This window comes from Vulpes lagopus, chromosome X (assembly GCF_018345385.1).
Source record: "Vulpes lagopus strain Blue_001 chromosome X, ASM1834538v1, whole genome shotgun sequence".
NCBI classification, from domain to species: domain Eukaryota; kingdom Metazoa; phylum Chordata; class Mammalia; order Carnivora; family Canidae; genus Vulpes; species Vulpes lagopus.
The window spans coordinates 41,625,835-41,697,449 of record NC_054848.1 but is presented as its reverse complement, the minus strand read 5'-3'; the positions used below and the strand labels follow the sequence as shown (position 1 = coordinate 41,697,449).

The 71,615-nt window shown below is 42.3% G+C and overlaps 2 protein-coding genes across 7 annotated transcripts; one reads left to right on the top strand and one right to left on the bottom strand.

Moving 5' to 3' along the window:
* Nucleotides 1–26,831: 26,831 nt before the first annotated feature.
* On the bottom strand, nt 26,832–29,448 carry LOC121483566 (sperm acrosome-associated protein 5-like). Its single transcript, XM_041742238.1, has 4 exons — nt 29,304–29,448; nt 28,742–28,900; nt 27,058–27,136; nt 26,832–26,950 (listed from the first exon to the last, which is right to left on the bottom strand). The coding sequence occupies exons 1-4, from the start codon at nt 29,446–29,448 to the stop codon at nt 26,851–26,853; spliced, it is 483 nt and encodes a 160-aa protein (XP_041598172.1). The 3' UTR covers nt 26,832–26,850.
* Nucleotides 29,449–35,441: 5,993 nt separating this feature from the next.
* Nucleotides 35,442–63,560, top strand: ZNF182 (zinc finger protein 182). 6 transcript variants are annotated; one of them, XM_041742236.1, is made up of 6 exons: nt 35,442–35,596; nt 35,834–36,017; nt 36,901–36,959; nt 53,779–53,905; nt 54,207–54,299; nt 60,511–63,560. In XM_041742236.1, exons 3-6 carry the CDS (start codon nt 36,945–36,947, stop codon nt 62,136–62,138), a joined length of 1,863 nt encoding a protein of 620 aa, XP_041598170.1. In that variant the 5' UTR covers nt 35,442–35,596; nt 35,834–36,017; nt 36,901–36,944; the 3' UTR covers nt 62,139–63,560. The 6 variants fall into 6 exon arrangements, with proteins under 6 accessions (XP_041598170.1, XP_041598169.1, XP_041598165.1 ...); XM_041742235.1 differs by having other exon boundaries at nt 60,508–63,560; XM_041742231.1 differs by having other exon boundaries at nt 54,204–54,299; nt 60,508–63,560.
* Nucleotides 63,561–71,615: the final 8,055 nt, after the last annotated feature.

Genomic DNA, 71,615 nt, shown 5'->3' with positions numbered 1-71,615 from the left:
CAGTGGTCCATGGCTGGTCCCTGTCAGGTTGGAAGTTTCAGTGGTTAGGCTCTGGGTTTTCTATAAGAGAGAAAAGAAAGGTGAAAGATACCATGTGGACATTGCTTTGCTGTGGTGGCAATATAAGGGGTCCCACATCTGTGAAAACTGATCATTGAGGGGTGCCTGGATGGCTCAGTTGGTTAAGCATATGACTTCTGATATCAGCTCAGGTCTTGATCTCAGGGTTGTGAGTTCGAGCCCTGCAGTGGGCTTCATGGAACGTACTTTAAAAAAAATAGGTAATTAAGTTGTGCCCAGTATGGGTGTGTACACTAGCAGGAGTCATAGTATCTCTATTAGTGGTCTCTTTCATTTGTTGTGAATTTTAATATAGTGCAGTTATGCCATAGGGGTGTGAATTTGATGTAATCAGGACCATGGGCAGTACTTTTGAACCCGAGGAACCATTGTCCTCCTTGTTTTCTTAGAACAGTTTTAAAATACCATTATATCTTCCTGTGATACCTGCTGTTGTAGGACAATAGGGTAGATGAAAAACCCAAACAATGTTATTTTTATCATGCTTGTTGCATTTTCTCTGCAGTGAAGCAGGAGCCTTGATCTGATTATATAACTTGTGGCACTCTCAAAAGCTATCACTGCCATGAGAGGCCTAATGAAATTGATTTGCTATTTCAGATGTAGCCCCCCTTCTTTGTGAATCTTTCTCCTGTGAGTTAAGCCCAGTGTCTAGATTTCTGGCATCTAGTGCAGTTCCTAATGGCTTTGTTTAAATAACTCCCTGTTGCATAGACTCCTGTATTAATAACCCATTAAAAAAAGAAATCCAGGATGCCTCGGTGGTTCAGTGACTGAGTATCTGCCTTCAGCTCAGGGCATGATCCCAGGGTCCTGGGATCAAGTCCCACATTGGGCTCCCCACAGGAATCCTGCTTCTCCCTTTGCCTATGTCTCTGCCTCTCTCTCTGTGTCTCTCATGAATAAATAAATAAAATCTTAAAAAGAAAAGAAATCCATGTTTATAACCACATGATGCTCAAATGCTCTGACCTCTCATGTGTCCACTGATAAAAGGGGTAGGGTGTTTCCTCTCAAAGGTCTGGAGACTCCCCTTCTTTCTAGAGCCCTACCTCCTTTGGTGGTTTGGTTAATTCATAAGGTCTGGCATTGTAGCATGCCTCCTCTGTCACTTGTTTGGCATGAATAGAGATACGTTGTACCCAGATGGGATAGCGGGAGCCATTGTGGTGATTTCCTCACATCTCTGTATCCCAAATGGATCAGCTTGTATTTTTTAGCCTGATTTTGCCAGAGTCCTGACCAAGTATTACACATAGTTCCACCCACTGGGCACTTTGGTATGTCCCCCATATGGACTTTGGAGTGTTTGAATAGGAGTGACAGGCTGTAGCTATCCATTGCTGCGCACTCCATTGGTAAAGGAAGACCACTGCCTTTCTTGTTCTGAGAGTGTGGACCATCCTCTCTGTTGTCCCCATTGAGCAGAGGCAGAGGCATTTCTGCGATTTGGGCAAGTTAGCCTCAGTGGCAGGGTATGTAGCTATTTCTTCATGGAGTTTATAACATTCCAGTAGGGCTGGGTTTACCTCCACCATTAGATACCATTTCCATTAAAATAAGGGTGCCTCTATTGCTGATCTGATTTTTATGAGGAGCTTTTTCCTTTATGCAACGCATACTAGAAATCTCTGTCTGTGGGTAACTGGCTTTGCCCCAGAAAGGGCCTCAGTTTCCATAAATGCCTTGTATGCTAACAGGAGTTGCCTCTCCAGTAGCAAATACATTTGGGTTGAGACTGGGAGCCGCTTACAGCAAAAGCCCATAAGTAGGAGTTTGCCTGCCCATTTGGTCTAGAGGCACCAGGAAGCAAATTTTGTGGTGGCAGAAACTTCTTATTTTTTTCTAAAGTAGGCTCCACACCCAGCGCAGAGCCCAGTACAGGGCGTGAACTCATGACCCTGAGATCAAGACCTGAGCTGAAACCAAGGTTTGGATGCCCAACCAACTGAGCCACCCAGGCACCCCAGTGGCAGAAACTTCTAACTGTATGTCCTGCCCTTGGGGCACTATTGGGAGAGCTAACGTGAAAGCCCCCTTTAGTTTATCTGGTGCCTGTTGTTACTCAGGTCCTCACTGAATATGGAAGAGTTATGGACTAATCAGTAGATAGGGCTTAGCAGATAGTTAAGGTGAGGAATGTGTTAACACCAAAATCCAAAATTTTCTAGCAAATGTTGAGCCTCCTTACTGATGTGGGAGTTTGGAACGCTAGAGCTTTTCTTTTACCAGACTGGGAATAGTTGCTCTTCTCAGTTCCAAATGTAACCTCCGAATTTAACAGACTAGGAGGACCCTTGTATCTTATGGGAGGGGAATTGCCCATCCCCTCTCAGTGAGGTGTTCATTCAGCGTTGTGACAGCTCATGAGACAGAGTGTTGGCTAGATCTAGCGAAGAGGATGTCATCAATGTGATGCCAAAGCCGAGTTTTTGGTAGGATAGGGGGCAGGCATTGAGGTCTTGTCTGCAAAACCCATGTGCAATGGCGAGACTATGGATGTTCCCCACAGGCAATGAGGAAAAGGTCTGTTGTTGATCTTCAAAGGTGAAGGCAGATTGTAGTCAATTCTCCTGTGATATTTTCGCTGAATGGAACATGTTATCCAAGCCTGTAACTCCAAACCATTTACCCATGTTATTTTGAATATTGTTCATTAAGGTGGTGCTATGTGGTAGAGGAGCTCTAGTGAAGGGAAAAGGCTTGTTTAATCCTCTATCATTTATAATTAGCCTCCACTCACTAGTAGAGTCTGTAAGCACAGGCCATAATGGGGAACTGAAAGGTGAGAAGGTAGATACTCCTTCGTTCACTATGTCAGCCATGACAGGATGTGATCCTTAAGTGCCTTGCTTGTAGCTGTTACTGTGGTTTATTTACTGCCCACACAGATAGGGAAACATTAACTCATTTCTGCTGGGTGGTGCCCATCAACAGTGTAAAAGCCTTAGGTCTGTTCCATGAGGTTATCTGCTGACTGAGATGGTCCATTCTAATAACAGAACAGGCATAGTCTCCAAGGGAACAACCAGGAGAAAAACATCTTTTAGCAAATCTGGGCCAAGTTTATTTTTTATTTCTTTCTCCCGCCCCCCACCCCCAGGGCCAATTTTAATAGTTAAGTTGGTAATTTTCCCTTTAATTAATTCTCTCCCAGAGCACCTGGGTGGCTCAGTGGTTGAGCATCTGATCCCAGGGTCATAATCTTGAAGTCCTAAGATCGAGTCCCGTATCAGGCTCCCTGTGGGAGCCTCTCTGTCTCTCTGAATAAATAAATAAAATAAAATCTTTTTTAAAAAGCAGACATGCATGCTCTAAAAAAATTAATTCTCCTCCTTATCTGGTCACCTCCTTTGAATAGTGCCTTTGAAGCATGAGTGCTCCCTCAGATTAGGGAGGATTCAGCACTCATGTCCAACAGAGCCAGCCAGTATACTTCTTTTTTGAAGCCCCAAATCACAGTTATTATGATACAAGGGTGATTTTCTTCTAGAAGGCTCCTCACTTCTGTGGCTGCTGGATCCCTATGTGGGGGCTGTCCTGGGTACCGATGGAGATAAAAGGTAGGTCCTGAAAGTAAGGCTGCTTCTGAAGGGGAAGCCTGCTGTAGCTAATAACCTAATCCTAGTATTGTGATTACTTGGCTTATTTGTTAGACAACATCCAATTTGGGACCCTCTTGTCTCTCAGGGTTCGATATAATCTGTGATGGTTAAGTTTATGTGTGAAGTGGACTGGGCCATGGAGCGCCAAGGTATATGGCCAACCATTATTCTGGGTGTTGTCTGTGAGGGTGTTTCTGGATGAGATTATATTTGAATCAGTAGATTGAGTAAAGCAGATTGCCCTCCCCAATGTGAGTGACCTTCATGCAATCAGTTAAAGGCTTGAATAAAAAGGCTGACCCTCCCATGAGTGGGAAGGAATTTCTTCCTGCCTGACTGCCTTGAGCAGGGACTTTGTTGTGGTGGGTTTATTTTTTCTGCTTTTGGACTCAAACTGAATCATTGGCTTTTCCTAGGCCTTGAGCCAGCAAGTCTTTGGACTGGAACTATGCTGTTGGCTCTCCTGGGGCTCTAGCTTGAGGACTGTAGATTTTGGGGCTTGCCAGTGTCTCTAACCACATGAGCCAATTTCTTATAATAAATCTCTTTCTATATGTGTACATCCTATTAGTTCTGTTTCTCTGGAGAATCCTGACTAATGTATAACCTGTCTTGTTTTCTTAGGGTTTACGCTTAAGCAGAGGCCTGGCTGTAGGTGATTTGTTTGGCTCAGGAGAGGGGCAGCTTCACTGTTGATAGTAATTTTGATTTAGGTCAGGTGGCCTTAAACACTTGGCTCTATGTTTTTTATGAATTTCTATTAAATTCAGGGCAGCTATGGCTTCTTATATTGTTTTAGTATTAGCTATCATTGTCAGTAAAGATGACTTATGTTTGTCAGGAGCCCCCCCTGCCCCCCTCCCCCGAGAAACAACTGTGTGGACTCAGGATTCAATTCCGCCTCCTCTGACTTGCCAAGTCATGCAGCACACCATCTGTTACCTGATAAGCCCACTCCAGCATTCCCACCTGATGGAGGAGATCTTTGGCCTCAGCTAGCATTTTCTATTGACAGTCTGCTCAGGTGGCAATAAAGCCTCATGTAGGATGGGTAGTCCTCTAAGCCATAAAAATCTGCATCAACAAGGTGTATGTGGACTGGGGTCCAAAGTCTTCTCTGGGGGCTTCCTACCTTCCTTATCAATTGTGCAGGATCCTTTAGCAGGGACTCCACTTTTCCATCCTGTACTATGGCAGCCAATTGTTTTTCTTTCAGCCCCTATTAGGTTGATATCTGAGTGAAAGAGCAGGGTGGGGTGGGCATAGGGAGAGAGAAGAGGGAGGAGGAGGAGGAGGAAGAGGAGTCTCCTCCTTCAAATGAAAACCAGCCTCTCCTTCTTGACCCTTCCCATTTGTCTCTTTTGTCTATATTACCTTGCAGGTGGTAATGGGGGAGAAGGTAGAGTCTTCTTTGCTACCGCTGTGGTATAGTGCTGCCTCTTCCTCTAGAGGACACTAGTTCTCTTCTCCTGGGTTCTCCCCTCTATCTTGTCGCCCTGTCCTGATGAGAAGCTGCCAAGGGGAAGGCCTAGTGTGCCTCTCCTGGTTTGGAGCCCCTGTTCAGCGGGACAGCCCCCAGTTTAGGAGTCTCGGAAGGAGCATGCATATAAACTTCCTTGTCTTTAGTCACTTTAATGATTTGGCCACCTCAACCCAAGGGGGGTCTGGACACCTCTCCAGGGAGAGACTAGAATGGGATCTGCAATAGCAGATCGGAGTCAGGCCAGCAGCTGTGTGCAAAGGGGCTTCCTCAAGCCACACTTAGGAGACCAGCCTTGGCCTGATGTCTCTGCCTTATAAGCTTGTTTAACTGCCATAGTGGTCCCCAGAGATGAGGATGAGCTCTCAAAGTACCCCTGAGTGACTGGCCAGTAACAGGGAGTTCCTCCCACCATAGCCTGTGATGGGGTGGGGGTAGCACACTCTTGGTCCAGGGTCATGCACTTCTCCCTCTTTTCTTTTCAGGCCTGCAGGTCTTACTTCTTCATCGCCCTGTTTAATGGGGCACCTAGGCAGGCGAGCTGACTTCCTTCCTCAGGCAGCTCAGTGCCTCTGACCTCAAAAGTCACTTACAATGGCTTGGGTTCATTCAAATACTGGTATAACTGCCTGGCTAAGGTGATGAGGCATGGGGAGATTATGCAAAATACGTAATGCAGCACAGAGTAATGTCATGCCAAAGTGCAGCAGTGGCATTTCAAATTTTGAGTTCCAGCCATTAGAGGCTGTCCAGGATTTTTGCCAATTGGTTGTCCTACTGACTGGGTGGCCCCCATCTCTATTTCCTAATTATCTCCAGAGATCCTCTCTTCCTCCTCATTGCCACTTGCAGGAGTTTGAGGTATGTGGGGGCTGATCAAGGAAAACTATATGACCACAAGGTGGCAGTAGCACACACAAGCTTTATTGGGTGACACTTGGACAGGGTTGGCAGGCAGGGTAAGTGCTTCACGGTGAGTCTGTACAGAGGCTAACGTTAAGGGCCACTAAGAAGGGCAAGAAGGTGAGGGAACTGCTGGGGGATAGAGGATCAGAGAGGGAGCTTATGTATCTAGGTGATGCCATTCAGCAGCAAAGTGGGGAGTCTCTGGGTCAGAGAGCTCTGAAGGGGAGTGGCAACTTGGGTCTCTTATAGCCCAGGGCTTACCTTACCTATTGCCAGCAGATGTAGGGTGAAGTTTCATGGGATGTGCAAAGCAGGTAGGTTCTAATTGGTGAAAAATCTGCTTGTTTGGGTTATAAGATAATTGGATTTGCAAACATTTAAGTTTGGCACCAGCAGGCTTTTGGGCTATTTGGTCTCAGCTTGCAGTGAAGAAATAAACAACCTAGGGACCAATACACAGAGGTCATCTTTGGCCTATTTATATAATAGGCAAAGGCATAATCCATCCTATTAGATCCTTAGGAATGCTGGAATAAAGTTTAGAAGTATAGTTACAGTCTCTCATTTAAGGATCATGCCTGCTTCTGGCATCTGCAGGTGTAGCTGGGGTCTCAGGATGACTGCTTCAGGGAGGGAAGAAGAAAATTGATGTCAGATTGGGAAAGAATTGTATTGTATTACCAGCATCTTCCCCACCCTCAGCTTCAGACCTCTCAGAAAACTGTAGGAATCTAGTGGAGACCCTCCTCTGGCCCATCATGTTAAATGCAAGCATATGTTCATGAAGGGGTGTAAGGCAACTCTCCATGCCATTATCTCCTTCATTTTACACAATTGCCTGTTCTAATTCTCTATCAAACCAGTACTCTGAGGATGATATGCAAAATGATATATCCATTTGATGTGATATCTCGTTGTCCATTGTTAGACACTATGAGCTGTAAAATGTGTTCTTCAGTCTGAAAAAATGTAACACAGGGGTTCCAATTGCTATAGCATCTTATATTCCAGTTTAAAAAATAGTATTCTGGGGATGCAGGGTAGCTCAGCAGTTGAGCATCTGCCTTTGGCTCAGGGCGTGATCCTGGAGTTCTGGGATTGAGTCCCACATCGGGCTTCCTTCATGGAGCCTGCTTCTCCTTCTGCCTATGTCTCTGCGCCTCTCTCTCTGTGTGTCTCTCATGAATAAATAAATAAATATATTTTAAAAATAAATAAAAATAAAAAATAGTATTCTGAATATTTGCAGCTACCACCAAGTATGCAAAGCCTGGCACAGTGTCTATTCCTGTCAAGACCCATTTATAAAAGAAATAATTATGTGATATGATAGAGGCATTAGCTAATGCTATAGCGGTAATCATATCACAATATGTAAATGTACCAAATCAACACCACTGTATACTTTAAACTTACATGATGTTATATGTCAGTTATATCTCAATTAAAAAACAGAGACCTGTTGACAGCCTCCCGGAACTATCAGCAGTAGTCTGCCATAATCTACTTGCCAGTTTATGTGTGGGACCTTCCCCAAAGGACTATCTGCTCCATAGTTATCTGAGGTCTCCATGTTGTCTTCGACAGGACAGTTCTTATTGACATTTTGTGTCTCATTGGGTGCTGGAGGAATATGTCAATGATTAGCTCATGTCTATATTGTTGCATCTATCCCACATCCACTCATTTCATAGACGGGGAGGACTGCCTCGAGCCAACACACCAGGATATCCACTGGCCAGTTCCTTTGGTTTCTGGAAAGGGGTTCTTCTGAGGGGCATTGACATATTCTACTTTACTGCACCGTTTAAATTCCACTAGTGATTTTCACAGGACTGTGACCCATATGGGGACCCCTTTAATAATCCAATTTTCTATTGCCCATCTGCCTGACCATATGGCCAAGCCAGTGGCTACTACCCATTATTCAGTAGAAACTCAAACATAGTGGTTCTTATCCTTGTGCTATTTCTTCCATCACTGCAAGGAAAACAGCATGCAATTCAGCCCACTGAATTGATTTGTTCTCACCATCTTCCACCAGCGTTTTTACATCAGTCAGTTGCAGTGTGGTGGCCTTCCACACAGGGTGTCATCTGTCTACCTTGGAACTGCCATCTGTAGACTAAGCAGCTTTTTGTTGTTCAATTTCGAGCTGTTTATAGGACACCATCCACATAGCTATAGGATTTTGGAGTACCTCAGGTGATTCCAAAATCAGCCCTCAGGAGAGGAGTCTATCTGCTTATGAATATGATTTCTTGCATTCCTCTGGGAGTGTGTTCCTATGTAAACCATTTCCATTTTATTATGGAACTCTTCTGGGCACTGCCTTCTTTCTTGGAGCATTTCTCTGACATTACCCAAGACATTATGGGTATTTCATATTTCAAGATCATTGTATGACCTTCAGTCATGGGGACAGTTTCAATTGATGCCTAATAGCAAGCTAGTAATTGTTTCTCAACCAGTGTCTATTATTTGGTGTCTGGAAATTTTCTGGTCCAGATTCTTAGTGATCGCCACTGGGTGGCACTCATGGACTTTTGTCATAAGTTCCAGTCTATTACCTTTTGTCCACCAGGTATTCTATACTGTTTCAAATTAAGAACCTGTGTGGGCTCTGGCAATTCTGTAGGTTCCTGTTTAACATGTTCAGTTAATGGAGGGTAAATTTACATGCCTTCTGTCCTACAATACTAGGTAGGAGAAGTGTTCTGCAGTCAGACTTATCCCAATAACACATTCAGGTAAAGGAGATGGCAGCCACTTCACATCAAGTCCATTTACACATTTTAATTTTCTCTTATTTTAAAGATTTTATTTATTCGAGAGAGCACACATCCACAGAGAGAGTGAGAGAGAGAGAGGAGAGAGAGAGTGAGAGAGCGAGCACAGGTTGGGGGGGAAAGGGCAGAGGGAGAGGGAGAAGCAGACTGAGCAGGGAGCCCAACATGGGGCTAGATCCAGGACCCTGGGATCATGATCCAAGCTGAAGGCAGACACCTAACTGACTGAGCCACCAAGGTGCCCCAAGACATTTCAATTTGCATCCAAACTTTCATCTTAATTTCATCAACTACTGCAGCTCAATATTCTCCCAATATAGGTGTGAGGACTTCACCAATAAGTTTTGGAAAACTGTGCAATGGGATTCCATGTCAAGGAATCCCAGAAAGCTTTTCCCTACCCTGGCCACTTTACTCACTCATGTTCATATAGCCTTACTCATGTTCATATAGCCTTGAGTCCCCAGTGCAGGGATCTGTCAGGGACCCTGTGGCTCCTTCATCAATCCATATCCTGATAAATTTGTCAAACCATTACCCATAGTCAAGGTCAGTTTTCCCATCATTACCTTTGCATTCTGGCTTTTAAAATTTCTCCAAACTAGGGAGAATAGAGTGGATTTGTTTAGGGCACGTCAATGTTGGTGGACCAGCAGAGGGTCCCATCAGTCCACCCAACCTCCAATAGAGCTGCATTAAGGCCTTGGTTTTGGCTCCATTAATATCTGCTTTATTAATCCCATTTCTCAATAACTGTTTAAAGATTTCCACCCTGTTAAAGTTCCTTGACCCTCCCTTTTTTTTTATTTCTCCATTCTTTTGTGAATCACTCTAATTTTCTTAGCATCTATGATATAGTAATTGATAAGAAATATGTATTTGGTCATTCAGATGACCAAAATATATTTCTCAGATACACTTGGTTTTCATCAACAGTTCCTAAGAGGGCTTCAGAAACATAAAGGTGACATGGGTGTCTTGTTACTAATGAAGGTGACTCCTGGATCCCACTCTTGGTAAGCTTGTTGCCCGGAGGACCTACCATGTGATTAGAAGTTTGGAAATTTCAGCCCCACCTCTTGACCTATGGGGAGAGGAGAGGGACTGGAGGTTGAATCAGCCAATAGCCAATGACTTAGGCAATCATGACTATGCAATGAAGCCTCCATAAAAATTCAAAAGGACTGGACTCAGAGAGATAATGGGTTGCTGGACACATGGAGACATTAGGACAGTGGTGCTCTTTCCCCCATACTTTGCCCTATGTATCTCTTCATCTGGCTATTTATTTGTATTTAATAAACTGGTAAATGTGTATAATATAATATAGAATAGAACCAATAATAAGAGATGCCTCCATGGCCCAGTAGTTGAGAGTCTGCCTTCGGCCCAGGGCGTGATCCTGGAGTCCCAGCATCAAGTCCCACATTGGTCTCCCCACATGGAGCCTGCTTCTCTCTCTGCCTATGTCTCTGCCTCTGTGTGTGTGTGTGTGTGTCTCATGAATAAATAAATCTTAAAAAGAACCAATAATAAATCAAAATCTAAAAAATATATAATTGGTTCTGTTTCTCTGGAGGACCCTAATACATTCAGTGACCCAACTGCTCAGGAGTTAGGTCTGTCATTTCTGAATTCCATTGGTAACTTTTACCTCTAGTAACTGATCACAGTATAGCTGCCATTTTATACCATGGGTGACTTAGTAGCTATCCAGGCATCAAAGGTTCATGAACTCCCACTGCCTCATCCTTTTCTCAAACAATGCCTTTGCCATGTTTCAGTGAACCAGGGTCATTCTAGTGAACATCACTCCTGATGCCAAATATGTGGTCTCCAGGATCACTCTTAGGTTTAATGACTCACTGGAAAGACTCATAGAACTCAGAAAAGTGATTGTATGCATGATTGTGGTTTATTACAGCAAAAGAACACAGATTAAAATCAAATGAAAAAGGTACACAGGGCAGCCCAGGTGGCTCAGCGGTTTAGTGCTGCCTTCAGCCCAGGGCATGATCCTGGAGACCCAGGATCGAGTCCCATGTTAGGCTCCCTGCACGGAGCCTGCTTCTCCCTCTGCCTATGTCTCTGCCTCTCTCTCTCTCTCTCTCTCTCTCTCTGTCTCTCATGAATAAATAAATAAAATCTTAAAAAAATAAAAAGGTATACAGGGCAGAGACCAGGAGAAACCAGGTGCTACCTTCCAGCTTCTTCTCCCAATGAAGTTACATGGACAGCACTTAATTTTCCCAGCAATGATGTATGACAACATGTATAAAGTACTGCCAACCAGGGAAGCTCCCTGGAGCCTTGAGTCCAGGGTTTTTATTAGGGGTCAGTCTTAAGCAATGGGCACTTACGTGACTCAGCTATTTAGTCTCTAGCCCCCTAGGGACCAAACTAATACAGTGTGGTCTGAACACCCAGACATATAAAAATGTACATTCTCCATAAATCAGATTGTTAGCATAGATTACCTGGTGTGGCCTGAGGTCTTAGGTATACAAAGACATACCATATCTGATCAGGCAAGATGTTCCAAGGATTCAGAGGTTATCTCTCAGGAGCTGCTTATTAAGTGCCAGTCCTGAAGACATTTGGAAGGTGTCAGGTTTGGAAAGCCCAGGCCTTGTGAATTAAGTCTCAACTGCACATCTCAGTAGGGACTGTATCATTTTCTATTCCTGTTTAGAAAGGACATAGAAGGAAGAACAGAGTGTTCAGAGGCCAGTGTGGCAGGTACTTTTATATTGGAAAGTATATATGGACAAATTATTGCCCTGATGAAAGGAAATAAATCTGCCAACCAAAAATTCTATACCCAATCTATCCCATTAGTTTAAAAAATCAGGTGAGGGATCCCTGGGTGGCGCAGCAGTTTAGCGCCTGCCTTTGGCCCAGGGCGCGATCCTGGAGACCCGGGATCGAATCCCATGTCGGGCTCCTGGTGCATGGAGCCTGCTTCTCCCTCTGCCTGTGTCTCTGCCTCTCTCTCCCTCTCTGTGTGTGACTATGATAAATAAATAAATAAATTAAAAAAAAAATAAAAAAAATATAAATAAATAAATAAATTAATTAAAAATAAATTTAAAAAAAATAAAAAATCAGGTGAAATAAAGCCTTTTACATACAAAGAAACCTAAGAGAGTTGATCACCAGTAGGTTTGTAGTACTAGAAATACTAAAGGGAGTTATTTAATCTGATCCCAAATGGAAGCAAGAATTATAGAAAAGAATGAAGAGGTATAAAAAAGTCGAACATAAAAGGGTGGAGAAAGATATGCCATGAAACCAATAATAGAAAGCTGTTATAGCTATACTAATAGTCAAGTAGGCTGTAAAGCAGAAGTACTGCTAGATATAAAGAGGGAAATTTCATAATAATAAAAGGGTCAAGTCAAGGGAAAATGTAACAATTCTAAATTTTTAATCTACCTCTATCATTCATTTTTTGTAGCTATTTTAACAAATTACCACAAACTTGGCAGCTTAAAATAACACCCATTTATTACTTCACAGTCTCCATAGGGCAGAATTCCAAGCAACATGCAGCTTAACTGGGCTCTCTTCTTAGGGTCTCATAAGGTTGAAATTATGGTGCTGGCAAGGTTGCGTTCCTTTCTGGAGGCTTTGGGGAAGAATCCACTTTCAAAGTCATCCAGTTTGTTGGCAGAATTCAGTTCTTTTGCACATGGCCCCCTCCATCCTTAAGCCTACAATAGCACATCAACTTCTTTATGTGCTCCAAATCTCTAACTTTCCCTTCTGCCTTCCTTTCCCACCTCCCAGCATCTGCTCTTTTATCAAGTTTTCATTTAAATTCCAGTCAGTTAACATACAGTGTTACATTAGTTTCAAGTGTACAATACAGTGATTCAACACTTCCATACAACACCTGGTGCTCATCAGGATAAGTGCACTCCTTAATCCTCTTCACTTATTTTATGTACCCCCCCCCACCTTCCCTCTGATAACCATCAGTTTGTTCACTATAATTAAGAGATTGCTTCTTGGTTTGCCTTTCTCTCCTTTTCCCTTTGCTCATTTGTTTTGTTTCTTGAATTCCGTATATGAGTAAAATCATGTTATATTTGTCTTTCTCGGACTTATTTCACTTAGCATTAGTATTTTATTGAGAATTTTTACATCCATGTTTATCAGGCATAGTGGCCTGTTCTCTTTTTTAATGGTATCTTTATCTGGTTTTAGTATCAGGGTAATGCTGGCTTCATAGAATGAATTTGGAAGTTTTCCTTCCTTTTCTATTTTTTGGAATGGTTTGAGAAGAATAGGTATCAATCCTTTTTAAAATAGTAGAATTTGCCTGCGAAGCCATCTGGTCCTGGACTTTTGTTTGTTGGGAGTTTTTATTTTTATTTTTTTTTATAAATTTATTTTTTATTGGTGTTCAATTTGCCAACATATAGAATAACACCCAGTGCTCATCCCATCAAGTGTCCCCCTCAGTGTCCATCACCCAGTCACCCCCACCCCCCCGCCCACCTCCCCTTCCACCACCCCTAGTTCATTTCCCAGAGTTAGGGGTCTCTCATGTTCTGTCTCCCTCCCTGATATTTCTGTTGGGAGTTTTTAAATTACTGATTCAATTTCTTTGCTGGTTATTGCTCTGTTCACATGTTCTATTTTTTCCTGTTTCAATTTTGGTAACTGCTTGCAAGAACTCATGAAATTCAACCCCTCTTGTTTTCCAATCCAATGGCTTTGGGGAAATTTCCTTGTGTGTTCCCCTGTGTGTTCTTCTCTTGGCCTTCTCAGTGATCATGGCTCCCTCCCCTCTGCAAAGCCTGTGATCCATCCGTTTGGTCCCCTAAACTAAATCCACACACTTCCTACCTTTTTCAAGGTGGCCTCTTCTCTCCCTTTAGTTGTGGAGTTTGTTTTGTCAGCCTTCAGGTTGGTTTCTGGGGTATTTAGGATGATCTGATGGTTATTCTAGTTTTGTTTGTGGGATGAGGCAAGCCTAGGGTCCTCCTACTCTGCTGCCATCTTCCTGCCTCCACCCCCCAACATTGGCTGTTAAGGGCTCATGTAATTACACTAGGCCCATATGGGTAATCTAGGATAATGTCTCCACATTAAGATAAACTGATTAATAATCTTAATTACATCTGTAAAATCCCTTTTGTCAATATGACAAAACATATTCATGTATATGGCAACTCATATTCGTTTCTGAGAATTAGGGCAGGATATCTTTGGGTGTCCATTATTTTGCCTATTATATCACTTAATCATATAGGTTCAAAATAAATAAAGTGAAACTCAATAGAATTAAAAGGAGAGATAGGCAAATCCACAACATAGTTAGGCACTTTAAAGTACTTCTCAAAAAAAAAAAATAATAAAGTACTTCTCTGAGTGATATAATAAGCAGAAAAAAATTGATATAAAATATTTGAACAACACAATTAATGAATTTCATATAATTGGTACATAGACAACACCACACCCAGCAACTGAAAAATTCACATTCTTTTCAGGTGCACAAAGAGAATTTACCCAAATAGATCCTATGCTCATCTATAAAAAAGTCCCAACAAACTTCAAAGGATGAGGTCCTATAGTGTATGTTCTCTGACCACTGGAATTAAATTATATATCTATAACATAACTAGGAAATCCTCAAATGTTTGAAAATAAGTCACACACTTGCAAATAACTCAGGAAAAAATCACATTAGGAAATGTCTTGGACCACATGTTAATGAAAATATGTCATCTCATTGATGCAGAAAAAAATTTGACAAAAATCCAACATCCTTTCATGATAAAAACACTCAACAAATTAGGAATAGAAGCGAACTTCCTCAACCTGATAAAAGGTATTTATGAGAAACTCATAGCTAACATTATACTCAATAGTGAAAGAACAAAAGTATTTCCCTAAGATCAGGAACAAGGAGGCCCACTTCTGCCAATTTTATTAAACATTATACTCAGGGTTCTCACCAGAGCAATTTTCAAACAAGAAAAAGAAATTAAAGGCACTCAAATTGGAATGGAAGTAAAACTATTTCTATTCCTAGATAATATTTCATATATATATAATATATAATCTATATATAATATAAATATAATATATAATTATATATAATATATTATATAATATATCATATATAATATATAATCTATATATAATATAAATATAATATATAATTATATATAATATATATTATATATATCCATATATATATATATAATCCTAGTGAATCCACAAATAACTATTTGAGTTCATAACTGAATTCAACAAAGTGGCAGAATACAAGATAAACAGACAAAAATACTTGTATTTCTGTACACTTGTAATGAACAATCTGAAAAATAAATTAAATTAATTCTATTTATAATAGGATCAAAAAGAATAAAATACTTAGGAGCAAATTTAAGCAGGTTCAAGACTTGTGCACTGAAAAGTACAAAACATCAGTAAAAGAAATGAAAGGAGACTTAAATAATGGAAAGACATCCAGTATTCATGGATTGGAAAACTTAACATTGTGGAGATGGCAAATACTCCTCAAAGCAATGTACACATTTAATGTAATCGCTATCAAAATTCCAATGGATACAGTGTGGTACAAGTATGGACATATATATTTCAGTGGAATAAAATTGAAAGTCCAGAAACAAACCCATCCATGTATGGTCAATTGATTTCAACAAGTGTGTCAAGACAATTAAATGGAGGAAAGGACAGTCTCTTCAACAATGTGCTAGGACAACTGAATATCCACATACAAAAGAAGGCAGTTGGATCCTGACCTCACATCACATATAAAAATTAACTCAAAATGTATCAAAGACCTAAATATAAGAACAAAAGTATAAAATTCTTTGACAAAAACATAGGAGTAAGTCTTAATGACCTTGGGTTTGGCAATGGTTTCTGAGATATGATACCAACCATCAGCAACAAAGAAACAATACGTAAACTGGACTTCATCAAAATCGAAAACTTCTGTGCATCAAAGGACATTATCAGGAGAGTAAAAAGACAACTTAGAGAATGGGAGAAGGTATTACTAATCATATATCTGATAAGGGTTTGGTATCCAAAATATATAAAGAACTCTTACAACTTAACAACAAAAAGACAAAAATCCATTTTAAAAATGGGCAACAGTGCCTGGCTGGTTCAGTTGGTGGAACAGATGACTCTCAATCTCAGGGTCGTGAATTTAAGCCTCATGTTGGTCATGGAGCCTAGTTAATTTTTTTTTAATGGGCAAAGGATTTGAAAGGACATTTCTCCAAAGAAGATATACACCTGGTCCATAAACACATGAAAGGATTCTCACCATCATTAGTCATCAGGGAAATGCAAATCAAAACCACAGTGAGATACCACTTCATACCTACTGGGATGGCTATAAAAAAAAAAAAAAACAACAGAAAATGACAGCTGTTGGGCAGGATGTAGAGAAATTGGAACCCTCCTACATTGCTGGTGGGAATGTAAAATAGTGTAGCCATAGTGAAAAACAGTTTGGTAGTTCCTTAAGTAGTTAAACATAGAAATACCATATGGTCCAGCAATCCCACTCCTGGGTATATACACAATAAAATTAAAAACAGGTGTTCTGGGATGCCCGGGTGGCTCAGCGGTTTGGCGCCTGCCTTTGGCCCAGGGCGTGTTCCTGGAAACCCAGGATCGGGTCCTGCTTTGGGCTCCCTGCATGGAGCCTGCTTCTCCCTCTGCCTGTGTCTCTGCCTCTCTGTGTGTGTGTCTCTTATGAATAAGTAAATAAAATAATTTTTAAAAAACAGGTGTTCAAACAAAAATTTATACACAAATGTTCATAGCAGCAGTGTTCACAATAGCTAGAAGATAGAAACAACCCAAATGTCTACCAATCAGTGAGTGGATAAACCAAATGTGGTATATCTCTACAATAGAGTATTTAAAAAGGGAATGAATACTGATACATGACATCACATGGATGTATCCTGAAGACACTATGCTCAGTGAAGGAAGGCAGACACAAAAGCCATGTAGTGTATGATTCTATTTATATGAAATATCCTGAATAGGCAAATACATAGACAGAAAACAGATTACTGTGAAGCAGGGGCTGAGGGTGACAGTGGTGGAAGAATAGGGAATGACTGCTTTATGGGTACAGAGTTTCATCTTGGGGTGATGAAAATAGTCTGCAACTAGATAGTGGTGATGGTTGCACACCATCAGGAATGTACTAAATGACACTGAATCGTATACTTTAAAATGGTTAAAATAATAAATTTCATGTTATATGTATTTTACCACAATAAAAAAGGTGTTAATTCTCTCTCCCTTTCTTTGCTATTGTGGTGTGCATGATTAATTTTGTTCCTCATCATGTCTTTTCATGAGACTTTCAAGATCAAATGATTCTTGACCAAGAAATGTAAGCAGAATCATCTTATTCCTCAATGGGTTTGGATGAAAACTGGTGATAAAACCAGGTGCAACTCCAAGAGGAGACATCAGGGAAGAACCAAGGTAGGTGGGTAAGGAATTGTACATGAGATTGCACACATATTTATGCTGTTTCTTTTTTTTTAAGATTTCATTTATTTATTCATGAGAGACAGAGAGAGAGAGAGAGAGAGAGAGAGAGAGAGAGAGAAAGAAGCAGAGACACAGGGAGAGGGAGAAGCAGGCCCCATGCAGGGAGCTCGATGCGGGACTCGATCCCGGGACTCCAAGATCATATGCCCTGGGCTGAAGGCAGGTGCTAAACCGCTGAGCCACCCAGGGATCCCCTGTTTGTGCTGTTTCAAGGTCACTAGCATCTCACCCTATCAAGCTGAAAACATCACTCCTGGATAGCTGGACATGTTTAATTGGGAAAATGATTTTTCTGTACTTCTGCATTTGCAGGTTGTTTCAATAATAGTTATGTGAGACCTTTTTTAAAAAAGGTATTAATATGGGGTACAGTATGTGTGAATGGTGGCCATGAAGCAGAGTGGATGGAAGTGAATAAACAGTGGGACTGAATGAGGAAATCTGGGGCACAGTGGGATGACATAGATTTAAATGATTGGTAGAGTAGGAAGGAATGGGAGCCATGAGGGGCAAAGGTGAGCTGGACTGGAGGGGCCTGGCAGAGTCAGACTTTATATATGAATGAATCCTGTTCTTCTAGAAAGCACCGATCGAGAAGAAATACCGCCACATGTTTGTGTTCCAGGAAATAGAGAACTGCAAGTTTCCCAGCATTAGTAAGCTCAGGTTGCCATAACAAAATACCATAGACTGGGGGGCTTAAACAACAGAAAATAATTTCTCACAGTTCCGGAAGCTGGGAAGTCCAAGATCTAGGCACCAGCTGATTTGGTTCCTGGGGAGAACTCTCTTCCAGGCTTGCAGAGAGCCACCTCCTCAATGTGTCCTCACATGACCTCTTCTTCGTGTGGCAGAGGTGTCTCTTCTAAGGATGCTAACCCATCCAATCTGGGTCCCCTGTATGATCTCATCTAACCTAATTAACCTCCCAAAGGTCCCATCTCCAAATGTCATCATTTTGGGGACAAGGGCTTCAACATATGAATTTTGAGGGGTATACAATTCAGTCCATAGCAATTCCCAATGCTTTTGCATATTCCAAGATAAGACCCATCTCTGTTGTTCATGACTCAAGGATGACTTTTTTTTTTAACCTGCCTCTTGTTAAAACAAAAACAAAAACAAAACAACCCACAGGCTCAAAATGGTGTCACTTAGACCAAGTTCTCAAATATATTCCCAAAAACATAATCTTTTAAATTATTATTTAAATTTTGTTAGTTAGCATACACTTCAATATTGGTTTCTGGAGTAGAATTCAGTGAATTATCACTTGCATACAACACCTGGTGCTCATCACAACAAATGCCCTCCATAATTCCCATTACCCATCTAGCTCATCCTCTACCCACCTCCCTCCATCAACCCTATTTGTTCTCTATTGAGTCACTTATGTCTTGTTTCCCTCTCTTCTTTTCTCCTATGTTCATCTGTTTTCTTTCTTAAATTCCACATATGAGGGAGATCATATAATATTTGTCTTTCTCTGACATATTTCACTTAGCATAATACCCTCTAGCTCCATCCACATCATTGCAAGTGGCAAGATTTCATTCTTTATGATGGGCAAGTAATAGTACATTGTTTGTATATATACCACATCTTTATCCATTCATCAGTTGATAGACATTTGGGCTATTTCCATAGTTTAACTATTGTTGATAATGTTGCTATAAACATTGGGGTGAATATACCCCTTGAAATCTGTATTTTTTTATTCCCCCGAGACATAATCTAATTGCAGCTTCAATCTCCTGCAGAAGTATAGTCTTAACCAGACAGCAAGGGATTTTTCAATCCATACCAATGAATCTGCCACTTGGGCCCTTTCCATCCTCCTTTCCAAGAAAGATGAGATAATCTGCATGATAAGACACCTTGCTTTTCCCTCTAGAGTGAGGCTTGGTTTGGTACAATCCTTTCCTTTGGCTAGTAACTTTCTTGCCTCCACCCATCTTCTGTGCAAACCTGCCATTTTTTACAACTCCTTAGAGCACCTCTCCACTTGCTAGGTGAGGTGCTGCTGGATTTATGAACCATTTAACAAAACCAATTAGATCTTCAAATTTACTTGGTTAAATTTTGTTATTAAACACTCTCTGAAACCCCAGGTCCTTTTTCTTGCCTTTGAGATGTTCCTCATTAACGAGTTTCCCCCACTGCAATAGCCTGAAAAAAAAATCATCTCCTTAATTAGCCCGTGCGTTTTGCCTTTCACACGACTAAGTGGTAGAGTGTGATTAATAGGGTGGAGTGTTTAAGACACCCAAGCACTGTGTCCCCTTTGCTCCTCCACAGGTAACTGAGACCTGCAGGCCTGGAACCGTGTGTGTGTGTGTGTGTGTGTGTGTGTGTGTGTGTGTGCTATCGGACTCTGACTTGGCATCTCGACCCTCCCACAACACAACTTTCTGGGGGCAGATTCCTAGAAGGAGGGATGGAATGTGTGCCTGGCAGATCACCGTCAGGTTTGGATTCTTATCTAGGTCCAAGTCACCCCAATCCCCCCAGGCTTCTGTCTCTGACTATCCTTGCACTTAGGTTTACCCTGGTCACTTCACACATCTCGTCCTCCCAGGACGCAATTTCTTTCATCTGCACTTCCGGAATCTCCCACAGAGGAGAGCTAGCCCAATAGTATCTATTAGGACTGTTGCTCCCCAGTTTTCCCTCTCCCCTCTCCCCAGTGTTACTTTTGTTTTCAAGATTTTATTTATTTGACAGAGAGAACACAAGCAGGATGGTGGCAGGGAGAGAGAGACAGAGAGGGAGACGCAGGATCCCCGCGGAGCAGGGTTCTCCATCCCAGGAGGCTGGATCCCAGGATGCTGGGATCACACCTTAGCCGAAGGGAGACACTTAACTCGCTGAGCCCCTCAGGCGCCCCCCAGTGTTACTTTCTTGCAAGGTCTACGACCGCTCCACTTTCTCCCCCTCTCCCAGTGGTACCGATCTGTAGAGGAAGGGATCACTCCCGGTTTGCCTCCTTTCTTCCCACTAATGGTTCCCGGGGATATCTGTGCTCTTCCCGGTCCCCCCAGCCCCAACTCTGCCACGGTATCTTCCCGCGGAGGGGGTGGTCTTGTCCTGAGCCCTAGTTTGTCCACACCAGCTCCCATTAAACCCGCCTTTACGCGCGTAACTCGCCCACCACTAGCTTTTGCGCCGAGGACCTCACTCCCGGCAAGTTTTCAAAGTCCTCCCGAAATCCCCTCTCTTCTGAACTTTCCGAAGCACAGACCTCCGCTGTACGGAACTGGAACTTTTGAAAGATGCCTGCTCCGTGACAAATCAGTTTAGGGGCGCGGCCATCCTCCTCCCCCGCCTCCCCGCCGTGCGGTCAACGCAGTTGCAGAACCGCAAACGCACGGCGACGCCACTGGCTGCTGGCACTGACCGCTCGGGCGAGGCCAAATGCGCACGCGGAGGCCAGAGCCCCAGCCCCTCGACGGTGGGGTAAAAGACCGAGACAGGGCTCGTCCCAGGACTTGGGACTGATTTGAGAAGCTCCAGGCAGGCCTCGCCGGAATCCAGGTGGAAAACAGGAAGAGTAGGGGATGGAGGGCGGAGGGTTCACTGGGAGCGGCGGGGAGACGGAGCTGGTCTGCGGCTGCCGTGGCACCAGCGAGTGTGGGCATTGCAAAGACGCGAACTTGCCAGGTGAGTACTTGGAGGGGGCTCTGAGATGGGTCAGGGGAGTCTGGGGGGGTACGTGATGGGGAGCCTCTAAGGTGAGCGACGGGGGCTGTGGAGGTGGGGTCTCTGGGGTGTGGGGGGTGTGATGGGAGGTCTTTGGAGTCAGTGACGGGAGATCTGTGAAGTGAGTCATGGGGGCTGTGGGGTGAATAATGGGGGTATTTGGGGCGATAGGGAGTGTCTAGAGCCAATGATGGGTGAGGGGGAGTGTTGGGAGGTCTGGAGGTGCATAACAGAGCGGAGTTGTTGAATGATGGGGCTCTGTGAGGCAGCGAATGTTCTTTCCCGTTTTTCTTGGCTACAGCATGGCCATTTTACCAGCTGGCATTTATGGATTGCCAGCCTGATGATTTGGTGAACTTTCCATTTTCCCATGCTGTTACAAACTCTTTCCTTTCCCCCTCTCTCAATAGCTTTGCTTTTCTAGGCCACTGCCCTCTCTTCACAAGGCAGACATGACTAATTTCCAGGTGAGTTCTTATTTGCTCCCCTCTCCCTGACCTGTGTGAAAACACTTAGAAGCCAAGGTAGGGTAATGTGTGGTGGTTAAGAGCATGGACTCTGGGCCAAAATGTTCATAATAGCTGCCTAAGTCTATTAGGCAGTCTCTAATTTCTCTGTGCCTTGGTTTCCCTATTTGTTTTTTAAAAAGATTTTATTTATTCATTTGAGAGAGAGTGAGTACGAGGTAGGGAGCAGAAAGGAGAGGAAGAAGCAGACTCTCTACTGAGCTGGGAGACTGATGCGGGGCTTGATCCCAGGATCCCGGGATCATGACCTGAGCTGAAGGCAGATGCTTAACCCACTGAGCCACCCAGGCACCCCTCCCTTATGACCTTTTTTAAAAATGTCTATATTATTTTGTCATTTTTCCCCCCTCGCGGCAATAGAAGTGGCACCGAAATCTCAAACTCTTTTAAGAATGTACAATATAAAAAGAGAAAGTATCTCAGGATTTCAAATCATTGCTCATTCCAGATAACTAATTCTATGGTGAATTTAATTGCCATCTCTGGACACCTCTCTGTCCCTCCTTCTTTATATTTACATACACATAAAAGTATAGAGTTGATATAAACCTTCCTTTGCTAACATTTGCTCATAATACACAAACTGTTTTGCAACTCGCTGTTTTCCCTTCACATAGTAACATTGATGAAGGTGGTAGGAGTAATGATAATGATAATGATAATACAGATGATGATGAGAATATTAGTGGCAGGAACAGCAGCTAACACCTAAAGAGCCTGCACTGGGCCTGGCACTATACTAAGTACTTTATGCACATGACCACCCTAGTCCTCACAACCATCCTGAGAAGTGGGTACCTTTAATATCTGCATCTTACAGATGAGAAAACTTGAGTCCCACAATAGATAAGCAAGTGGCGTGGGGTTATAGAGCTGGTTACTGGCATAGCTGGGATAGTCCCTACTCCATGAATACTTGTTGATAGAAGATATTTCACTGCCAAGACAGAGATTTTTAACAGCTGCACATTTTTTTTGTCTTGTATGCCTGTGTCATGTTGCATGGCAAGGCAATAATCTTTCATGTCCTGTCTTGTTGTACTGTGCTGAGTGTTTCTAGAATTTCTGGTTCAAAAGATGGGCATGTTTTGAACTTTTTAAAAAAGATTTTATTTATTTATTTATTCATGAGAGACATATATAGAGAGAGGCAGAGACATAGGCTGAGGGAGAAGCAGGCTCCGTGGGGGGAGCCTGATGTGGGACGTGATCCCAGGATCCCGGGATTAGGACCTGAGCCAAAGGCAGATGTTCAACCACTGAGCAACCCAGGTGTCCCCCATTTTGAACTTTCATAGACCTTGCCAAATTGCCTTTGAAAAAGTTCATGCAAGTTTATACTCCCCGCTACTGAGTGAAAATACCCTAATCTGTCATGTTTTTATTTTATTTTATTTATTTATTTATTTTTGGTGGAAAGAGATGTTTCGTTATTTATTTGGTATTTTCCTCACTACTCTGTTGTCAATACTTTGATTTATTTGTAAACTTTTTTGTTTTCTGGGACACCTGGGTGGCTCAGCAGTTGGGCCTCTGCCTTCATCTCAGGGCATGATCTGGGAGTACTGGGATTGAGTACCACATCGGGCTTCCTACGTGGAGCCTGCTTCTCCCTCTGCCTGTGTCTCTGCCTCTCTTTCTGTGTCTCTCATGAGTAAAAAGATAAAATCTTTAAAAGAAAACTTTTTATTTTTATTTTTATTTATGATAGTCACAGAGAGAGAGAGAGAGGCAGAGACACAGGCGGAGGGAGAAGCAGGCTCCATGCACCGGGAGCCCGATGTGGGATTCGATCCCGGTTCTCCAGGATCGCGCCCTGGGCCAAAGGCAGGCGCCAAACCGCTGCGCCACCCAGGGATCCCCTATTTTTTCTTTTTTTCTTAAAGATTTTATTTATTTATTTGAGAAAGAATGAGCAAGTGTGAGCGAGTGGGGGGAGGGGCAGAGGGAGAGGCAGAAGCAGACTCCCCACTGAGCAGAGAGCCTGACATGGGGCTCCATCCCAGGACCCTGAGATCAGGACCTGAGGTGAAGGCAGACACTTAACTGACTGAACCACTCAGGCACCCCTTTTTAAATTTTTAAAAAGATTTTTTTTATTTGAGAGAGAGAGAGAGAGTTGGGAGGGGGCAGAGGGAGAGGGAGAAGCAGATTCCCTGCTCAGTGCACAGGGAGTCTGATGGGCCAGGGGCAGGGAGCTAGATCCCAGGACCCTAAGATCATGACCTGAACTGAAGGCAGATGCTTAACCAGCTGAGCCATCCAGGTGCCCCAAGGCGACTCTTAATGTATATCAAAGAATCCATTCAGGAAAAAAAACTGATGGATATGGAAAGGTCTTCTCCTGGAAGTCCTATTTCATGTTACATCAGAGAGCTCATATAGAAGAAAAACTTGAGAAATCCTGTGAATTTGCATTCATTGCTGAATGTGTGAATGCAATGAATGTGATAAAGCTTTGTTACAGAAATCACATCTCATTATTCATCAGAGAGTTCACACAGGAGAGAAGCCCTATGAGTATAATATATATAAAAAAACTCATATAAGAGAGAAGCCCTCTATGTCTGAGAAGTGTAGTAGAGCCTTCAGGATGAAGTCAAAACTCACTATATGTTAGAGAACCCACACAGGAGAAAAACCCTCTGACTTCTCTCTCTCTCTCTCTCTCTCTCTCTCTCTCTCTCTCTCTCTCTCTCTTCCCTTCTCTTTTAAAGATTTTTATTTATTTATTTATTCATGAGAGATACACAGAGAGAGGCAGAGACATAGAGGGAGAAGCAGGCTCCCCACAGGATCAATCCCAGGCCCCTGGGATCACAACCTGAGCCAAAGGCAGACTCTCAATCACTGAGCCACCCAGGTGCCCCAGACCTCTCTTGAATATGAGAAAAACTTTCTTTCATAGTAAAAGCTCATCGTGAGTTAAAGACCTCAGAGAGAAAAGAAACTTTGTGAAAGAAATGAAAATGGGAAATCCTTTATAGAGTCAAAGGAAAAGAAAAAGGCAGGGTGAGGGATCCTGCTTTAGCTAACATGGTCAGGGAAGGCCTTTCTGAGAAGGTGCCATTTGAGCTTAGACCTGAAAATGAGGTGCCAGCCATACTAGGGGTAAGAACATTCCAAGAGGAAGGAGTAGCATGAGCCAAGGTCTTGATGCAAAAATCATGGCCTCTGTACTTGGCTACCATGGGTGTGTGTTGAATGACTATTTTACATCAGAGAGGTGGTTCATGTCTTCAGTCTTTGGGGCCTTGAATATAATGAGAAGCTTTAGCTGGAAGCCAAGCCTCGCTATAAATTTGGGCACAGGTATCGAGAGAAACCCAATTTAATTAACGTCAATAAACATAGTCCTCTGGGGAGGGAAATAGTCCAGATTTAACACCAAACTCTCATAGAAAAAAAGTAACAAAATCTGTTTAGATATTTTGACAGCTCTCATGATGGGGAATAAGTGCCATCCACAAGAAAAAAAGAGTTTGCCAATTGATATAAAGCTACAGATTTAAAGATAATTACTAGGGGCGCCGGGGTGGCTCAGTCAATTAAGCATCTGCCTTCTGCTCAGGTCCTGGGATGGAGCCTGCATGGGACTCCCTGCCCAATGGGGAGTCTGCTTCTCCCTTTCCCTTTGCCTTCTGCTCTACTTGTGCAGATTTTCTCTCTCTCTCTCTCTCTGTCAAATAAATAAATAAATAAATAAATAAATAAATAAATAAATAAAATATTTTTTAAAAATAAAGATAATGGGGATCCCTGGGTGGCTCAGTGGTTTAGCACCTGCCTTTGGCCCAGGGCCTGATCCTGGAGTCCCGGGATTGAATCCCACATCGGGCTCCCTGAATGGAGCCTGCTTCTGCTTGTGTCTCTGCCCCTCTCTCTCCCTCTCTGTGTCTCTCATGAATAAATAAATAAAATCTTTTTAAAAAATAAAAATAAAATAAAATAAAAAGATTTTGGCTTTGTGTCTATGTGTATACCTCTCGTCTTCCTGGGCTTGATCATACAGTCTTTCCAGAAATGCTATGAGCTACCTATAGGCTTTTAGGAGACCCACTTATTTACTTAAATTCAGCAGAGTTTATTTTTGCTGCTTTTGATAAATACAGAAATTGGTACTGAGAGTGATGGCCCCCTTTATGGATCCCCAGGGAAATGTGAAATTTGGTCATCTAGGCTGGTTGGGGCTGAAGGCAGAAATCAAATTGGCATTTTAGGAAGGAGGCTCAGTCATTCTTACACTGGTGGATATGTGCTTTAATGATCACCTGTGCTTACCTTGGAGGAAACAAACACTGAAAACAAGGCTTTAGGTGGGTGAATATCCACCCCCAACCAAAAAGTACAAAAGACGTGAGGGGACTGCTTCCTCACGGGGATGGTGGCTTCTGATGGGGCTGGTACAAAGAGAAAGAGTGGCAAGTTTAAATTCCTAAATTCTCTGCCCAAGACACATCAAAATCCAGGCATTCGTGAAAAGAAATTACTACCCTGTGTATCCATTGAATTCCTGGCCTAAATTCCCACCCTGTCATTTGAAATTTAGGATACTCATGGTGAAAGAGGGAGTGGCGGGGTGGGGCTGAGGGGGTGTGCAGAATGTTAGAATGGGAAAGTGTGGGAGGATGTGGGAGAATGTGAACACTTTAATTCCCACTGAGCCTCCAGTGTAAGCTGAAACCAATATTATTTTCCCTGGGGAAGACCTTAATTAAAGACCCTGTAGTGACTTCTGAAAGTGATGCTTTTTAAGGAAAGCCAATTTTCACAGACACTCATCCTGCCCTTCTGTTTCCAGACCTATACCTGCCTTGTGTACCAAGCACTTTATGTGCTTGCTGAACACTCTTAATTTGATTCTCCCAATGATCCTATGAAATAGTTGCTATCATTATCATCCTCATTTTGCCAATGAGGAAACTGAGGCACAGAGAAATTAAATGCCTTGCCCAACACAACACAGCTCATAAATGGTAGAGATGATATTTGAACCCAGGAGAAGCTGCACTCTTACACCCTGAGTTATCTGGTGTCTCTGATTAGAACTCTGAATGTATGGAGGAAGTGATTGAATGGGGATACCTCCAGGCATTGGGAAAATGAAGAGTTAGGCATCAGAGGTCTCTTGCATTATTTATAGATAGCATCCTTTATTGAATCCAGGAAATCTCTATCTCTGGGAAACTGAGTCATGAATTAATTTTCTTTGAGTCAGATTTGGCATGCATATTGCATCCCTTGAGCCATTCAGATAAATAATGGCCAGAACAGTGCCGGGTCCAAGAATCCCTGGGAAATGAAGGGAGGGAGGATGGGAGGATGAAGTGGATAGGCTGATGGGGTGGCAGTGCCATTATCCCAGCTGCCCAGGGCCCAAGCCACCCCCATGAACTTACCAGGCAGTCATACCATTCTTTGATGATGCCACCTGCCTGGCACACAAGATATCATCCAGAATATGGCGGTTGAGCAGGTCTAGGGAGGAAGGAAGAAAGAGACATAGTGATCTGGTGCTTTGGGGACAGGGTGACAGTATATGGCTGGCCCAAGGGTTCTGGATTCCTTGGAGCCTGAATAACTTCAACCACTACATTGGCTGATTCTGGATGACCTTGGATTCACTTGTCAGCTGGTTGTGAATTCAGTCTTGCTGACTTCAAACATTATGTTGTTAGTTCCTAGATAACCTCAACTGCCACTTTGGTTACAAATGACCTCCATCTGCATGCTGTTTAGTTCCAGTCAACCTCAGTCATTGTGTTTGGTTCTTGATGATCCCAACTGCTCAACCAGGGTGACCTTCACTACCCTTCTGACTGGTTAATGATCTTAACCACCATGGTGACCAGTCCTGGACAACCTCAATTGCCATTTTTTTTTTCATAGCTAGTTCGTATTTTATTGGACTGTTGATTTCAGTGCTTCTGTGATGTCAGCCTAACAAAGGACTAAATGTTTAGTCGAGGGGATGAAGCCACCCACAAATTTGAGCAAATTTAAGGTAGTTGGAATCAGGGAAAAGTCTACTGAAGGGAGGCCCTTGGTTCCTAACAGTTCTAAAGATTTAATGATCCAACGATCAAGTTTTATGGAAAAATTTGAAGTGTCCAGATGTCCCTTTGGCAGGAGAAACGGGCAGGACCGGAGGACATAGGCAGTAGTGGCAGACGGTCTGCAGCATGGACGGCTGGGCTGGAGAAGCCACTTTCCCGTCGGTCCATAGGATGAGGATGCTTTCCTCAGACAAGGTCAATTGCCATTTTGACTAGTTATAAATAATTCCAACCTCCATGTTGACCATTCTAGGACCTCAACTTCCATTGGAGCTGATCCCTCCTCAACTTCCATGTGAAGTGAAACATACAAAGTCCTCAAAGTGAACAACCTTAACCCATTTTAGCCAGTCTTGAGAAACTGTACTATTCATGTTACCCTGTCCTAGACAGCTTCAACCTCTGTGGTGGCTAGTCCTGGACAACCTCACCCTTCAAGCTGACCAATCCTGGGTAACCTCTTCTGTTATTGTAGCAGGACTTGGACAACCTCAACCTCCATTTGGTCTAGCCCCCAGTAACCTCAGTTCCCACTTTGGTCTGTCTCAGACAACCTCCAGCACCATTTTGGCCAACCCTGAACAACTACTGCTATTAAATTTTGTCTGCAATAACACCACACTCTTGTCTGGAAAGCTCTCTCCTTTCTGCACAGATACACTTTATTTCTGTTCTTACAGACAGATATGTGTTTCTTCCCTCAGAGCCTGAACAACCTCAGCCCCAAATCAGGACAATCTCCCCCTCCATTCTGCATGGAGCCAAGTTTCCTGTTTCCTGAGTCCCAGAAAACTGCAGCCTCCATTCTCAGTGAGGTCCAGGAGCTCTGAGCCCTCCTGACCTGGACAACATCTCAGTGTAGTCAGTAAAGATACAGGATGGTGTCTCTAACAGCCCAGGCAAGTCTGTTCCTTTCTCTATCATTTTTCTGCTTGTTACCGGAGATTATGGCTTAGGCAACCTTGCACTCTGTGTGTTGGGCAGTGGGGCCAGGCAGGGCTTCAGGGTGTTCCCAGTGCTGCCTCACCACGACACTCCATGTGACAGAGGTTCTGGGTGGGTGTAACACCATTGTTACACCACCAGGCGGAGTTCAGCTGGAAAATGCCATATTCACTGCTGCCGTCGGGATTGTGGTCCACGAAGGAGGTGTCAAAGCCACTCTCATAGTGTGCCATGCACAGCCCTGGGACAGGGAGGGGGTAGGTAGCAGGTAGGCATGGGTCCTGGGACAAGGGGATGGCAGGACAAGAGGGAGGGGGTGGGGATGGTTGTCATCTCAGTTGTGGGGGTGATGATCCTGGTTTGGTGGTGGTGATGATGTTGGTGATTCTGGTGAGATCTCAGTGATGGCAGTGGTGATAGTACTTGTCATGATTTTGATGGTAGCGATGGTGTTGATGGTAGAGATGAGGGTGATGGTTGTGAAGGCAGTGATGGTAAGGACATGAGAGAAGTCAGTCTGGGGATGACCGAGAGGATGGTGCCCTGGCCCAGGGAGATGATAAGTGACAAGGGGGGCCTGGGTCTGAGTGTGATGATGGGTGGCTAGGGGGTGTGTGTGGGACTTGGGGCAGCTGGAGTCTCACAGTCTTCAATGCTGTAGCCCTTGAAGCCGTTGAGGCCCGCCTTCTCCAGCTTCATTGCCAGTTCACAGCGTTCATAGATTTTGGCATCCACAGGGGCAACTGTCAGCGTGGCCAGGGTCACCACCATGGTGACCCAGGCCTGCATTATAACACCCATAGGCCCTCCTGCCCAACTCTTTGCTCTAGACTCACCCTGCCCTGTTTAGAACTAGGGGCATTCTGGAACTCTGGGCTCTATGAAGAAATAGCTAAATGGTAGATTCTGGAACACAGAGCCAGAGGGCTGGACACCTCAACATCTTTCCCAGTGCTACCCTTATTAGAGACAGGCACACAATGAAAAAGAAAGATACTGACCTATACACAGAGAAGGGAGGAGGCAAAACCAGGGAGAAACCCTGAGATGTCAGAAAGAGATGCAGGAAGAGAGGGGCCAGAGATGCAGAGCACAGACAGGACTCAGGCCCTGGGCTTCATGATCAGCCCACATTCCCCCACATTCTTTAAATACTGTCCCACTCCACTGTTTTTAATCATGCTGTACCACTTGGTTACCTCCATTTCCACTTACACTGCCCCTCATCGTCTCCCTTCTCCCCACTCTGCTCAGCAGTCAGTACTGTTCACGACACTGTGCCTATTATGGCCTCAGTTTCTCCCGCTCCACACAATATGACCACCATGCCCTTCCATTCTCAGCAATTCCTTCACTTCACTTATTATGCACCGTTACACCCCAATTTACTGGAATCTGGCCCACGTTAGCCCCATTCACTCTCTGCCCTCCATTACATACTATACACAACACATTACATGTGGATGCACACCCTACTACTGTTTCCACCTCCATTCTTGTTCCATCATTTATTCCCTCGTTCACTTATAGTGCCTCTAATCCACCTACCTTCAGTCACCCTGGGCCTCATATTGCCACAGTTCCTTAACCCTCTCCTTACATGACCCCAATTCTCTCACATCATATTTCTTCACCTCCATTCACTCTCAGACTCTCATTTTCTACTTCCCCCTCCACTTCTGGACACTGCATGAAGTGACTCTCATTCACTCTCAAAGGGCCCATCCTTCGGCTTTGTTCATGGACTCTGGGCCTCATTCTTTCCCTCCTTCATTCTCTTTCTGCCCCTTCTTCCCCTTTATTCTCTCAAATGCTACTCCCATGTTATCCCCATTCCCCATATTACTCCCAAACACTAGCTCGCGTTGCCCACGGATTCTCATTCTATGCTTGCTCACCCCCATTCCTCACATTCTCTTCATCGACTCCATTTACTCTCACTCAGCCTCTCATTCATTGAAATGATCTCATTCATTGGAATTCATTTCCAATGTAACCCCTATTCCCACTTACCACTCCTGTTCTGCACCTGATTGCCTGTCTAGTTGTTTCTGTTGTGCCCCATAGTGCCTTCATTCAGTCACATTCTGCCTTGAATTCACCACTTTTTTGCTAACACTGGGCCCTATCCCCCCTTTATTCTCGTGGGGCCATGTGACTTTCATCTTGCCCTTTGACTCACAACACCCACAGTTCCTCACGTTCTTCTGCTCTTTGCTTCCATTCCCTCTCATTCTTCCCAGCATTAGCTCCATTCATGCACATGCATCAGCTCCTTCACCTGAGCTGATTGACCCTGGGATCCCTGGACATTCCTAGAGCCCCTCATTACCCTAGTCTGCCCCTTATTCACCTGTAGTCACTCCCTTTCTCCTTCAGAGTGTGGCCACTCAAACTCAGCCTGATTCACATACTCACATTCTACCTTGTACACATCTTTATTCCCTCTTCTTTGTCCCTTATGCTCCCCATTTTTCCCTCTATGGCCCACATTACCTCCATTCACTCCCACTCTCCCTCTAAATTCACCTCCCTTGCTCTTATATGCCCCATAAACCATCATTTATTCACACTCTGGTCCTTAGTGCTCAGAATAACTTGCACTCTGCTGCTTTATTAGCTCTATTCACATTCACCACCTTGAATTGCTCCATTCACTCAGTTTGCTCCCATGTTCATTTTTTGTCACTTTAGACCATGCCTCATTTTCCCATCATTTACTCAGCCCTTATGCATGATCTCACATTAATTCAAAATTAAATGCATAGTCATTCCCTCATGCTGCTCCACACTACCCACTTTCACTCCACTCTACTCATTCACCTCACCTTTCATCACCCTCCACCTCTCCTTGCTGCATTCACCCACAATTTGTCCTTCATTCACCATTATTCACCCCTGCCCCCCAACCAGTCCATAAGCCCCCGATTTAATGACACTTGCATTGGCCAAGACAGAGAAATCTGACATATTGTTCAGGATTCATATACAAGTGATGGTATATACTACAAATACCAGTGGCTTCAGAAGAATGGAAGGGGATTCCTCTCTTGGAAGCAAGTAGTTCAGAGCTAGCATGGCAGCTTCAAAGAACTGGCTCGTGTGCTCTGACAAACTCACCTGTTACCTTATGGTCCAAAATGACTCCTCACAATTGGCCACACTAATATAATTTGTTTGTTTGTTTGTTTGTTTGTTTATTTATTTTTCACACTAATATAGTTTTGATTAAATGTATCTTTTATTTTATTATTGTTTTTTTAAAAAGATTTTATTTATTCATGAGAGACACAGAGAGAGAGGCAGAGACACAGGCAGAGGGAGAAGCAGGCTCCATGCAGGAGGCCTGATGTGGGACCTGATCTTGGGACTCCAGGATCACGCCCTGGGCCAAAGGCAGGTGCTAAACCACTGAGACACCCAGGGATCCCCAGTATCTTTTATTTTAAAATAAGCTCTATGTCCAATGTGGGGCTTGAACTCATAATTCTTAAGATCGAGAGTCACATGCTCTACTGACCAAGCCAGCGAGACACTCCTTGGATGAAATGGCTCTTAAGAGCAATTGTGATAATGACTCACTAGTGAGGTGGGGGGCCTTTGGGTGGGAATGTCACATTTTACAGATTCTGTGGCGGGACCAGTTACTGTCAGCTTTCCATACCCGTCCACCTAGCCATGTGCTGCTTAGACCATGGTATGAGGAGGTTGCACCTGTGGGGACTGACGGCAGAGGATGCCCAGGACAGAGTGGGAGTCCTGGCTCCGTGCAGAAAAGCTGGCCTCACAAAGCTTGTGGTTGTGCATTGTGAACCCTGGGACAGTTTTTGGGGGGCTGTATCCCTGGCTCAGGGACATTTCTGGAGCTGGCATTCACTGTATCCCAATACCCACCAACCCTAAAAGATTCTCTCTACACACAGGGGTGTGTGAACAAGGTTGGGGGGATGATATTTGTAAGATGGAAGAGGCCAGGCTGGGATGAGCCCTACAGGTCCAGCCCTTCCTACTTCCCACCTTCTAATGCATTCAGAGAGAACTGACATGTTTTGTACCCAAGAAGTGCTGATCCTTTGGGGAGCAAGAGGTAGGAGTTATTCCTCTGTTTCCTCTCTTTGCATTGTCTGCTAGGAAGCTCCATCTAGATTTCTGATAGAATCATTTCCTTGGCTAGTTTTAATGGTTCTGGGATGAAGACCCTCAGATACTTTCTGGAAGTTGTATTGGATACTAAATAAACAAAAGAGGAATATTATTGAGTTGTACTGGATACTAAGTAAACAAAAGAGGAATATTATTGGGTAGAAGTCAAGGATCCAACCTTAGGAAACTGTGTGACATCGGGCAAGTTACTTAGTCTCTCTAGGACTCAGTTTCCTCATCTGACAAATGGAGGCCATGGGACTGTTCACATATAGTGGGGACTATATGAGTGAAGTAGGTCGTGTCCTGTGCTTTATACAGCATGTGGCACACAGGAGATACTGAGCTAGGTCCGAGCCGCCATTATCACTTTTCTGGGCCTGTTGGCTGAAGCCACACTGTTTTTCCTGCTTTTACCCTTGCCATCTGTAGTCTGTTCTCCAAAGGAGCCTGCAGGTTATCTTTTAATTTTTTTCCTTTCTATTAAAAAAGTTTAATACTTATACACACCTAATTTTATTTAAATAATCATGATAATAAAACATGTAGTGCTTGCTATGTGCCATGCATTGTTCTAAACATAAATGATACGGGAAAGCTAGGTTCTTATCTCATGGAGTGGAAGAATGAATCTCACAGACAACAGAATGAGTAAAGCGATAGAAGTTTATTTATTTATTTATTTATTTTTTTGCGATAGAAGTTTATTAAGCAAAGATACAAAGAAACCTCTCAGAAGTGAGACAGGTCCTGACAAGAGTTGTGACTGAGGGCTTTTAGTGGCAGTCTTTTATTGAGAAGCTAGCCAGGTAGCCCATGGCCTTGAGATTCTTGTGCAGTCTTAGTTTGAGCAGGGACTGTTGATAACGCCTTAATGACTTATTTCTTTGTGGTGTGGTGAGTTTCTTTGATTATTACTTAGTAACTATTAAAGGGAGATACTCCCTAACATTTTAGAGCTAGGGAGCCAAGTTTTTTGTTTTTGCTGCCCTATCTCTGTTTTCTTGGGATGAGTAGAAGCCTGACTCTAGGGCCTCTCAGTGTCCTTGGGGTTTATGGGAGCCCACAGATTTATGGGAGCCTGACTTTGGGCCTTTCCCTTATCTTTCTCTGTCTAGCCCCATCTGCCCCTAACTCGTTCCTACATCATAATTATCAATTCATTTGTCACTGTCCCCGTTTTTTGGATGAGGAAACAGCACAGAGGAGAGTTCTGCCCTAGGTAGTTACAAAGCTGGTAGGTTTGAAACCAGGCTGTCTCCATCGTGTTTGTTTGGTTCTGTCCTCTCCCTTGCTCTATTCCCAATGTCTAGAATACTGTCCTACAGGAAGTGCTTAAGCAAATCCCGGTGAAGCTCATGTTCTAGTGGTCCAAGACTCGCAATAAACAATGAGAGAGATTGCTTCTGAGGGGGTCTTTTAAAAATCTTTCCCCTGGGCAGCACTGGTGGCTCAGCGATTTAGTGCTGCCTTCTGCCCCGAGTGTGATCCTGGAGACCTGGGATCGAGTCCCATGTCGGGCTACCTGCATGGGGCCTGCTTCTCCCTCTGCCTCTCTCTCTCTCTCTGTGTCTGTCATGAATAAATAAATAAAATCTTAAAAAAAAATCTTTCCCCTTTTACGCCTTCGCATTCTGTCTAGAATGAAACATGAGCTCTGTTCCTGGCAAAGGAGGTCCTGTGCATCTGGCACCCACCTGCCTCTCCCTCCCTCACACCTCCTACGCTCCCAACACACTGCCAGTTTCCATTCCTCCAACACATGGAATTAGATCCCACTTCCGGGCCTTTGCAACAAGACCTGCCCTCCATCAGAAAGTTCATTGCTCGGATCCCTGGGTGGCTCAGTGGTTTAGCACCTGCCTTTGGCCCAGGGCGTGATCCTGGAGTCCTGGGATCGAGTCCCACGTCGGGGTCCCTGCATGGAGCCTGCTTCTGTCTGCCTCTCTGCCTCTCTCTCTCTCTGTGTCTCTCATGAATAAATAAAAAATCTTAAAAAAAAAAAAAGAATGCTCATTGCTTCAGCTATTTGTGTGGCCAGCTCCTTTTGGTCAGCAAAATTGTCACCTCCGAGGAAAGGATTTCGTTCCTGGCCATCCAGAGAAAGCAACCCGTCAGCCCCTGCTTAACACATTTCCTTCACCCCAGGGTGTGGGAATCCTAGGTCGCCGTTTATTTATTCTTCAGCTTGTTTTTTATGCCGCGTCTCAAAACTCCCAGCTCTAGACACTGGAGGGAGCCAGTGTGATCTTTCTCCACCTCCCAGCCTTTGTGCACGCCGCGCAGTTCTGCCACGCATCCCGGCTTCCTATTCAGTTACACCTGTACACCCGATGCTGCCCTTCGGGTTCAAGACACCAAATTCCCGCCCGCCAGAATTTTCCTCAATTGGGCAATTCCCCTCCCTGCCATAAGGAAAATGGTTTTCAAAGTCTCAGGAATGACAGCCTCGGCAGAACAAAGTAAACACCTGCCCCACGCAGCAGCCCTCGAGGGGAAGAGACCCCGTGGGCGCGGCCATCTCAAGGCAGGGACCGCGCGGGTGCGGCCATCTTCCCTCCGCGCAGGCGCCGCGGCCTCGCCGCGTTCGCGTGGGGCCAGGGGTGGGGGGAGGGGGCCCAGTGGTGACTATTGGCGGACGCGGGCTCAAAGCCCCCACTGAGCGTGCGCACGCCCAGCTGCTGCAGCCCTGTAGGCTGCGGAGCACGAGTCGGTCCCGAAGCGGAAGTGCTTTTCGGAGCCAGTTCTTGCACTGGTCTTCTCTGCAGTGAGCAGAAAATCTATTGTCGAGAGGGTGAGAGGGGGGTGGGGGTTGAGAGGGCGAGCGCTAGAGGTGATGGGCTGTGATGGGGACTTCTGCGGGGGACGAACGAAGGGGGATTTGGTGGTGGGAGGTCATTGATGTGGGGAGTTGGGGGTGATGGGAGATGGAGACCGATTGAAGGTCTCTGGGCACGATAGTGAACAAAGTTATGGGACTAGTCAGGGTTGAATGGGGCTTGCTAAACGTTGACTTTTACACATTTTCCAGCACAGTGACCTGCGCTAAGGGTTCACACGCACTCCTCAGGCCCCTCCTTAGGCGCGCCCCCCTCTCTGCCCCTCTCCCCTTGCCCACGCGCCCCAGGGTAGGGGCCTGGTGTGAATACAACCTCTGAAGGGAATCTGCACCCGAAGGCTTCCTTCTGACTCCTGGGCAAGCCGGCCCCAGTGAGGTGAGGAGAAGGAAGAGGCACTTAAGAGGATTCACCTCAGAGCTTAAAGCTTGGGGTTTGGGGGGCGGGGTGGGAGACACTAGTGCTACGGGGTCTGCGGGGGTGGGATCGTCGGGATTCAAATATCACGAGGATGATAGTTTTCAAAGTTCAGTGTTCTTGGTGTTTAACAAATGCTAGCACATTTGAATTACAGATTAATTAAAAATAGAGGGAAAGAAAATCAGAAGGAATTGATTTTATCCCCCTAAATTTAAACGTCCATTCTTAGACAGTTTTTAGTGTGTATTAGGGGTATGCATTTTTAAACATTTCACGTATAGTTTGAAATGAGTTCCTGCAGTTTTATAACCTACCTTTTTTTCATTCAGAAGCTTACTGTGATTCAGCTTAAAAATTTATTGTGACATTTTAAAAACTTTTAATTTAGAAATATGTACAGAAAAGTACACAGATACTAAAGTATACAGTTCCATACAATATTTTAATAGCTGTGTAGCATTTCTTCTCTTGTATTTTCTTAATAATCTCTTATCTTGAGTCATATAAGGTTAATTTTGGCATCTATAAAGTCAGTGATGAGATGAAGGTACTTATAGAGGAATCGTGATGCATTAGAATACATTATTTCATTAAGGAAAATGGCTGAAAATACAATTTTTGGGTCTGTACACAAGTGTGTATAGGAAAAAATCTTTTGTGTTAGATGCTTATGTGAGGAAGAGTCAAGAATACACAGGTGGGGTGTTCAAACCACAAGGGTGCCCAAACTTCCACAGATTGGCTTCATTCCCAGCCAATGAGGGGATTTCTAGGCAGATAATTCCGGGCAGATAAGCCTGATGAGTACTCTCATATGCTGTACACTTCTCCATTCTTCCAGTTCAGCCTTCACACGTCTCTGCCTTTTCCCAAGAAGAGCAGGAAATGGCCAAGTCCCAGGTAAGTATGTTGTCTGTTCCTCCCCACCGCACCCCCCCCTTTTTTAACCATGGATGTGATGAGCTATGTAGGAATTTCTGACATAAAATAGGAAATTATTTGTAAATAAGCATTAGGATTGGGAAATGAGAGGCAGCCGCAAGGCCAAGTTAGAATGTAGACATGGAGGACTTAGGATGTAACATATACTAACATTGACTTACAGATATCTCTTTGAGCCTCTGGCTGCCAGAGGGAAACTTAACTAGAAGCTGGCTCCCCTTAGTTATCAGGAGAGAGCACACCGAATCCTCAGGGAAGTAAAGGTTTCCTGTAATTGCCTTCCAAGGCATTTCTTTTCTGAGTCTTCATATGGATGGCGGAATTGTCTTCAGCCACAGCAGTGATAAATGCAATCCCTTGTTTCCTGCAGATATTTCTTATGGCATTCCTCAGTGAGCTGAAGACACAATGTCAAAGTGGAATTTGGGAATGGAATATCTTAGGGAACTTGCTTTTCTTGGAATCGTTTTCCTGACGTAATTTTATAAGTCAGACTTAGGATTTTCACTTGGCCAAGAGACAGAGTCCTGTAGGTGCTCACAGCCAACCATCTTTTTCTATTCACTTAAAAAAAATGTTTAAAATTAGTGTGCATTAGTAATTGTTTTTGTTGTTATTGTCCAGTACAATAAATGTGAACACATTTGGTATTGTTAAAGTCAGTGCTGGGATGAAGGCATGTCACCAATACAGATTGGTGTAACTAATCTATGGGATAGAGAATGGTTTCATCAGGCCAAAAAAAAAAAAATGCCTTATGCTACCCCTTTATGTCTAATCCTTCCCAACCTATAACTTCAGGCAACCACAGATTTGTTCTGTGTCACTATAGTTTAATCTTCAAGAATGTCATATAAAGGAATCATATGGCACGTAACCTTTTTTAAAAAAATTAAATGATCTTTTGAAATAATCTACTGATGTGCAATTATAAAAATAATACAGAGAAATCCTGTGTATCCTTTACCTAGTTTCCCCCAATAGTACATCTTAACAAAGCTATGGTATAATGTCATGACCAGGATGTTGACTGTGATACGGTCAAGACATAGTTCCACCACCAGAAAGATCCCTTATGTTGCCCTTTTATTGCTAAATCCACCCCTTTTCCCCAGTCCTTCCATTCTTAGACTCCTGGGAAATACCATTCTCCATTTCTAGAATTTTGTCATTTCAAGAATGTGATAAAAAAAAATCAAATCATAGAGTGTGTGACCTTTTGAAACTGAGGGTATTTTACTTGCTGTAATTCCCTGGAGACTGAGATAAGTTGTGTGTATCAGTTCTTTTTTTTTTTTTTTTTTTTTTTTTTTGCTGGATAGTATTCATGGTATACAGGTACCACAGCTTATCTATCCATTCTCCTGTTGAAAGACATTTGAATTGTTTCCAGTTTTTGGAAATTATGAGTAAAACTAAACATTCATACATAGGTTTTTGTGTGAACATATGTTTTCATTTCTCTAGAATAAATATTGGATTGCTGGGTCATACGGTAACTGTATGTTTAACTTTTTAAGAATCTGCCAAACTGTTTTCCAGAATGGTTGAGTCATTTTTCATTTCCACCAGCAACGTATAAGAATTCCAGTTGCTTCACATTTTTGCCAGCACAGGATATTGTCAGCATTTTTAATTTTAGTCATTCTAGCAGTATAGTTGGTATCTCATCATGGCTTTAATTTGCGTTTCACTAATAGCTAGTGATGTTTAAGATCTTTATATATGCTTATTTACTTTTCGTATATCCTCTTTGATGAAGTGTGCAATCAGCTCTTCTGCCTATTTAAAATTGGATTTTTTGTTTTCTCACTATTGAGACTTGAGAGTTATTTATATAGTCTGTGTACAAGTCCTTTGTCAGATACATAGTTTCTGTAAATTTTCTTTTAATTCTCTTTTAATTCTTTTCTTTTAATTCTCTTAACAATGTTGTTCACAGAGTAAGAATTTTTCATTTTGAAAATGTCCAGTTTATGAATTATTTCCTTTATGTGTTGTGATTTTGGTGTCAGGTTTAAGAACTCTGCTGGATTCTAGGTCGTGAAGATTTTTTCCGATTCTATAAGTTTCATAGTTTAAAATTTTACATTTAGACCTATGATCTCTTTTGAATTAATTTTTATATAAGGTGTGGAGATTAGGTTGAGGGTTATTATTTTGTATATGGAATTCCATTTGTTCCAACCCCATTTGTTGAAAGGATCATTTTTCTCTTTTGAATTGCTTTTGGAGTTTTGTCATAAATCAGTTGACCATATTTGTGGATCTATATTCGGACTCTGTTCTATTGATCTATATACCTTACCTAACCCTTTGCCAGTACCATGCTGTCTTTTTTTAAAGTTTTCATTTAAATTCCAGTTGGTTAACATGCAGCTGTTTCCATAATTTGGCTATCGTAGATAATGTTGCTATAAACATTGGGGTGCATGTATCCCTTTGAATTAGCATTTTTTAGAAGATTTTATTTATTTATTCATCAGAGACACGGGGGCGGGGGCAGGGACACAGGCAGAGGGAGAAGCAGGCTCCCCGCAAGGAGCCCGATGTGGGACCCAATCCTGGATCCCGGGATCATGCCCTGAGCTGAAGGCAGATGCTCAATTGCTGAGCCACCTAGGCGTCCCAGTATTTTTTTATTCTTTGGGTAAATACCTAGTAGTGTGATTGCTGGATTGTAGAATAGGTCTATTTTTAAATTTTTGAGGAACCTCCATACTGTTTTCCAGAGTGGCTGCACCAGTTTGCATTCCCACCAGCAGTACAAGAGGGTTCCCCTTTCTCTACAACCTCACTAACACCTATGTTTTTAAAAAACGTTTTAAAGATTTTATTTATTTGAGAGAGAGTGCAGGAGCATGGGGAGGGACAGAGAAAGAAGCAGACTCCCCACTGAGCAGGGAGTCCCCTCCAAAAAAAAAGCTGAAGACAGATGCTTAACCCACTGAGCCATCCAGGCACCCGACACTTGCTGTTTTTTTTATGATTGTTGATTTTAGCCATTCTGACAGGTGTGAGGGAATAACTTACTGTAGTTTTGATTTCTATTTTACTGATGATCAGTGATGTTGAGTGTCTTTTCATGTGTCTCTTAGCCATCTGGATGTCTTCTTTTGAAAAAAGTCTATTGTCTTCTGCCCATTTTTTTTTTAAAGATTTATATATTTGAGAGAGAGCGAGTGTGCAGGGGAGAGGGGCAAAGGGAGCGAGACAGAGAGAATCCCAAGCAGACTGTGTGCTGAGCATGGAGCCCAATACAGGGCTCTATCTCACAACCCTGAGATCATGGCCTGAGCTGAAACCAAGATTGGATGATTAACCGATTGTGCCACCCAGGTGTTCCTTCTGCCCATTTTTTAAATTGGATTATTTGTTTTTGGGGTGTTGAGTTTTGTAAATTTGTTACATGTTTTGGATATTAACCCTTTTTCAGATATGTCATTTGCACATATATTCCCCCATTCTGTAAGTTGCTTTTTAGCTATGTTGATTGTTTCCTTCACTGTGCAGAAGCCTTTTATTTTGTTGAAGTCCCAATAGTTAATTTTTGCTTTTGTTTCCCTTGCCTCGGGAGACATAAGCTGTTTCTGCCCATGTCAAAGAAATTACTGCTGGTGTTCTCTTCTAGGATTTCTATGGTTTTGTGTCTCACATTTCATCTATTTTGAATTTATTTTTGTTTATGATATAAGAAAGTGATCTGATTTTATTCTTTTGCATGTTGCCTTCCAGTTTTCCCAACACCATTTGTAGAATGCAAATTCCTGCTTTGTCCAAGATTAATTCACCATATAGTGTGGGCTTATTTCTGGGGTTTCTCATCAGTTCTGTTGATCTATGTGCCTATTTTTGTGCCAGCACCATACTGTTTTGATTACTATAGTTTTATAATATAACTTGAAGTCTGGAATTGTGATGCTTCCAGCTTTGCGTTTCTTTTTCAAGGTTGCTTTGGCTATTCGGGGCCTTTTGTGGTTCCATACAAATTTTAGGATTGTTTGTTCTAGCTCTATGAAAAATGCTGTTGGTATTTTGATAGGGATTGCATTAAATGTGTAGATTGTGCTTTGGGTAGTATAGGCATTTTAACAATATTTGCTTTTCCAAACTATATGCACAGAATGTCTTTCCATTTCTTTGTGTCATCTCCACAATTTCTTTTTTTTTAAGATTTATTATTGGAGAGAGGGAGAGAGAGCGAGCGAGCAGGAGGAAGGCGCAGAGGAACAGGGACAATCTCAAGCAGGAACCACGTTGAGCATAGAGCCTGATGTGGGGCTTGATCTCACAACCCCGAGATAATGACCCAAGCCGAAATCAAGAGTCTTAGCCCTAGCTGACTGAGCTATCCAGGCACCCCTGTCTTTCCATTTCTTTGTGTCATCTTCAATGTCTTTTATCAGTATTTTAGTTTTCAGAGTTCAGGTCTTTTATCTCTTTGGTTAGGTTTATTCCTAGGTATCTTACTGTTTTTGGTGCAGTTGTAAATTGATTCCTTAATTTTCTTCTGCTGCTTCATTATTGGTAAATAGAAATGTAACAGATTTTTGTACATTGATTTATATCCTGAGACTTTACTGAATTCGTGTATCAGTTCTAGCAGTGTTTTGGTGGAGTCTTTCAGGTTTTCTATAGACAGTGTCGTGTCATCTGCGAGTAGTGAAAATTTTACTTTTTCTTGCCAATTTGGATGCTTTTTATTTCTCTGATTGCAGTGGCTAGGACTTCCAGTACTCAGGTAAATAAAAGTGGGAAAGTAGATATCTCTGTCTTGTTCCTGACTATAGAGGAGAAGCTCTCAGTTTTTCCCCATTGAGGATGATATTAGCTGTTGGTTTTTCATAGATGGCCTTTATGATGTTGAGGTATGTTCCCTCTACACCTACTTTGTTGAGAGTTTTTATTATGAATGGATATTGTACTTTGTCAAATGCTTTTTCTGCATCTATTGAAATGATCATATGGTTCTTATTCTTTGTTTTATTAATGTGATGTATCACATTGATTGATTTGTGAACATTGAACCATCCTCACAACCCAGGAGTAAATTACACTTGATCGTGGTGAATGATTTTTTTACTGTATTGTTGGATTTTGTTTGCTAGTATTTTATTAAGAATTTTTACATCCATGTGAATTCATCAGGGATATTTGGTCTGTAGTTCTCTTTTTTAGTGGTGTCTTTATCTGGTTTTGGTATCAGGGTAATGCTGGCTTCCTAGAATGAATTTATAAGTTTTCCTTCCTTTTCTTTTTTTTTTTTTTTTTTCCTTCCTTTTCTATTTTTGGAATAGTTTGAGAAGAATAGATAGTAACTCTTCTTTAAATGTTTGGTAAAAAAAATTTGTCTGTGAAGCCATCTGGTCCTGGACTTCTTAGTATATGTGCTGCCGAAGTGAACACTCTGGACTTTGTTGGGAATTTTTTGATTGTTAATTCAATTTCCTTGCTGGTTAGGGTCTGTTCAAGTTCTCTATTTCTTCTGTTTCAGTTTTGGTAGCTTATATGTTTGTAGGAATTTATCCATTTCTTCTAGGTTGTCCAATTTGTTGGCATATAGTTTTTCATAATATTCTCTTATAATTGATTTCCATGCTGTTAGTTGTCATCTCTCCACTTGGATTTGTGTTTTTATTTATTTGGGTCCTTTCTCTTTTCTTTTTGGTAAGTCTGGCAAGAGGTTTATCAATTTTATTAATTTTTTCAAAGAGCCAGCTCCTCATTTCATTAAACTGTTCTGTTGTGTTTTTTTTTTTTTTTAGTTTCTGTATCATTTATTTCTGCTCTAATCTTTATTATTTCCTTGTTTCTGCTAGCTTTGGGCTTCATTTGTTGTTGTTTTTCTAGCTCCTTTACATGTAAGGTTAGGTTTTTTATTTGAGTTTTTTTCTTGCTCTTTTTTGAAGATTTTATTTATTTATTCATGAGAGACACAGAGAGAGAGGGGGGCAGAGACATAGGCAGAGGGAGAAGCAGGCTCCCTGTGGGGAGCCTGACAGCGGACTCAATCCCAGGACCCTGAGTTCACGCCCTGAGCTGAAGGTGGATGCTCAACCACTGAGCCCCCCAGGTGTCCCTTTTATCTTGCTTCTTGATATAGGCTTGTATTGGTATATAATTCCCCCTTAGGTCTGCTTTTGCTGCATCCCAAAGGTTTTGGACCTTTAGGTTTTAATTTTCATTTGTTTCTGTGTATTTTTTTAAATTTCTTCTTTGATTTCCTGGTTGACCCATTCATTGTTTGGGAGCATATTGTTTAAACTCCATATGTTTGTGGTCTTACCAGATTTTTTCTTGTGGTTGACTTCAAGTTTCATAGCATTGTAGTCAATCTTTTTGTATTTGTTGAGTCCTATCTTGTGACCTAATCTGTGATTTATTCTGGAGAATCTCCCATATGCACTTGAGATTTTTTTAAAAATTTATTCATGATAGGCATAGAGAAAGAGAGGCAGAGACACAGGCAGAGGGAGAAGCATGCCAGGAGCCTGATGCGGGACTCGATCCCAGGACTCCAGGATCGCGCCCTGGGCCAAAGGCCAAAGGCAGGCACTAAACCGCTGAGCCACCCAGGGATCCCCTCCCATATGCACTTGAAAAGAATATATATTCTGCTGTTTTGGAATGGAATGTTTGAATATATCTGTAAGTCTATCTGGTCCAGTGTGTCATTCAAAGCCATCGTTTCCTTGTTGATTTTCTGTCCCTTGATGTAAGTGAGGTGTTAATATCCTCTACTATTATTATCAATTAGTTTCTTTATGTTTGTTATTAATCATTTTATATATTTCAGTGCTCCCAAGTTGGAAGCATAAATACTTTCAATTGTTCTATCTTCTTGTTGGATTGTCCCGTTTATTATGCTATAGTGCCCTTCTTCTCTTGTTACAGTCTTTGTTTTAAAGTTTAGTTTGTTCAGTATAAGTAGTTACTCTGGCTTTCTGTTGACATTCATTTATGTGATAAATTTTTCTTTATCCCTTTACTTTCAATCTGTAGATGTCTTTAGGTCTAGAATGATTCTCTTGTATGAAGTGCCTGGCTAGTTAGGTCAGTAGTCATGTGACTCTTGGAGTTGTGAGTTTGAGCCCCATGTTGGGTGTAGAGATTACTTTAAAAATAAATGAATGAATGAATGAATCTCTTGTAGGCAGCATACAGATGGGTCTTGTTTTTTTGTTTTCTTAAAGATTTTCTTTATTTATTCACAAGAGACACAGAGAGAGAGGCAGAGACATAGGCAGAGGGAGGAGAAGCAGGCTCCATGCACGGAGCCCGATGCGGGACTAGATCCCTGGACTCCAGGATCATGCCCTGAGCTGAAGGCAGATGCTCAACCGCTGAGCCACCCAGGCGTCCCCAGGTCTTGTTTTTTTTAATCCATTTTGACACCTTATGTCTTTTGAAACATCTAGTACATTTACATTCAGAACAATTATTGATAGATATGCATTTATTGGCATTTTGTTTCTTTTGTTGTTGTTTCTGGAGATTTTCTCTGTTCCTTTCTTGTCTTTGTCACTTTTGGTCTTTCCTTTCCACTCAAAGACTTCCTTTTAATATTTCTTAGTGGTCACGTACTCCTTTATTTTTTGTTTGTCTGGGAAACTCATTATCTCTCCTTCTATTCAGAATGATAGCCTTGCAGGATAGAGTATTCTTGGCTGCAGATTTTTCCAGTGATCACTTTGAATATATTATGCCCCTTCCTTCTGGCTTGCCAAGGTTCTGTTGATAAATCTGCAGCTGGCCTTATGGGTCTACCCTTGTATGTTAAGGACTAATTTTTTTAAAGATTTTATTTTTTAAGTCATCTCTATACCCAAAATGGGGCTCAAACCCACAACCTCAAGATAAAGAATTGCATGCTCTACTAGCTGAGCCAGCCAGGCATCCCTAAGGACTTCTTTTGTTTTACTGCTTTTAAGATTTTATTCTTTATCATTATATTTTACAAATCTAATTACAGTATATCTTGGTGTTGGCCTGCTTTTGTTGATTTTGATAGAAATTCTCTGTGTCTTGAAGATCTAGATGCCTGTTTCCATCCCCAGATTAGAGTAGTTTTCAGCTACTATTTCTTCAAATAAATTTTTTGCCCCCTTTTCTCTCTTCCTCTTCTGGGACTCCTACAATATGAATGTTATTACATTTGATGGTGTCACTGAGTTCCCTGTCTATTCTCATGTTGCATAATTCTTCCCTCTCTTTTTTTCAGCTTCATTACTTTCCATTACTTTCTGTTACTTTGTCTTCTACATCACAGATTCTTACCTCTGAGTCTTCCAGCCTGCTGTTTGTTACATCAGGTGTGTTTCTAGGTTTTTTTTTTTAAGATTTTATTTATTTATTCTTGAGAGACACAGAGAGATAGTGAGGCAGAGATACAGGCAGATGGAGAAGCAGGCTCCATGCAGGGAACCCGACATGGGACTCCATCCCGGGTCTCCAGGATCACACCCTGGGCTGAAGGTGGCGCTAAACCACTGAGCCACCAGGGCTGCCCATGTTTCTAGTTTATTGCACTTTTAATCTCTGATTATTTCTTTTTTTTAAAATTAGCCCCCCCCCCCACAGTGTGGGGCTTGAACTCACAATGCTGAGATCAAGAGTTGGACACTTAACTGACCGAGCCACGCAGGTATCCTTGATTCTTTTTTTAACTTGTATCTCTCTTTTTAAGTGTCTCACTGATGTCTTCTCCTCTTTTCTCAAGCCCAGTGAGTATCCTTATGATTGTTGCTTTAAGTTCTCTATCAGGCCTTTTACTTATATCTGTTTTGGTTAGATCTCTGGCCATGGCCTTGCTCTTTTCATTTAAGAGTTTGCTTTATCTTCACATTTTATCTAAGTCTCTGCCTTTTTCTGTGTGGTGGAGAACCATTTATTTATCCTGCTTCTGAAAGTAATGGCCTTATGAAGAGGCTGTGTAGTGCCCAGGGCCTGGCACTTCATGGAGTGTCTCCTGTGTGTGCTATTTGAGCCCTGCTGTTGTAGTTTCAGCTGCTCTGTCCTTCACACCAGTTATCTGCAGAGGCTCTCCTTGCCTGCTCTGGGCAGCATTTGGTCCCTGGTCTGAATGTAGCTGTGGTCTGCCTGTGAAACGAGACCCGTCACCAACTTCACTGGAACTAAGGCCCTGCAGAGCCCTCTGGTCAGGAGATGGGTGGACAGGGGTTTGTGCTGGCCTCTGTGGAAGGGGTATGCCGTGCTGGGACTGAGGCTGGCCTGACTGAGAAGGGCAGTTCCACCCGAGTGCTGGAGCAATAGACTTGGTGTAAGCAAGTCAGGTAGCCGGCGTCAGCGACACGTTCCTTGCTACAGATGGCCCTGTGTATGCTGAGGGGTAGGGAATTGAAATGGCATTGGCCAGCCTCTTTGTTCCCATGGAGGTGTCTCCATGAGTGTTGCCTCTCAGGCATACCCTCCAAGAAGAGTGAATAATCTTCCTACTGTGTTCCCCAGGTATTGAGCTTATTTTTGTATATGCTATATGAAAGCGGTCCAGTTTCATTGTTTTGCATGTAGCTGCCCACTTTTCCTAGCACTCATTTATTGAAGAGACTGTCTTTTCTGCATTGTTCTATTCTTGCCTCCTTTGTTCTCGATTAGTTGACCATATAAGCATGGGTTTATTTGTGGGGTCTCTATTTCGTTCCATGATCTATGTGTCTCTTTTTGTCCCAGTACCATACTTTTTTGATTACCTTTGTAGTATAGTTTAAAATCAGGGAGCATGATACCTAGCCTTGTTCTTTCTTAAGATTGCTTTATCTGTTGGAGATGTTTTGTGGTTCCTTTTAAAGTTTAGGATTATTTGTTATAGTTCTGTGAAAAATGCTCTCAGTATTTTAATAGAGGTTGCATTAAATCTGTAGATCGCTTTAGCTACAGCATTTTAACAATATTTTTTATTTCAGCCTATGAGCATGATATCTTTCCATTTATTTATTTGTGTCATCTTCCATTTCTTTTGTCAAAATACATGGTTTTCAGAATACATGTCTTTTGTATCCTTGGTTAAATTTATTCCTAAGTATTTTAGTTTTTTGTAGTTTTACAATTTAGTTTTACAATTGCACTTGTAAATCTGTTTTTTTTAAAGATTTTATTTATTTATTCATGAGAGACACAGAAAGAGAGAGAGAGAGGCAGAGACACAGGCAGAGGGAGAAGCAGGCTCCACACAGGGAGCCTGATGTGGGACTCGATCCCGGGTCTCCAGGATCAGGCCCTGGGCTGAAGGTGGTGCTAAACCACTGAGTTACCCAGGCTGCCCCTGATTTACTTTCATTATTAGTAATTGTTCTTCAGATTTTCTAATTCTTCATGATTCAGTCTTGGAGAATTGTATGTTTCTAGGAGTTTATCCATTTCTGTCTGATTTGTTGGTGTATAATTGTTGATAGTATTTTCTTAATCCTTTGTATTTCTGTTGTATGAGTTGTAATTTCTCCTTGCTTGGTTCTGATTGTATTTATTTGGGCTCTCTCTCTTTTCTTGAGTCTGGCTAACAATTTGTTGATTTTGTTTACCTTTTCAAAGAAGCAGCTCTTAGCCTCATTGATGTTTTTTTTCTTTTTCTTTTTTTAAGATTTTACTTATTTATTCATGAGAGACACACAGAGAGAGACAGAAACATAGGCAGAGGGGAGAAGCGGGCTCCCTGTGGGGAGTCTGATGTGGGACTTGATCCCAGGACGCCGAGATCATGACCTAAGCCAAAGGCAGATGCTCAACCACTGAGCCACCCAGGCGCCCCTTATTGATGTTTTCTGTACTTTTAGTCTCTATTCCATTTATTTCCAATCTGATCTTCATTCTTTCCTTTTTTCCTACTAACTTTGGGCTTTGTTCTTCTTTCTTTATTTCCTTGAATGTTAAGACAGTGTTTATTTGATGTTTTTTTGTTTCCTGAGGTAGGCCTGTATTTCTGTGAACTTCTCTCTTAAAAGTGCTTTTGCTGTGTCCCAAAGATTTTGGAACATTGTGTTTCTATTTTCATTTGTCTCATGTTATATTTTTTAAAGATTTTTATTTGTTTGTTTATTTTAGAGAGAGAAAGAGCATATGTGAGTGGGGGGAGGGGCAGAGAGAGAGGGAGATAGGAAATCCAAAGCAGATTCCATATTGAAGAGAGCCTAAGAGAGTTGTAGCCCAATCTCAAGACTCATATCATGACCTGAGCTGAAATCCAGAGTTAGCACTTGACTGAGGCACCCAGGCACCCCTGTTGATTTCTTTTTGATTTTTTCTTTTTTTAATCATTTATTTATTAAAAGATTTTATTTATTCATGATAATAGAGAGAAAGAGTGGCAGAGACACAGGCAGAGGGAGAAGCAGGTTCCATGCAGGGAGTCCAATGTGGGACTCGATCCCAGAACTCCAGGATCACGTGAGCCCTGAGCTGAAGGCAGATGCCCAACTTCTAAGCCACCCAGGTGTCCCACTTTTTTTTAATATTTTAAAGATTTTATTTATTTATTTATTTATTTATTTATTTATTTATTTGAGAGAGACAGAGATAGCAACAGAAAGCGCAAGCAGGGAGGAGAGGGAGAAGCAGGCTCCCCGCCGAGCAGGGAGCCCAACACAGGGCTGGATCCCAGGACCCTGAGATCATGACTGGAGCTGAAGGCAGACGCTTAACTATCTGAGCCACTCAGGCATCCCAGATTTCTTTTTTTTTAAAGATTTTATTTATTAGAGAGAGAGTGTGTACACAAGCAGATGGGAGGAGAGGAGAGGGAGAAGATTTCTTGATTGGCTATTTAATACTATGTTGTTTAGTCTCCACATGTTTGTGTTTTTCCAATTGTGTCTTGTAACTGATTTTTAGTTTCATACCATTGTGGTAGAAAAGATGCTTGATATGATACCAGTCTTGCTAAATTTTTAAGACTTGTTAAAAAAATTTTAAGACTTGTTTTGTGATCTAACATGTGGTCCATACTGGAGAATGCTCCTCGTGCACTAAAGAATGTGCATTCTCCTGTTTTGGAATGGGGTATTCTGTTTATGTCTATTAGGTCCATGTAGCCTAATGTGTTGTGTAAGGTCAATGTTTTCTTATTGATTTTCTGTCTGGATGAACTATCCATTGATTTAAGTGAGGTGTTATAGTCTCTTACTATTATTGTATTGCTATTTCTTTCTTTATTTCTGTGAATATTTGCTATGTATATTTAGACGCTCCTATATTCAGTGCATAGATGTTTACAAATGTCATATTCTCTTGTTGGATTGATTCTCTTATCATTATGTAGTACCCTTCTTTGTCTTTTGTTATGGTCTTTGTCTTAAAGTCTAATTTGTCTGATACAAGTATTGCTACCCAATCTCTCTCTTCATTTCCAGTTCCATGTTAAATCTTTTTTTCATTCCTTTACTTTCAGTCTGTGAGTCTTTAGGTTTGATGAGTCTCTTACAGGCAGCATATAAAAGGGTTTTCCCCCCCATTCACCCACCCCATGTCTTTACATTTAATTATTGATAGGTATGTACTTACTACCCTTTTGTTCAATGTTTCTGGCTGTTTTTTAGTTCCTCTTTGTTTCTTCTTTTCTTTTTTCCCTTGTGGTTTGTATTCTTTGGTGTTATGTTTAGATTCCTTTGTCTTTTTATGTATTTACTGTAAATTTTTCTTTGTGGTTACCGTTAGGTTCACATATAACTTGCATCTAACAGTCATTTTTAAGTTGACAGTAAATTGGGGTGTCTGGGTGGCTCAATCAGGGAGGCATCTGCCTTTGGCTCACGTCATGATCTCAGAGTCCTGGGATCGAGTCCTGTGTCAGGCTCCTTGCTCAGCAGGAAGCCTGCTTCTCCCTCTCCCTCTCCCTCTGCCTGCCATTCCCTCTGCTTGTGTGAGGAAGAGTATTCTATATATAGCTGTAAGTTTGTTGTGTCCATGGAAGGAGGTGATTTCATGGTTTTCCCACAGGACCATCTTGAACTCCCATTGTGGTTTTATTTTTTAATTACTTTTAAAATATTTTTTTTTAATTTTTAAAAATATTTATTTATTCATGAGAGACACAGAGAAAGGCAGAGACATAGGCAGAGGGAGAAACAGGCTCCCTGTGGGGAGCGCAATGCAGGGGACTTGATCCCAGGACCCCAGGATCACACTCTGAGCCAAAGGCAGACACTCAGTCACTGAGCCACCCAGGCAGGCGCCCCTCCCATTGTGGTTTTTAATTTGGAGTTTATTCACGACTAATGATGTTAAATATCTTTCTGTGTGCTTATCTGTCATTTGTATACCTTCTTTGGCTTAATATCTTTCTTCTGCCTTTTTTTTTTTAGTTTTAATAGTTCTTTATTCTCAATACATTTTTTTTTGCCAGAATATGATTTATAAATATTTTATTTGGTTCTGTGGCTTTTTCTTCTTTGAACAGTGTCTTTTGAATTTTGCTGTCCCATCTAAGAAGGTTAAAGAAATTTTCTCCTGTGTGTGTGTGTGTGTGTGTGTGTGTGTGTGTGTGTGTGTGCGTTTTATTAAGTAGGCTCCACACCCAGTGTGGAGCCCAACATGGGGTTTGAACTCACAACTCAGAGATCAAGACCTTAGCTGAGAAGAGCTTGTTGGATACTTAACTGACTGGGCCATCTCCTGTATCTTCTTCTAGAAATTTTATAGGTTTAGAGTTTGCATTTAGGTCTGTGATCTGTTTTGAGTTTTTAAGTTTTATATAGGTTGGTGGTATTTACTGGAGTGGTTTTTTTTGCATATGTATATCCAATTGTTCCAGCACCATTTGTTGAAAAGGAAACTCCCATTTTCCTTTGAATTGCCTTTGCACTTGTGTCAACAATAATTTCTAGGGATCCCTGGGTGGCGCAGCGGTTTGGCGCCTGCCTTTGGCCCAGGGCGCGATCCTGGAAACCCGGGATCGAGTCCCACGTCGGGCTCCCGGTGCATGGAGCCTGCTTCTCCCTCTGCCTGTGTCTCTGCCTGTCTCTCTCTCTCTCTGTGTGACTATCATAAAAAAAAATAATAATAATATCTAAGTATAAAGATAGAAAATACATTTAATTGTACATGAAATGCAGTTTATATGTGTGCAGCTTGATGCATTATCACAAAGTGAATGCACTGAGTAGTTGCTTCCCAGGTCAAGATTAGAACATAAGGAGGACCTTCAAATTCCCACTCACGCCCTCTCCCAATCAGTATCACCCACAAAGATAATCAGTCTCCTGACTTTTAACATCATTGATTCACCTTGCCTGTTGTCTTGCTATGTGTAAAGAGAATCATGCAGTGTGTACTCTTGTGTTTGGATTCTTTTGCTCAGTACATCTGTGAGATTCATCTGTGTTGGATATGCAGTTTGTAGTTCATTTATTTTCATTATCACATGGGATTCCATTGAATGACTGTGCCACAATTTACCCATTGTGTTGTTGAGGGACATTTGAATCTTTTCTACAATTTCATTTTAGAAGTAGTGCTTCTGTGAACATCCAGAGCATATGTGCGTGATTTTCTTTAAGCTGTGTACCTAGAAATAGAATTGCTGGGTCATAATGTATACAAATCATTAACTTTAGTAAATACTGTCAATTAACTTCCTCAAGCAACTATGCCAGTTTATATTCCTACTAAGTATGAGAGTTCTCATTTCAACACAATCTTACGATATTTCAGTGTGCTTAATTAGAACCTTTCTGGTGGGAGCATAGGAATGTCTCAGCATGGCTTAAATTTTCATTTACCAGAGTGCTAATGTGGTTGAGTACATTCTCTTACGTTCATAGGTCATTTGGGTTTTGTTTTAGTGAAGTACATATCCACATCTCTTCTCTGTTTTACTGTGTTGTGGTTTCTTACTGGTTTCTTACTGGTTTGCAGGGATTTTATATGTTCCAGATAAGATCCCTTCATAACTTTTGAATGTTGCAGAGAATCTCCCCATTTAAAGCTTGCCTTTTTACTGTTGTACTTTTATTTTTTGTTTTATTTAAATTCCAGTTAGTTAAGATAGTGTTTTTTTTAAAAGGTTTTATTTATTTATTCATGAGAGACACCCAGAGGGAGGCAGAGACATAGGCAGACATAGGCAGATGTGGGACTTGACCCCAGGACCACACCCTGAGCCAAAGGCAGATGCTCAACCAGCCACCCAGGTGCCCCAAGATAGTGTTATATTAGTTTCATATGCACAATATAATGATTCAACATTTACATATAACACCTGGTGCTCATCACAAGTGCCTCCCTTAATCCTTATCACCTGTTTCACCCATCCTCCCACCCACCCACCTTCCTACCTCCCCTCTGGTAATCATCAGTTTGGTGTCTGTAGTCAAGCGTCTGGGGGAGCCCGGGTGGCTCAGCGGTTTAGCGCCGCCTTCGGCCCAGGGCATGGTCCTGGAGACCTGGGATCGAGTCCCACATCAGGCTCCCTGCATGGAGCCTGCCTCTCCCTGTGTCTCTCATGAATAAACAGATATAAATCTTTGGAAAAAAGAGTCTATTTCTTGGCTTGCCTGTCTCTCTCTCTCTCTCTCATTTTCCCCTTTCCTTGTTCATTTTGTTTCTTAAATTCCATATATGAGCGAAATCATACGGTATTTATTTTTCTTTGATGGACTTATTCCACTTAGCATAATACTCTCTAGCTCCATCCACATTGCAAATGGCAAGATTTCGTTCTTTTTTATGCCTGAGTGCTGTTCCATTGTATACATATACCACCACATCTTCTTTGTCCATTTGGGCTCTTTCCATAATTGGGCTATTGTAGAGAATGCTGCTATAAATGTTGGGGTGCTTCAAATCAGTATCTATGAATCCTTTGGATGAATACCTAGTAAAGCAATTGCTGGATTATAGGGTAGTTCTATTTTTAACTTTTTGAGGAACCTCTATACTGTTTTCCAGAGTGGCTGCACCAATTTGCATTCCCACCACCTTTTCTCCACATCCTTGCCAACATCTGTTGTTTCTTATGTTAATTTTAGCCATTCTGACAAGTGTGAGATGGTTTTGATTTGTGGTTTCTCATCGTGGTTTTGATTTGTATTTCCCTGTTGTACTTTTAATCTTGTAACATTTATAAACCTTTTCCTTTATGAGTAGCATTTTTCACATCTTGTTTTTTATTTTTTTTTCTTTTTTTCTTTTTTTTTTCTTTTTTTTTCTTCTTCTTTTTTTTTCTTTTTTTTTTCTTTTTTTTCTTTTTTTTTTTTCCTTTTTTTTTTCTTTTTTTTTCTTTTTTTTTTTCACATCTTGTTTTAGAATTCTTTCTCTACCCCAAGACTATGAAAACATTTTCCTGTACTCTATTATAGGCCCCTTATTGTGTTATCTTTCACATTAGATTTATAATTTCTCTGTAGCTTATTTTTGTGTATGGTGAGTTAGTGGCTAAATGTGATTTTTCCCCCTATAAAGGTATCCAGCTAATCTGTCCATATTTATTTGAAAAGATCATCTTCTCCCCACTGCCTTGCCAGTGTCAACTTTGTTGACACTCAGGTGTCCATACATACTTGGATTCTCTTTTTAGTCCTACTGGACTATTTATCTATCCTTGTGCAAGTACTACATCGTCTTACGTATATCCTATATTCTTATGGAATATTCCATATACTTGATGGAATAGGTTTTTTTTTTTACCCTGGTTTGTAATTTTCCAAGGAAGTATGCATCCTGTATTAAGTCATCATCATGAACTGGAAACCCAGTCAGCACTTCCCTACATTGCATCCTCATCACCCAGTTGTCCGTGTTTTAGAGTAAAAGGAATGTGCAATTACAGGAACTTGTGGCATTTGAGGATGTGCTTGTGGATTTCACCCCAGAAGAGTGGCAGTACCTGAACTCTTCACAGAAGACTCTGTACAGAGAAGTGATGCTGGAGACCTACGGCAACCTGGTCTCTGTGGGTAAGAATGGCTCCATCGAGTAATTTTGCTGCTTCTGATTATTGTGTATGGTAGAGGGCCATTCCTTTCTCAGTTTGGAAAACTTGTAAGGTCTCTGAACTGCTTGAAAAGTTTGACATTGAAACGTTCCAGGATCAAAGTTTCCTGACAGGGTGTTTGTGAACTCAAAACCCAGGTGAAATGGTTTGACTTGACCATTGAGTCAAGTGATAGGTCTCTCATGCTGCCCCAAACTCCGCCTTCCTATTTCTCAGAGGCTCTGAAGACCCAAGGAGGTATCACTGTCATTTATCATTAGCAGGGCAGCAGGATACCAAACCAGATCTCATCCTCAAATTGGAGTTAGAAGGTCCATGCCTGGCAGAAAGAAAAATCTCAGTTTGGAGCTTTCCAGGTAAGTGGGGTTGACTCAGATGATGGAGACAGGAGGTGCCAGCTTGTCAACCAGGGGTGAGAACCTCTGAAAGAGCTTTCAGGGGTGTCTGGAGAAGGGTTGTGACCCTTTGATGTTATTGGACAAGAGACCAGAACACCCCAGACATGAGACTGACATTCCTCACCCTTGTCCCACACCTACCAGACCACTTCCCTTAAGTTGGTGCTTACCCAGAAGTTTCTGCTCCTTTACTTTCCCCAGTGGATACATGTCAAGTGCCAGTCCCCACCCCTAAGCCCTGCCACTTCTCTCATTTTCATTTCCCATTGCCTTATCTGAAGGAATCACGGGCCAAGGGACTGATAGTCTAATTCCAAATTGGATTACCTGCTTCTATCCAGTTTAGATAGTCCTATCAGACTTGTTTGCCTAAAACATCTTGATTGTCTTTTTTTTAAAATAGCTTTATCAAGATATAATTCACAGACCATAACATTCACTCTTTTTGAAGTATACAAATTCAGCGATTTTTAGTATACTCACCAGGTTATGAAGCCATCACCATTATCTAATTCTATAATGTCATTATCACCCCAAAAAGAAACCCTCACCCCTATCAGGCTCCATTTCCAACCACCACTCCCCTCAATGCCCTGGCAACTACTTCCTGCCTCAATAGTTTTTCCTATTCCAGAGATTTCATATAAATGGAACCATACAAAATGTGGCCTTTTATGTTTGGTTTCTTTCACTTGACATGGCTTCAAGGTTCATTCATAGTGTAGCACGTATCAGGACTTCAATCCTTTTTATGGTAGAATCATATTCTCTTGTCTGGATATGCCACTTTTGTTTATCCATTTATCTGTTGATGGATATTTAGGTTGTTTCCACTTTTTCGGCTATTATAAAGCTACTATGTGGGAGCTTGGGTGGCTCAGCAGTTGAGCGTCTGCCTTCGGCTCAGGGCGTGATTCCGGAGTCCTGTGATGGAGTCCCACATTGGGCTCCCTGCATGGAGCCTGCTTATCCCTCTGCCTGTGTCTCTGCCTCTTTCCCTCTGTGTCTCTCATAAATAAATAAAAAAAATATTTTTTAAAAGCTGCTATGAACATTTGCATAGAATTTTTTTTTAATTTATGATAGTCACACAGAGAGAGAGAGAGAGAGGCAGAGACATAGGCAGAGGGAGAAGCAGGCTCCATGCACCGGGAGCCCGACGTGGGATTCAATCCCGGGTCTCCAGGATCGCACCCTGGGCCAAAGGCAGGCGCTAAACCGCTGCGCCACCCAGGGATCCCTGCATAGAATTTTTATGGTGATGTATGTTTTGAGTATGTACATGGGAATGGAATTGTCAGACACGTGTTTAACATTTTGTAGAACTGCCAAATGGTGAATAATATTCTGTTCTCAAAAATTTTTGTCCAGTGTTTTAATACTCACAGATGATTCTTGCCTGAATCAATTTATAAGATGGTTGGAAGAAGGGTGAATTTTCTATCATTCCTTATATATTTGTAACTTGGCATTCTTCTCTTACCCCATCCCATTAATGAACTAATTTTAGTATCAGTATGGATTCAGATTTTTATTTTCCAGTATGCTCCAATGCATTAAAGTCTACTGTTATTATACATCTTGTTGGGTTTATTAAAAAAAGATTTTTGAGAGTGAGAGTAAGCAAGAGAGAGCATGAGCAGAGGGAGGGGGCATAGGGAGAGGGAGCAGCAGGTTCCCTGCTGAGGAGGGAGCTGATGCGCGGGCTCGATCCCAGATCGTAACCTGAGCTGAAGGTAGATGCTTAACTGACTGAGCCACCCAGGCAACCCTCATTATTCATTTTGATATTCAAATTGCCTCAGTTTGTCTAGTAGGAGTCCTTTCAGGCTGGCTCCTCTGTCTTTTAACATGACCCCATCTTTCTTTGAGTACTTTCTAACACAAAAATATGTTCTAGGTTCATGCTGTACTTTCCCTGTTTCAGACCTAGAATCAGCAACTTCTCCAAGGATCTTTGATTCCTTTTAGTGGGGAATATCATTGAGAAATCAGGATTTGAGTGCAGAGTGTGCTTGGATTCTTGTTTCTCAAAACCTACAAATGATTCCTGTCTATCTTTCCCCCGCCCCCCTTTTATTTTTTTTAAAGTAACTAGTCAATTTGTCTTTTAGTTTCCCACAATCTGGACTTTGCTGAGTACCTTATTTTATTTAACATATTTCGTCTGTCCCTTGTTTTTCTTGTAAATTGGTGGTTAGATTCTGAAATTTGATCAGATTCAGGGTTCTACTTTTTCTTTTAACAAGTTTACTTCCTAGCTGGTGTGACATACTTCCATCAGGAGGCGTGTAATGCTTGGTTGTTTATTGTAGTTAACAGTAGTGACTATTGCTTATATCTTCATTAGTGTTTGCAAAATGTGGGCAGCCCTGGTGGCTCAGTGGTTTAGCGCTGCCTTCGGCCCAGGGTGTGATCCTGGAGACCCGGGATCGAGTCCCACCTCGAGCTCCCTGCATGGAGCCTGCTTCTCCCTCTGCCTCTGTCTCTCTCTGTGTCTCTCATGAATAAATAAATAAAATCTTTAAAAATTTTTTAAAAAATGTTTGCAAAATGGTGATATTTTGTTGTTCCTTCTTTGTTGATTAGCTGGAATACTTCTATAAAGAGGACTGCCAAAAAAAAAAAGAGGACTGCCTTTCATCTGTTATTTGCTTATATGTTAGTTGCATGAGTTCTGTTTCAGTTATGTATGTTTTTCTATTTGTTTACCAGTTTTAAAAGTAATGAGTTGGTTTTGTAGCATTATTCAAAAGATGACTATTGTGTGTTTTAATCCATTGCCTTATTCTCACTATGAATCAAACTGCCCTATCTCTGGCCAACAGAAACCCCTTCAAATTGGCTCCTGAGTCTTTGGTAGCTTCCTTGCTTTCTGATGTTACAAGATGTTCCAGGTTCATTTCATGGCCTGGAATCAGCCATTTCTCTAAGGAACCCTGTGTTTTTTCCTTTTTTGTGATAAATACTGTTTTGAGACCACAATTTGGATGTTAGGGAATTGTTTCTAGGCCTTTTTAAAAATTTTTTTTTTTTTTAGGCCTTTTAAAAATTGACAGAGCTTGGAACTATGTAAAAAATATTTTTAAAAAAGATTTTCTTTCTTTATTTGAGAGAGCATGAGCAGGGGGAGGGGCAGAGGGAGAAGCAGACTGTCCTCTGAGCGTGGAGCCTGATGCAGTGCAGGGATTGATCCTGTGACCTTGGGATCATGACCTGAGCTGAAAGCAGATGCTCAACTGACTGAGCTGCCCAGGCATCTCACAAAAAGGCTTTTAAAAGAAAACATATCATGTTTTCAAATTGGTATTTCTACTTCATTTAAAAAAATCGGTATTTCCAAATCTAATTCTGGACTTAAAGGTTTTTAATTTGTTAATCTTACATCTTTTTTTAAAGATTTTATTTATTTATTCATGAGAAATAAATACAGAGAGGAGAGAGAGAGGTAGAGACACAGGCAGAGGGAGAAGCAGGCTCCATGCAGGGAGCCCTATGTGGGACTCGATCCTGGTCTCCAGGATCACGCCCTGGGCTGAAGCCAGCGCTAAACCGCTGAACCACCTGGGCTGCTCTGTTAATCTTAAATCTGATGGTAATATTGTTAATATTATTCTGAGACTGCTGTCTATAGTGGTTTGAATCAATTGAGGTAATCATGTTGGTATCATTGATAATCAAGACTTCATGGTTGGAAATGGTTTAGAAATACAGATGAGGATATATTATTATTGTGGAATCCTTTTAAATTCAGTTTTGCGGGATCCCTGGGTGGCGCAGCGGTTTGGCGTTTGTCTTTGGCCCAGGGCGCGATCCTGGAGACTCGGGATCGAATCCCACATCAGGCTCCCGGTGCATGGAGCCTGCTTCTCCCTATGCCTATGTCTCTGCCTCTCTCTCTCTCTCTGTGACTATCATAAATAAATAAAAAAAAAATTTAAAAAAAAATTTAAAAATAAAAAAATAAAAAAAAAAATAAATTCAGTTTTGCTTTATGATAATATAAAATACTTGGTTCCAAAGTCAAGTCTAGAAAACAAGGTGTATTTGAAGCAGTTCAGCTTCTTTCCCTTCATTTCACTCTTTTCCTTCCTTCTGTAGGTAACCATTCATTAAAATTGAAAGGTATATTCTTCCATTATTTACATGATGAGTGTATATAAATATATATTTCTTTCCTTAGAAAAATGGTAGCCTACTATGTACAGTTTTTTTTAAAGATTTTATGTATTTATTTTTAAGGATTTATTTATTTATTCATGAGAGACACAGGCAGAGGGAGAAGCAGGCTCCTCACAGCCCACAACTCCAGGATCATGCCCTGAGCTGAAGGCAAATGCTCAACATGGCTGAGCCACCCAGACCTCCCAAGATTTTATTTATTTAACAGAGAGAGAGTGCACAAGCAGGGGGAGTGCCGGGCAGAGAGAAGGGGAGAATCACGCTTCCTGGTCAGCAGGGAGCCTGATGCAGGGCTTGATCCCAGGATTAAGTTAAATATAATTCCTTTTTATAGTAGTGTAGTGGCTCTTAATCAAATAGTTGTTCTTGCAGTAGTAGCATCAGTTGTTTTAGTAAACAGTTGAAAGTACTTCCTGTGTGCCATGCATGCCCTGTTACAAATAGTTTAATCCCATCAACATATTTAGGTGGGCACTGTTATAATTCCTGTTTCCAGATAGGAAATAAAATATGAATAGATAAAGTAAGTTGCTAAGGTCACAGAGCAAGTGAGTGGTTGAGTCAGGATTTGATCCTGGGTTAGAAGGTTTATGGCCCTAATTATGCTGCTTCTTACCACCTAATGACATCCAGATTTAGTAGATGCTTGGTGGAGCTTGTGTTCTATTAGGTGTACTTTGTAAAAGTTTTTTTTCTGAACCTGGGTGGATCAGTCGGTTGGGCATCTCAGAGTACTGCGATCAAGCCCCGCATGGGGCTTCCTGCTCATCAGGGAGTCTGCTGATCTGTCTTCCACCTCCTTACCCCTCCCCACTGTACAGCTCAGTCTCTCTCAAATAAGATCTTAAAAAAAAACTTTTTCTGTGATTCTGATGTTCATGTGTGACTAAGAATTAGTGCTTTGCTAATGAAATTAAGGATGTCCTAACAATATGCTCCATTTTAAAATTCAGTTTTACTATTTCAAATGTTATCACTATTAAATCTAAGTGGTAGTATGAGTAGTTTTTTACTTTTTCATCTTCTCTGTATGTTTGATAATTTTGTTACAAAATTTTAGGAAAAGGTGAAAACTACAGAAATCATTAAAATTCATTATGCAAAAATTATTTACCATATTTTACTGACTTCAAGATCCAATTGATTTTAATACATACTACTAAGAAAAATTGGCACCAATTAATTGATGACATGCCATTGGTTATAAGGTATATTTGGATTCAGTGATGTGTTAAAATGTGAAATAATATGCATCTTACAGTTGATGAAATATGGTATATTTAAGGGAAGCTTTGCAACTTTAACTGTCTGAGCAGTACAGATGACTACTTTAGAAATTTAAAAAATTAAAGTTAGGAAGATCAGAGTAAGCTTTTTTGAAAAGACTGAATTGCTTCTTGAAAGTTATCTAAATTCTGATTATAGCATAACATGAGGAAGGAGTTGGCATTAATATAGACATAGTTTTTAGTGAAAATAGTGAAAACAGGAGCAGAAAATAGTGAAAACAGGAGCAGAAGGTAATACTGAACTATGAATGCAAACTTAGATGAATCCAGATTGGGGAAAGTTCTTTAAGGTTTTTTTTTTGTTTTTTTTTTTTTGTAAGGTTAATTATTCTAGATCTTTGTCCTATTCACTAAGAATCTGGATTTGGGATTGTTGTAAGATTTGAATCCACTAACCACACTTGCATTTTACCTAGTTATAAATAGCGTAAGTCATGTACGCTTAAAGGTTGATAAGTTCCCCAGAGTTTATGGAAATCCGAGATGATGTAAAAGTAAAGGTAAGAAATACTGAGATGTCAGGGTAAGATTGTTCTTGGTAACAAAGAGACTAGCAGGTGGGATTTCAGTAAAAGAACAAGATTTGATGGTTAAGACTCTCTCTAGGAACTCAGATAAAATGAGATAATACTGTCAGCAGAAGGTCCATTATAGAATGTTAAATTACAAAAATGATTTATTGTATTTCCTTCTAGAAGAAGCCTGTCAAGTTGATGAACAGATTGAGAAACAGCACCACGTTGACCAAGATAGATATTTGTTGATGCAAGTTGGATTCCCTGACAAAACAATTATCACCAAGACTGGCTATGACTATAATGAATTTGGAAATTCATTTCATCTGAATACAAACCTTGTTGCTTCAATACAAAGATCCCATAAACATGAGTCATTTGGAAATAGTATGGTAGATAATTTAGACCTATTTACCAGAAGCTCTGTAGGAAAGAAACATGATAATGGATGTGCAAAATTATTCTTCCATACCGAATATGAGAAAACAACTCCTGGAGTAAAACCCCATGGATATAGAGAGTGTGGGAAAGCCCTCAGGCGAAAGAAAGGTCTTAGTCTACAAGAGAGAATTAAAAATGGAGAGAAACCCTTTGAATGCACCGCGTGTAGGAAAACCTTCAGCAAGAAGTCACACCTCATTGTACATTGGAGAACTCATACAGGAGAGAAACCTTTTGGATGTACTGAATGTGGAAAAGCCTTTAGCCAAAAATCTCAGCTCATTATACACTTGAGAAGTCATACAGGAGAGCGACCTTTTGAGTGTCCAGAATGTGGAAAAGCCTTCAGAGAAAAGTCAACTGTCATAATACATTACAGGACTCATACAGGAGAGAAACCTTATGAATGTAATGAATGTGGAAAAGCCTTCACTCAGAAGTCAAACCTCATTGTCCATCAGAAAACCCACACAGGAGAGAAAACTTACGAATGCACTAAATGTGGGGAATCTTTCATACAAAAGCTTGATCTAATTATACATCATAGTACGCATACAGGAAAAAAACCCCATGAATGTAATGAGTGTAAGAAAACTTTCAGTGATAAGTCAACCCTCATTATACATCAAAGAACTCACACGGGGGAGAAACCTCATAAGTGTACTGAATGTGGGAAGTCTTTCAATGAGAAGTCAACCCTCATCGTGCATCAGCGAACTCATACAGGAGAGAAACCCTATGAATGTGACGTGTGTGGGAAAACCTTCACCCAAAAATCAAACCTTGGCGTACATCAGAGAACTCATTCAGGAGAGAAACCTTTTGAATGTAATGAATGTGAGAAAGCATTCTCTCAGAAATCCTATCTCATGCTCCACCAGAGAGGTCATACAGGAGAGAAGCCCTATGAATGCAGTGAATGTGAAAAAGCATTTTCCCAGAAATCATACCTCATTATACATCAAAGAACTCATACGGAAGAAAAACCCTACAAATGTAACGAATGTGGCAAAGCCTTCAGAGAAAAGTCTAAGCTCATTATACATCAGAGAATTCACACAGGAGAGAAACCCTATGAATGTCCTGTATGTTGGAAAGCTTTTAGCCAAAAGTCTCAGCTCATTATACATCAGCGAACACACACAGGAGAGAAACCCTATGCATGCACCGAGTGTGGCAAAGCCTTCAGAGAAAAATCCACGTTCACTGTACACCAGAGAACTCATACTGGAGAGAAACCCTACAAGTGTACAGAATGTGGAAAAGCCTTTACCCAAAAATCAAACCTTATTGTGCATCAGAGAACACACACGGGAAAGAAGGCCCATGGGAAAGGCCACAGCCGTAAGTCAAAGCTCATTGCACATTAGAGAGTAGGATCAAGGGTGCCTGTTTACGTTCACTGAGGGAAAGTTTTGTCCGTTGAATTAACACTTCAAAAGTACGTTCTGACTTCTGGTTCAAATACAGGGAGTAAAAGTCAGCCTCTCTTCTTTTTAGCTCAGTCTTCACCAAAACACTACAAGGAGCAAAAGCAAAAGTGTCATCTCTAATGTGACACAATGAGAAGACAGCCGAAATCCCGATGAGAGTACTGTCAGAGGCAGAGGAGATTGAGCACCAGGGCAGGAGACGTCAAAGGGAACACTCAGGGCTGCAGCTGTGAGACAGCACTGGCGAGAACACTTAGTAGAGGTTCAGGATAGCCTCTGAGTGCAAGGCCAACCACCATCCACAGCAGTACCAGCTGGCATGGGCAGGAAGGAGGTAGGAGGTCTCTTAGACCCATTTGGGGGTCCAAGGAGAGGCCTCGACAAGGGATTGCTCAGACAAGCCATATTTGTAGAAAGTAGTCTGTACTCATGAGCAGAGCACTTGGCAGGGGCTAGGGTGAGAGAAGGGGAGTGTTCCTTCTGAAGAACCCTACAGCTGCCCAGTTTACTGACTCTTAGAGGTCAACTCTAAAAGAAATACCAAATGGAAAAAGAAAAAAAAAAGCAATTGTAAGAAAAACTTATCCGCCTAGAATGTGGCCCTGATTTCTTACCCCACATGAACCTCCAGGAAACAGCAAGTCCAGGAAAAACTCTTACTTAAAAACTATTCTGAAGTAATGAAAACCACAAATGCAATTCCGTGTCTGGAAATGTATATACTCATGCACGTACAAAATGATGAATGCACATCAGATATTCACTGGTGCATGGTTTGTGAGAGCAAAAGGTTGAAAGTTGTCCAGGTGGCAGGGGTTAAATGGATCCTGAAATCCATTTAATGCAGCAAACTCCTAGGTAGACAAAGTGAATATATAAAGAGAACTTGGACATCAAGTGTCCTGAGTGTACTGATGTGGGATGATCTCCAACATACATTATTATTAGATGCAAAAAGCAAGGTTCAGGATGGTGAATATAATAGGCTACTGTTCATATATAAAAAGAATAGATGGCAAGTACATAATTGAGCATATGTGCATAAATGAGCTCTGGGAAGTTACAAAAGAAGCTGAGTACCCTGATTACCTCTGGGGAAGAGGAAGGGAAGTGGGTGGCTAGGGGTATGGAACCAGGAGGGAGACAACTGTATGTCCTTTCATAACTTTTGAAAATTGTGCTATGTGGATGTACTACCTTTTCAATGAATTAAACTTTTAAAAATGAATATTTTGTTCCATGGCAGTGATTATGAAGTTAGATTCTAAACATGGGATTTCATAACATTTAACACACATATGTTCAATTGAGAGTTTAACTATTTTTGAGTGAATAAGGAGAAGAATCGGTCAGAACAACAGGTACCCAGCCAGTTACGAAGGCTTACAGGCATTGCTTTCCTGAGGGTGCCAAATAAGGTGATTCTTAGGTCAGTTGGGATCACATCATGGAAACCAGAAGTAATTGAGACCAGAATACATTTATTTGGTGAGCCTGGTGACCTCTGAAAATATCCTGTAATAAAGCCCACCATTGCCTTTCCATATTTGAACAAAATGATTTTAAATCACTTCATTTGTAGTTTGCGTGTATGTATATTTTTATGAGATAAAAGCATGAATACACAGGGAGATTGGGTAGCTCACCCCCTAGGTCACACTACTATTGTTGATGTATTTGTAGCCACGGTCTGAATGCTACCAAAGACCAGGTAGCAGCATGTCTGCTCCAGAATGAGAGGTCCCACCATGTGCCATATTGTGGCCCTCACAGTTCTGTGGCTTTTCTCTGGGGCTCTCTCTGGTGGAACTGGGTAACCCGAGCTATGTAAAACCTGGGCATGGTCAGTGTTCGGATTTAACAAAACAAGTGAGTGAGTCAGACCTCCAGGACCTGTCTGTGCCCTTCTGGGCCTTTTTTTTTCCTGTAAATTATCCTGCAAGAAAAAGAGGTGTGGGCCCACTTTTATGAGCTCTGTGAGTCAGACATGTCCCATTTAGGAAGAAGGAAACTTGGAGAAAAAATATGCGGCTGGCTGACTTGCTTCTGGTGCAGTCAGCTGAGAGGTTACCCAAAGGTCCTAAGAATGAAGCCTTTCATCTTCCTGCTCATAAGGAATATTCCTGGGGATTCAGGCCTCTCAAAGGTCATCCTGAAGTGCGGTGTGAATAGGGTGTTTGATCTGCCGTTTCAGGTTGATCGTGGACACCAGTGTCCTGAGACACAGATGGCAGTCTGATGGGCCATGTGTGTGAGTAGAAGTGAGTGCAGTGTGGACCGAGGAGGGAAAGGGAGGGTGACAGCAGGATGTGGGTAAATGGATGAATTAGGGGAAAGTAGAGGAGGGTAATTCCTCCAAGTGTTGGAGGAATGGGGGGACTGAAGAGGTGGGGTGGGGCGAACAGGGAAGAGTAGGGGGAAAATGGGTTAAATAGCCAATGGGGTGAGTTACTGGGGAAGAAAGAGTGTAAGTCAGTAGGAGTGATGATGGGGAAAGTGGGAGTAAGTAGTTTGAGTGAACGGGCCAAGAGTGGATGTTGGACATGTGGACAGCATGGAGTAAGTTGGGATGTGAAGCCTACTGGGGATGATGGTGGTAAATGGGGCTAAGAACAGAATAGTCAAGACAAGTGGCAAAACGTGGCCGAGCATTAGCAAGTGTGAAGAGGAAGAGTATGGGTGTCAGTGCGGGACAGGCCACTGGATCCAGGGAACAAAGGGTGCTCTGTGGTGAGCAGCTGGGATCTGTGGAGTTGGGCTTTAGGGTCTTGGGGTTTCGGTGATGCAGGATCTTGTGGTATTGGCAATGAGGGTTAGGGGGGACTGAGTGGAGGAGGCAGGAGATGGTCACAGGTTTCTGCACAAAGAGGAGCTGCCCCCGAAGACCCTGCAGTGATTATAAGCATATAGGATGGGAACGGCCCACATTTGGGATGCAGTGCTCAGCAAATGTTCCTCCCGTGTTCTATGTTCTTGTTCTTATTTGTATACAGTGGGAGAGGGAGAGGCCCCAGCACAATGTATCCTTGATACCACCCCCAAATCAGCTCTGCTGTGCCCATAGGCCAGCTTCAAGTCCTGTCTCCCATTATTTATGCCAGTTATTTGTCTTACTGCTTTAGCTAAAACCTCTAAGATGATAAACATAATGACGTCTTTAGTCTGTTTTCCAGGATCCTAGAGACTACTCAGATTCCGAAGATCAGCCCTGTGACCCTTGACTGGCCCTGTAAACCACCCAGATCAGCACTGCCCCACCCCCACCCCCACCCCCCACCCCTGGTTTTTTAGCCAGCTACTTCATATTATCTCATTTCTTTAGGAAAACTCCACACTGAATTATGATCCCTTTTCACCTCACCCTTTGGGAATTGTTACTATGAGAAATCCCCCTGATACAACGATGGACTCCAACATACTACCAGGCAAGCTATCCAAAGGTCACAGAGTAGGACGGCTCACAGACCAAAATAAAATGCTCCAGTCACATGGCTTATTGTCACTTTAAAAGCACAAGATCTATATAAAAACCCACCAAGAAGCAAATGGAAAGAGATGGGTAGTTAACACATTTAGAATAGGGCACAAACAGGGTGATGGACATTTCCCTGATTCCTTTGTTATGTAATGTTCATACACCTTAGCTCCGTGTCTGCCGTGTCTCCCGATCTCTTGCATCAGCCTCACTGGTTATGAAGACCCGAGTTGAAGTTTAAACAAGGGGCCAATGACATCCCCTGCTTGCCTCAGCTGTAGCTCACCAGTTAGCTTCCTGCAGTGTTCTGGGTTTTATCTGTGATCAATGGAACAATACTGAGTGTCACCAACTGGTGGGGAATTTAAGTAAAATGTGGCTGTTGCTTTGGGTTGCAGGATACCTCATGACCTAGTCTTCGCATTCCTCTCTATCTTAAAGTAACACCCTTGTTCCATCATGTATTTGATATATTCTATTCATCTTTAGTGTATCCTATCACCTACTAACTTACTTGCTAACTAGTTAATACATTGTATGGGGCAGCCTGGGTGGCTCAGCGGTTTAGCACCGCCTTCGGCCCAGGGTGTGATCCTGGAGACTGGGGATCGAGTCCCACGTTGGGCTCCCTGTGTGGAGCCTGCTTCTCCCTCTGCCTCTCTCTGTGTCTCTCATGAATAAATAAATAAAATATTTAAAAGATACATCGTATGAATTCTCAAAAGTAGCTTGTTATATATATATATTTTTATTTATGATAGTCACAGAGAGAGAGAGAGAGAGAGGCAGAGACACAGGCAGAGGGAGAAGCAGGCTCCATGCACCGGGAGCCCGACGTGGGATTCAATCCCGGGTCTCCAGGATCGCGCCCTGGGCCAAAGGCAGGCGCCAAACCGCTGCACCACCCAGGGATCCCAGGAGCTTGTTATTTATACTTCACCCCTTAGGGTGAAGCTTAGCTATTTCAAGCTCCTAGCTTATTATCTATGCTCAACACTTAGAGGAATTTCCTCCATCACATTTGTTTTCATGTCCTCTAGAGGACAAACAATAAGAGAGAATCAAAGGGAGTTCTTTGAAAGGGTTAAGAAACATGAGAAAGGGCAGCCCCGGTGGCGCAGCGGTTTAGCGCCGCCTGCAGCCTGGGGTGTGATCCTGGAGACCCGGAATCGAGTCCCATGTCCGGCTTCCTGTATGTGGCCCCTTTCTCCATCTGCCTGTGTCTCTGCCTCTCTTTGTGTGTGTGTGTCTCTATGAATAAATAAACAAAATCTTAAAAAAAAAAAACACGAGAAAGCCTAAACTGATCAAGAAAAAGGGAAAACAGACTTTCAAATTAGGAGTGGTAATAGTGGACTTCACTACAGATTTCATAAACATTAAAAGGAATTATGAAAAACTTTATGCCAACAAAATTGACAATTTAGTCAATGTAATTAATGGAGAAAATCACATAATAATCCCCATAGATGCAGAGAAGGGGATCTCATACGATTCAACACCCATTCATAATATAAATTCTTAGCAAACTAGGAATAAGAGAGAACTTCCTTAGTCTGATAAAGGGTGTCTCAAAAAAAATGGTAACAGTAAAAACTTTCTTCTTGAGATTGGGAATGAGAACTAGGATGCACTGTACTGGCAGTCTTAGTGACATACAGTAAGAGGGTGAAAAGGAGTAATGACTGGAAAGGAATAAACCCCTCAATTTTTACAGTTGATGTACATACACAGAAAAACCCAAAAGCATCTATAAATGAACTGATAGACTTAAGTGAATTTTGCAAGGCTGCTATATATAAGCTTGAACACAGACATTCTTTTCTAGTTGTTGTCAGTACAAAGAAAAATACCATAGCGTCAATTTGGGGAACAGAAGAGCAAATAATAGATGGGGCCAGGTAATGGAGATCCCTGAGAGGAGGAGTTTACATGTGGGTGGGGTGGAATCTGACTGAAATCTGAAAAAGCAGCTTACAGCTTCTCACAAGGAGGAGAGAAGGAAGCAGAAGGAACAAAGGTCACAAAGGTAAGGTATCAATGTCTGCATAAAAAAAGAGACTGATGACAACTGGAGGGTTGGAGAATGAAAAGGCCTGGGAAAGGGAGAATGACCTAGAAGGGCTTGTTCCAGCTGAAGGAGGCAGGGATGAGATCTGAGGAAAAGGAAGGCAGGCATGGTTTTTTCTCAAAGCTAAGCAAAGAATACGGGGTGGAAGGGCTGTGGGAATGTGAAAGGTCATTTAAACCAAGGAGCTCACCCTCTTGTCCTATAATCACCAGTGGCCTACCTCCTCTCCTTTAAGGAAGACCAAAGGTATATGTCGATGGCATGTCAAATCTCCCTCTCACCAGCTAGAACCTTCCACCCACCATCACCAACCTTCCTAGTCCTTACCTATGCAACTGTAGATTTTTTCTGCCATTCAAGGCTCTTTCTCAAAGGTGAAGATCAGGTCTGGTTTGGTAACTTGATCACCTACTTAGGCTCAGGGGCCTCTGAAGACTGAGGAAAGGGTAGCTTCATGGACTACATAACAAAGCTGCCCAATTATATCTTGTCCAAGTCTGGTCATTTCCCTTGGGAGGTGAGAGACCATCTCCAGGGGCCAAAGGGGATAAGGAATCTTTTGCCCCTGAAAATTTTCAGCACTCTACAGGCAAGAAGCTCCCATCATCACCCACGGATGATGTTGGTTTGCCAGCTGGCCACTCCACACGGAATGCAAGGAGAGACCAAAGAGGCAGACTGTTCTAGACTGGTATGCGGTGAGTTTGATAAGCAAGGGAACTTGCTAAGAGGCTTGTCTAGGGTGGCTACAAGATGAGTGGGTAGATCTCCACACCCACTGGCCACGATCTTAAAAGTTTATACAGAGACCTTAACTAGGTTTGGTCACATATACCAACCAGATGGGCTCAACAGTACATTATTCTCTGAGGTCTGCATCCTTGAAAATGGCTCCCACTGTGGGAATGGTGGACATAATATACATTCCAAGGACAGGAGATGGGGTGAGAAGCCTCTCACTGCCTGGGTCCAGCTCACAGATGAACTGGAAGTCCTCCTCCAACACTCCAGCCCTTGCAATTGGTTCTTATAATCTTACACAAGCCCCTCTTCTGTGATGGGCCGTGATCAGTCACCAAGAAGTATCACTAGCATGGAAGTGGCTCCTTTGGAGGCTCCTTTGGGCCCTGGAGGCAGACACCCACAGAACAGAATAGGCACATGTAAGAGAAAACACAGATTAAAATGATAATTCCCAAAATAAGTTTTTTTCCACCAAGAACCCCATGACCCAGATCACTGATTTATTTATTCCTATAAGCTGGGGACTGGATCACTCAGTGATCCAGGTGCCTCCTTGCAAGGCAGTAATAATGTCCAAGGCTACCCTATTTTGGAGGACATTTTTTCTCACTAGAGACCCTTTAGTGTTCAATAAAAGGAAGGTGCTGCTGGCTATCATTTTGTTGGGTGAATTGAGTAAGGTTTCTATGTATGCTATAACACCCTCCATGTCAATGGAAGGGACAAAGACAGCAGCCAGATTATCATACCAGTGGAAAACAGAATGTGCCCACCTGGTCTTGAGGAAAGGGAGATTGGAAGCTTTAGGAACTTGACCAGGTTATGGACACCATATATGTTGGCTGCTGGAGACAGTACTGTCAGACAAGAGGAGATGGATTAATGACAGGATCTCCTTCTTTTCCCTTCTTTCAATAGTGCATGTTCCATTCCAGGCATAGTGCATTTCAACAGGTCCAGCTTATAGCAGGACAGTGGGATCTCAGTGGAGAAGAGAACCACTGTTCCCTTTCACCAAGGGGTGTGAAGTAATTCACCCGTCCTGGTGAAATGTCCCATTGCAAATTTCAGTACATAATGCCTTTCCCAAGAGTGTTAGCAGCATAGTGTGTCGAGCCATGGTGAAAGGGCAATGGCTGTCTCCTGTGACTTCCATACCGTTAGAGTGTTGGGTGTCTCCATAGTGCCCCCCAGTCTGGCATAGGGGACAAGAGGCCCTACTGGTTGACCATACAACTATATTAAAGGCTACAACACCTGGCCAATGTGTGTTCACCTGTTAGTAATTTAACCCGCTGCTTTAACATTCCATTCTTCCTTTCTACCAACCTGCTTCTTGTGGGTTGTAGGGGAGATGGAACCTCTGTTCAAGGCCATGTTCTTTTGCCCAGTGTTGCCCATCATGACCTTGGAACTGTGACCCCCCCCATCACTGTCTGCTCAACGAGGTTACCTGTACACGGTATGCAGCTTCTCTACCCCTAATGGTGGCAGCCTGGTTTGCACAGTGATGGAGGGAAGCTTGGGTTGGGCCAGATGCAGTGTCCATACAAACCACAGCATATATAGAACCCTGATTCGGGGGAGGCAGGGGCAATATGATCAATTCACCAATCTCTCACCAGTTGGGAACTCCAGTGGATGGTTCAGACTCCCATCGGCAGCTGTCTTGGGCTCTGTTTAGCACACACAGGACATGCTGTTACCGCATTAACCGAGTCACTGCATTTCAAGGACATGTACCATCCCACACAGGAGATAGAGTGGCCACTCTTCCTTTGCACCTAATGTGCTGTATCTACTGAAGGATCTGTTGCTAGGGTTTGTACCCAAGCAGGGGCATCAGCTGCCCTATTGCCAGGGGGTGTCAGAGCCTTATGACCCAGGGTGTAGAAGACAGTGAAGAAGGCCTCACGCTCTTGAAAGTGAACCCAAATGCCTTTCCACTTATCTTGACCTGAAGAGGACTTATTCATGACCATCCACCACTCGGTTTCCCATTGTCTAAGCCATAGGATTAAATACCTTTAAAACAGCCAACTGTCTGTACAAAAGGTTAAGCTGCAGCTCATGAGTGATCACCAGCCAAACCACTCTGAGTTCAACCTTATGGCTTCCATGGCTTGTTCCTGTTTCTAGGCACCTGTCTACCAGGCATCAACAGGAATCCCCCCCACTCCCACTCTATGAGCTTCAGGGTTGCCACAGAACTAGGGGCAGGGGCATGTGGAAGAGCTTCGTAGCACCTGTATTTCTAGAGACAGTGGGCTGGCGGGCAAGGTGCTTTTCTGTTGCAAACAGGCATGTGACTCGTTCAAAAATGAGGGCTTGAAGCATGGCAGATGTGGGTAGATGTAACATACTCTGAACTGACCCTTTCACAGGGAGGGAGGTTTTTACCATGATGTGTTGTTCCTTCATGAGAGGCTCTGCCTGAAGGAGCACTATGGATACTGTCAGAAACTGTCACTCTGTGGGGGTATACTTGGCTTTTGCCCCATTCCAGAGCTAGGGGTACTCGCTTTTTCTGTTGTTTCTGCCACAGGTGCCCAACTCATACCTCTGGAGTCACATCTAACTGAAATGATAGCTCTACAGGCTCGGGAGATGTCCAGAGCTTTAATCTGCTCCATTAGTATTTTTGCCTTCTCAAAGGGGGCTTGCTATTCTGATCCCCAGGCCCACACGTGCCCTTTCTTTATGAGGCAGTATAAAGGATGAAGGAACCGTGCCAGGTGGAGAATAAAAGTCCCCCCTCCCCCCCGGCCAAACCGCAAAACTCCTACAAAGGTCTGCCTTTCTTTCATGTTCTCAGGGACTGGGGAGGCTTGCACTCTATCAATCACAGCTTCTGAGACAAGGCACACCTTACCCAAACAACTTCCCAAAACTACAGTGGTGCCTGGGCTTTGGATTTTCTGTGGGTTCATGGTTCATCCTCTGCCTCACCAATGTTCCAGCAAAGTCTGCAGAGTGATCCCCACGGCTACCTGCACAGCCCCACAGTCTGTCATGGGATGATAGCCCGAGACCTGTTCCTGTTCTCTTTCCTCACATGGTGAAATAAGCCCATTTCATTGATGATATAATGTTAACATGCGAAGACTTTCCTCTGCTGTAGGAC

Excerpts from the sequence above, each read along its gene's own strand:
- LOC121483566 (XM_041742238.1), bottom strand. The coding sequence starts at position 29,448 with ATGCAGGCCTGGGTCACCATGGTGGTGACCCTGGCCACGCTGACAGTT. Across the intron at positions 27,137-28,741 it reads CTGTCACATGGAGTGTCGTG|ACCTGCTCAACCGCCATATT; the intron begins GTGAGGCAGCAC and ends CTTCCTCCCTAG. Across the intron at positions 26,951-27,057 it reads AAGAATGGTATGACTGCCTG|GGATTCTTGGACCCGGCACT; the intron begins GTAAGTTCATGG and ends TTCATTTCCCAG.
- ZNF182 (XM_041742231.1), top strand. Across the intron at positions 53,906-54,203 it reads CGGCAACCTGGTCTCTGTGG|CAGGGCAGCAGGATACCAAA; the intron begins GTAAGAATGGCT and ends ATTTATCATTAG. Across the intron at positions 54,300-60,507 it reads CTCAGTTTGGAGCTTTCCAG|AAGAAGCCTGTCAAGTTGAT; the intron begins GTAAGTGGGGTT and ends ATTTCCTTCTAG.